This window comes from Peromyscus leucopus, chromosome 13 (assembly GCF_004664715.2).
Source record: "Peromyscus leucopus breed LL Stock chromosome 13, UCI_PerLeu_2.1, whole genome shotgun sequence".
NCBI classification, from domain to species: Eukaryota; Metazoa; Chordata; class Mammalia; order Rodentia; family Cricetidae; genus Peromyscus; species Peromyscus leucopus.
In genome coordinates this window covers 28,772,618-28,844,706 of record NC_051074.1, presented here as the reverse complement: position 1 = coordinate 28,844,706, position 72,089 = coordinate 28,772,618, and the positions used below count along the sequence as shown (strand labels likewise).

The window sequence follows — 72,089 nt, the reverse complement described above, 5'->3', positions numbered from 1 at the left end:
GTGTAAGATGGACTCTCAAAGTTGTTTTGATTTGCATTTCTGTGATAGCTAAGGATGTTGAACATTTCTTTAAGCAGTTCTCAGCCATTTGAGTTTCTTTTATTGAGAATCCTCAGTTTAGATTGGCACCTCATTTTTAAATTAGATTATTTACTTTCTTAAGATTTTTATATATTTACATAGTATTTAAGATTTTTATATATTTAAATATTAGGCCTCTATCAAATGTGGATTGGTAAAAGTACTTTCCTATTCTGTAGGCTGACATTTTTTTCCAAATGATGCTGTCCTTTGCCTTACAGAAGCTTTTCAGTTTCATGAGGTTCCCTTTTATTAATTGTTGGTCTTAGTGCTTGTGCTCACGGTGTTCTGTTCAGAAAGTCTGCTCTTGTGCCAGTGCATTCAAGGCTATTCCCTATTTTCTCTCCTTTCAAGTTCAGTGTATCTGCTTTTATGTTGAGGTCTTTGATCCATTTGGAATTGAGTTTTATGCAGAGGGATAAGTATGGAACTAGCAACATAGACCAGAACCACAAGTGAATCCAAATACCATTTTTCTACATTATGTGTTAGTCTACACGCAGCCATCAAGTGTGACCATCACCATTTGTTGACGATGATGTCTTTTTTTTAAGTATGCATTTCTTGGCTTCTTTATGAAAAATGTGTTTTCCATAGGTGTATGGATTTATGACTGTGTATTTAATTTGTTCCCATTGATCAACATGTCTATTTAGGCCAATACCATGTTGTTTTTATTACTATAGCTTTTTAGTACAACTTGAAATCAGGAATGGTGATACCTCCAGCAGTTCTTTTATTGTTCAGGATTGTTTTAACTATCCTGTATTTTTTGTGTTTCCTATGAGGCTGAGAAGTGCCCTTTCAAGAGCCATAAAGAACTATCCTGGAATTTTGAAATGGATTGTACTGACTCTTTAGATTGCTTTTGGCAGGATATGGCCATTTTTGCTATGTTAATTATACAGATTATATTTTTCAAGTTTCTTTCTTCAAAGATGAAGTTTTTATCATACAATTCTTTCACTTACTTTTTCTCATACAGCTACTCTCTTGAAAGTATTTATCAGCTGTTGTAGCTAGAGTTTTCCTGCCTGGCCCACAGTCAGGACAAATCTCTCTCACCCACCAGTCCCACAGCCGCTCAGACTCAACCTAGTAAACACAGAGACTTATATTGCTTACAAACTGTATGGCCATGGCAGGCTTCTTGCTAACTGTTCTTATAGCTTAAATTAACCCATTTCCATAAATCTATACCATGCCACATGGCTTGTGGCTTACCGGCATCTTCACATGCGGCTTGTCATGGTGGCAGCTGACAATGTCTCTTTCTGCCTTCTTGCTCTTTCTTTTCTCCTCTCTGTGAGTCCCGCCTATACTTCCTGCCTAGCCACTGGCCAATCAGTGTTTTATTTATTGACCAATCAGAGCAACACATTTGCCATACAGAACATCCCACAGCAAGCTGTAGGAATTTCCTGGTGGAATCTTTCAAGTCACTTACATAAACTATCATGTCATCTACACATTGACTTCTTCCTTTCCTATTTGTATCCCCTTGATCTCCTTCAGTTGTCTTATTGCTGTAGCTAAGACTTCAAGAGAGAGTGAACATCATTGTCTTGTTCCTAATATTAGTGAAATTGCCTTCAGTTTCTCTCCATTTAGGTTGAGGTTGGCTGTGGGATTGCTGTAAACTACATTTATTATGTTGGGGTATTCCCTTGTATCCCTGATCTCTCCAGGACTTATTTTATGTATGTATGTATGTATGTATGTATGTATTTATTTATTTATTTATTTATTTATTTATTTATTTATTTATTTATTTATCTTCTGGAGCTGAGGACCGAACCCAGGGCCTTGCACTTAGCTAGGCAAGCGCTCTACCACTGAGCTAAGTCCCCAACCCCCAGGACTTTTATCATAAAGGATGTTGGATTTTTTGTCAAAGGCATTTTCTGCATCTAATGAGATGGTCATGTGGTTTTGCCTTTCAGTTTATTTATATGGTGGATTGCATTTATTGATTTTTGTATATTTAACTATCCCCGTGTCTCTGGGATGAAGACTTCTCGATAAAGGTGAATGATAGTTTTGATGTGTTCTTGGATTCAGTTTGCAAGTATTTTATTGAGTATTTTTGCATCTATATTCATAAGGGAAATTGCTCTATATTTTATTATTTAAATTATTTCTATATTATTTCTTTGTTGGGTCTTTATGTGGTTTAGGTATTAGGGTAACTATGGCCTCATAAAATGAACTTGGCAATGTCTTTCTGTTTCTATTTTATGGAATAATTTGAGGATTATAACTCTTCTTTGAAAGTTTGGTAGAATTCTGTGCTAAAACCATCTGGTCCTGGGCTTTTTCCCCCCTTTGCTTAAGAGACTTTGAATGACTATTTCTCTTTAATTGGGAATATATGTCTGTTTAAATTGCTTATCTAATCTTTAACTTTGTAAATTGTATGTATTGAGAAAATTATCCATTTCTTTCAGATTTTCCAATCTCATGGAACCGGATTTTTAAAGTATGTTTATATGATTTTCAGGATTTCTTAAGTGTATGTTGTTACATTCCCCCTTTTAATTTTTGATTTTTGTTCATTTGGATATTCCCTCTTTGGCTTTTGTGTTAATTTGGATGAGGGTTCATCAATCCTGTTAATTTTCTCAAAAAACCAACTCTGTGTTTCATTGATTCTTTTTATTGTTTCTTTCTTTTTGTTTGTTTCTATATTATTGTCTTCAGTAAGATATTATTTATTTCAATTTTCTTATATCTGCAGACTTGCCTTGTGTCCAAATATGTGGTCAGTTTTGGAGAAAGTTCTATTAGGTGCTAAGAAGAAATTGTAGTCTTTTGTATTTGAGTAAAATGTTCTGTAAATATCTGTTAGGTCCATTTGGTTTATGACATCAGTTAGCTCCAGTATTTCTCTGTTTAGTTTTTTGTCTGGATTACCTGTCTATTGGTGAGACTGGGGTATGGCAGTCTCCTACTATCAGTGTGTGAGAATCTATATGTGTTTTAAGCTGTAGTAGTATTTCTTTACAAACTTGGGTGATCCTGTGTTTGGGGCATAGATGTTGAGAATTGAAAGCCCTTTTGGTGGATTTTTCCTTTGATGAGTATGTAGTATCCTTCCCTATCCTGATTAGTTTTGGTTTGAAGGCTATTTTGTTTGATATTAAAATGGCTACATGAACTTGCTCTATGTTCCATTTGCTTGGAATATCTTTTTCCACCATTTAACCTTGAGGTTATGTTTATCCTTGATGTTAAGGTGCATTTCATGGATACAGCAGAAGGATAGATCCCATTTTTGTATTCACTCTGTTCGTTTGTGTCTTTTTATTTGGCAATTGAGATCACTGATGTTGAGAGATATTAGTTACCAATGATTGTTGATTTCTGTTATTTTGTTGTTGTTGGTGGTGGTGGTGGCGGTGTGTGTGTGTGTGTGTGTGTGTGTGTGTGTGCGCGCGCGCGTACATGCGCGCACGCATGTGTGTTTCCCTTTGCTGGTCTGAGCTTATTTGTTCCTTGTGTTTTATAAGTTGTAGTTAATCTCTTTAGTTATAGTTTTTCTTATAGCACCTACTGTGGGGATGAATTTATAGATAGATATTGCTTAAATTTGGTTTTATCATGAAATGTTTTATTTTCTCCATCTAAGGTGACTGAAATTTTTGCTGGCTATAGAAGTCTGGACTGGCATCTGTTTTCTCTGAGTCTACAGCACATCTGTCTAGGCTCTTTTCGCTTTTAGTGTCTCCATTGAGAAATCAAGTATAATTCTAATAGGTTCACCTTTATATGTTACTTGGCCTTTTTCTCTTGCAGCTTTTAATATTATTTCTTTGTTCTGTATGTTTAGTGGTTTTGTTATGTGCCAAGTGTACTGTTTTCTGGTTTAGTCTCTTTAATGTATTGTACACTTCTTGTACCTTTATAGACCTCTCCTTTAGGTCAGGACAATTTTCTTATATGACTTTGTTGAAAATATTTTCTGGACCTTTGACCTGGGTATCTTCTCCTTCCTCTATTCCTATTACTCTTATATTTGACCTTTTCATAGCGTCCCAGATTTCCTGGATGTTTTGTGCCAAGAGTCTTTTAGGTTTAACTTTTTATTTGAGCAATGTATCCATTTCTTCTGTAGATTGAAGAATGCCTGAGATTCTACCTTCCATTTTTTTTTTTTTTTTTGTATTCTGTTGGTGAAACTTGTCTCTGTAGTTCCTGTTGGAATTGTTAAATCTTTTATTTCCAGATTTCCTTCAGTTTGATTTTACTTTATTGATTCTATTTCAGTTTTCAAGTCTTGAACTGTTTATTCATTTCCTTCTACTGTTTGTGTTTTCCTGGATCTCTTTAGAGGATTGATTCATTCCTCTTTACGGAACTGTATCACATTTATAAAGACTTTTTAAAGGTCTTTTTCTTGTGCTTCAGCTATGTTGGAATATTCAGGGCCTACTGTGGTAGGGTTGCTGGGTTCTAGTAGACATATTTTCCTGACTGTTATTGATTGTGTTTTTATGCCTGCATATAGGCATTTGGGATTCGGAAGATTATAGTAACTGGTACCGATATCTGGTTTTGTCTTTGTTGTGTATGTGTGTTTTGTTCCTTGATTTCTGTGTCCTCTCTGGATTTTAGGAGAGTACATACATCAGGCTGTATGTTGCCTGATAGGAAATTTTCTGTACTCCTAATAGGTCCACTGGATATTTGAGAAAAACATGTTTCTGGGTGTTGAGAGCTAACGCTTTGGAATGGGGACAGATTAGGAGTCTGAGGGGGTTCACAGGAGGAAGGGAAGCAGAGCATTCCACCAGGAAGATCTGCTTATGTAGTCTCCTTGGAATGTGGGCAGAGAGTGAAGAGAGGTCCCCTCAGAAGATCTTCTGTAGAGGTGGATGAGACTAGGGGATTGGGTCTGGAGAAAAGGAAGGAGAGGTGAAGATCTGCAGTCAGCCTACCTGTTTCTCTGACAGGAGTGGCTTGTGGGTGAGCAGGGAGTGCTTGCTGGAGTTGGAGGCTGGGCTAAAGCAATGAGTGGAGCGAAGAAGGTTAGGAAGGGAAGATCTGTGGGGTCCGCTAGAGATTGGGTACAGGGAGACTGCCACAGGTGTTTTGCTGTTGAGCTGAGGATGAGATTGAGGGATTGGATCTGGAGGAACAGAGGTTTTATTTCTTATGTAATTTGAATGCAGCCTTAATTTATTCTGGATGTTCAACATTTAATGCATCAGTAATATAATACTCTTATTTTCTACTTGTCTAATTTCTTTAAGCATCGAGTAAAAGAGAAAGACTTTAATAGTTGCTCATTTTCCACAGAACATTGATTCTGTTAGTTAAAAATCAGATCTCCTTATAAACTTAACTGCATGTGTCTGTAAACATAGAAGAAGACACAGTGTCATCCTGAGACGGTCAATAAAGTTTTTACCTTGATTCACAGGGTGGGGTCCATGTTCAGCTAGCCAGAATGGACCATAGAATCTTTTGGCAGACCTGGAGGACAGAGAAACAGGGAGGAATAGAAAGGGTTGGAGAGAGCTGCATGTCCTTTTTGAGCTTAGAAACCTGGACAGTAGTGGTCAGCTGATTATTTCTCTATCACTCCATGGATCTTTCAGGTTTAACCCCAATATCTGAGTTTTTATTAATAATAGAACAATTTAGGTAATAGTTACAACACAGGGAAGGAGAAAACTGATTAATTTTAGAACAATGAGGAGAGCCAAGTTTTAATTATTCCTCTTATACTTTGCCAGTTGATGAATAAACATTGAGCCTAATGTGAGGTATATTATACTTTTAGGCTCTAGGCTGGGTGGCCTGGTAGCAGATAGCTGTTGCTGCGCTTCAAATCTTTTTCTTTTCCCTCCCAAACACACATCTCAGGTGTTTAAACAATCCAGTAGAGGTGGGCAGGATCATGTAACTGGTTCTTGATAATAGAATGTGGGTGGAAATTATGTGTGCTGCTCCTGATGCTGTCCATTAAAACATGAATAGTCCTCATTGTCTCAATAATGAAGAGGAGAAAATCCACCAGAGAACTTGAGTTTAGATGGTGATGGGAATGGAGGGGCTGTAGAATTCCAATCTGGAAGGAACCAGAATTCATATGCTATTTATGCACAAGAGGAAAGTTCTGATAACTGTAGAATTGTATGTATTTTAAAACGTTTACCAAGCTGGGCATGGGTGCACGTCTTTAACCCTAGCACTCAGGGAAGTAGAGGCAGACAGATCTCTGTGAGTTCAAGGCTAACTTAGTCTACAAAGTGAGTTCCAGGACAGCCAGGATTGTTCCATAGAGAGACCCTGCCTCAAAAAGATGAAACCCAAACCAAAACCAAAAACCTTTACCAGGTTTTGATGTGATTCATATGTATATATAATTTAAGAAGATAGTTATATGTATCAAGGGCATAAAATTTATTTGCAACTTCCAAAGAATTCCTGAGGCCTTATAATCTCCTTGTTTGGTTATTTATTAACTGTAGTAAATTAAAATATTTACTCATTCCTTAAATAATGATTACATTTTGAATAGTTTATAGGGTAAAATTTAGGTATGCATAATCAGTTGAGCAATGAACACATGGGAAACTTCACTCCAAATTTCTTTTTGCTTTTACCTCATTCAGACCCTTGATATTTCACTATGAGAAATTTTCTTCTTTGAACAACTATATTGCCTTATAGATACCTTTAAAAATATACACTTTTTTCTACCCCATACTTTGAAGTAGAGAAGTATATTAGTTAGGTTTCTTTGGTTATGTGACCCAAATAGAACTTGACTAATTAAGTGATAGATATGATACTGTAAGGAGACTGACAGGTCCAAAGAACTGAAGAGAGATGGAGCAAGAGCTCTTCATAAAGATCAGGAAGCAACAATGACCCTGGTTGTCAAGTGTGCCAGTTTGCGAAAGTTCTCCCTGGGCTCCACTCTTGCATGCTTTGGGCCAATTGGTTTTCTAACTTTTGGAGTCTTTCTTGCAGATTTAGGTCCCTGGCAGAGACAACATAGTCAGCTTAGTATCTATCACTGATCTGTCTTAGTGCTCAAGAGGGAAGATCTGCTAAGATCAGCAGCCCATCAAGGACATGCAGAAAGGAGGAAAGAAAATGAAAAAAGTGAAGAGGCCATTTAATCAGTAGGAGAGCGAAAAGTGGTGCATGGTGTATTCATGACAAAATGCCCCCGTTAGAAAAGGGGCATGCTAAGCCCCTGACAGTGTGGTTAACTTTCTCCCTTTTACCGCTCACCCCAATGCCTCTAACTGCTTCTTTTATGAATCCATCAATAGACCTCTGCTGGCGGCTGTACTGGTCAACACCACTCTCCTTTATGCCAGGACGGATGTCTCACTAACATCACTCCTTCCAGGCTGACATGCATTTTTGCCCCTCCCCTTCTTCTTTACTGTAAGGGAAAGACAACCTCCTTCAGAGACACACCCCGGCCAGAGTTTTGCCGTCCTGTTGTGATTATTCCACAGGTCTGTCTATATGAGGAGGAAGAAGTGACACAATGCTAACCAGAGAGGAGAGATATTCCTTCCTTTGCTGATAGGAATAAGACTTGTCATCTCCCTTGGATCGTCCAGGGCTGCCATCGTCCAGAGACATCATCTGGCTGGAGACTTCAGACACAGACTTGATCGGCCCTGATATCTACAACTGAGAGCCTTGAGTCACTTCAAAGACAGGAGAACTCTCTTGCCAGGGTTGTGCTCAAAACCAAAAGATCACTGAGCCTAATAACTGCTGAACATGGAGAGACTTGCTTGGTATTGGAGAAAAAAATGTTGCTTCTATGTAAACAAGTCAGATGTTGTTAAAACTAATGACAACACACTCAAAGTACTCCACAAAGAACTACTCTCAAAATTCCAGCCCAAAGAGCAAATTAGCTGGTTCTATAACCCTTATTTTCTTGGCTTCTACCCTTTATCAGTCCTCTGTTTATGCTATGCTTTATTTCGATCCTTGCCCCTTGCCTTATTCAGTCCCTCTGTTGACAGATCACCACCATTGCTAAAATTACCAACAATCATGTCATGGTTCACTACTAGATCCCAGACCCTTCTGACATAGGCATCAGGTTCCTCGGGGCTTACAATGAAACTTTTCTATTTAAAAATAAAACAGGGGGAGATGTTGGAATATATTGCTGGCTAGTTACAGGCCACAGTCTGCCATAGCCTAGTAACTTTCTCTCTAAGCCCGGCAATATAGAAACTCCCTCCCTCCCCACCAAAGTTTCCTGCTCTCTAGCCAGCCTAATCTGGAGAATGTCCCTGGGCTGTGAAGACTAACCTTATCTAAAAGCTGTCTCTAAATCAGATTCCTGATTCATCTTTAGCTTGACCCTCAACACAGATCCCTGCCAAGAAGACTTGTTCTAGGAGTTCTGCTATAGGACCCTACTGCCACATATTAAGCCTTGTGATAGGAGCATGCCACTTAATGCAAATTGGGGTTTGTCCTCAGGATCTCCAAAATCCTATATATTCCTTATACTTTGGAATAATTTTGAGCTGATTCACTGAAGTTTGTCTCAGAGGCCTCCCCCTGCCTGTGCTCATGGGTATGGTGATATTTTATTTGTACTGAAATGTGATTTTAATTGTATGTTAATAAATAAAGTTGCCCGGGGGTCAAGAGCTGTTAGAGCCTTAGCAAAAGCTGGGTGTTGGTGGTGCACGCCTTTAATCCCAGCACTTGGTAGGCAGAGCTAGGTAGACCTCTGTGTGTTCAAGGATACAGCCAGCATTGGAGACACACACCTTTAATCTCAATACCAACCATAGAAGACCTGGAGGTCTATACAGACAGGCAGTGACGAGGCAGTCATATGATTGGATTTACATCCAATGAGAAGGCAGAACAGAAAGTCTATATAAAGACAAACAGACAGGAAGTAAGTCTCTTGGCTAAAGAGGCTAGCTGCAGCAGGCGGGTAAGGCTCTTAGCTCTGATCTCTTGGCTTTCATCTTTGCCTTGGCTCTGTGTTTCTTATTTAATAAGACGCTTGGTTACATCTACACATGGGCCTTGTACAAAGCTTTCTGTCATCTCTTCTGCCCCTTTCCCTCTCAGATTGATGGCCAACAGGCTGAGAAGGAAAGAGAATCCCCATACTTAGGTGAAAGTATACTAAATTTTATTATATATTTATATTTGGTTAAACAATATGGGGATGGTATTGTGTATAATATGCTGTCTACTCATCACAATTATCCCACATGGCAAAGAAGGGTAGAGTTGGTGTTGAAAGAAAAGTTCTACAAAGAAAATAAGAAGAACAGAGTGAGGGTAGCTTGAAAGCAGCTCTGTCACAAGCTTTGTCAAGATATAGAAATCACATGACAAGTGACACTGAGTTTGCTGTTCCATTATTTCTCTTCTCTATGAAACTTGATTGTTTTGGTGTCCCGTGTTACTTTCAGTAACAGCACAGCAGATGACCAACTGCTGTGGTTATATGACCAACTGTGAATAGGCTTAAAAAGTTCTGGATGATTTCTTTTGTAGTAGAAATAAACAAGAAGCACTAGTACCACATATCACAAAATGAAGGAAAAATTGGAAGTCAAAAGTTTCACATCCTGAATTTAACTTCAAGACTTCAGTAAGTGAACACTGAGGGAGAATAAAAGAAAACATGAGTGTACAGAAGTCAACTTCTTGGGGGGTGGATATGAGATTACTATTTGTATTTAAGTGGAGTACACACTAAAGAGGTCAGAAAACCTTTTTAGGATGTTGCATCTAGAACAAGCACAGCTTGCTTTAATCTTCCTGTTCTGACCCAGAGGGCTAACGTTAGATGGTTTTAGTGGGACGTCTCTTAATTATAATCCTCTCATCATGTTCTTGGTCCTAACACCAAGTGTATATAATTTGTTTTCTGTAAAAGATTTTCACTGGCTATGTCAGCAGTCTGTGAATTGAATATTTTATTGTGCTGATTTTTCAAGGTAGATTTCATGTTCATATGACTGCAACCAACCAAAATATTATGATTTTATTTGAGGGTCTATTGGGTTCTTTATTAATTCTACTAATTTCCTTAAGTTGTGGGGCATATAAACACAACTCTTTGTATAGGAAACTTTTCAAAAATTCCTCATCAATTCAGAGTTTTTGAAAGCTAAGAATATTTGATTCTTTGTGAAGTAATGATATTTGTCTTAGTATCAGGAAAACAAAGTGTTGTAAAGAATACTGTTGAGGCATTTTTTAATCTTAATTAAAAAACTAGCCCCTTAAGTGTATTTGAACACAATTATTTTGATTTAAAAGAGATTTCTCTTGTCTATGTCAGGTGGGATTTCAAGCATTTTTTTTTTTTTAAACATAGTCCTCAGCTAGTTTGGGTGTAGATTGCTTTTGTAACAGAGGGAAAGTTATTTTAGGGGATTAGCTTTGAAAACTGATTTTGCAATAGAAATTCAATGATAACTGGGGATGTTTCATTTAGAATCTCCCAGAGCTGTACTGAAGGCATGAGTATGCATATGTGAATGCAGCACATGGTTATTTTTTAAGGAATACAGGCCATCTTTAGCAACAAGAGTGAGAAGACATGCTGAAGTCATGAGATGGAATCTCAGGTATCAGGGGAGAGTATTGTTAGTGCATTGAGTTATTGCCAAGATGGTGACCAGTAGCTCCCTCTTCACAGAATGTGCAATGGATGAGAAGGATTCATTTTCCCTACAAATAGATAGCATTTACCAAGTTGTTTGCTACTGGGATACACCTGGAATTAATGAATGTGCATCTAAGGGTTTGTGTTATGAGGACCAAGAGAAAGTCATGTAAAATTTGCTAAAAAGATTGCTGATTTTAGAAACTGGTTTTCAAAATTGCAGATACATCTCTGCATCCTGTAGCTTTCTTTTTTTGGGGGGGGGGTCACTGAACCTTGTTTCTTCTGTTTCTTTGCATAATGATCACATGGAGAAACACATATTTATGGAATAATAGGTGGGCTCCCACAGGATGGGGACCTTGGTTTATTTGTGTGTTTAGCATCCAGCTTACAGCTGTTCGAGATGAGCACAAAGTCAGTCTCTTTGAAAAGATGTGAGAACAACAGAGTCAGTTGAAAATGTGCAGACTCAGGGGATTTGACAAGTTTTATAATAAGTAGAAATACATATTTTTACAAAAATTATGATCATTTGAATTTTCAGCTTGTAAGATTTTTCTCTTTAATATATATTTTAAAGTATTTTTATTTAAAAACATTTTAAAATTCATTTTACAACCAACCATAGATGTTTCTCTCATCCCTCTTCCTGCTCCCCCCACCCCAGCTAACCCCCTCTCGACCCACCCGTTACCCCCTGCTCCAAAATGCTAAGTCCTCCCATGGTAGGACAGCAAAACCTGGTATGTTCAGTTGAGACAGGACCAAGCACCCCCTATCCTCCCCATGCATCAAGGGTGAGCAAGGTGTCCAACCATAGGTAGTGGGATCCAGAAAGCCAGCTCATGCACCAGGGATAGATTCTGATCACACTGCCAGGGTGATCAGACCCAGGTACACAACTGTCTCCCATATGCAGAATCTAGTCCAGTCCCATGCAAGTTCCACAGCTGTAGGTCTAAAGTTTGTGAGTTCCTCTGAGCTTGGTTCAGTTGTCACTGCAGATTTCCCCATCATGATCTTGACCCCACTTGCTCATATAATCCCTCTTCCCTCTCTTTGACTGGACTCCTCAACTTGGACTGATGCTTGGTTGTGGATCTCTGCATCTGCTTCCATCAGTTACTGGATTAAGGCTCTATGATGATAGGGTATTCACCAATCTGATTACTACAGTAGGCCAGTTCAGGCACCTCACTAATATTGCTAGTAGTCTAATATGGGGTCATCCTTGTGGATTCCTGGGAATTTCTCTAGCATCAGGTTTCTCCCTTACCCCATAATGTCTCCCTCTATTAAGATATCTCTTTCATTGCTCTCCCACTCCATCCCTTCCCCAGCTCAATTATCCTGTTCCCTCATGTTCTTATCTTCCATCCCCTCTCCTCTATTGCCCCCCATTCTCAGTTTACTCATGGAGATATCCTCTGTTTCCCCTTCCCAAGGTGATCTGTACGTCCCTCTTAGGGCCTTCCTTGTTTCCTAGCTTCTCTGGAGCTGTGAGTTGTAGTCTGATTATCCTTTGCTTTACATCTAGTATCCACTTATGAGTGAGTACATACTGTATTTGTCTTTCTGAGTCTGGGTTATCTCACTCAGGATGATATTTTCTAGTTACATCCATTTGCCTGTAAATTTCATGATGTCATTGATTTTACAGCTGAGTAATACTCCATTGTGTATATGTACCACATTTTCTTTATCCATTCTTTGGTTGAGGGGCATCTAGGTTGCTTCTAGGTTTTGACTATTATGAATAATGCTGCTATGAACATAGTTGAGCAAGTGTCCTTGTGGTATGATTGAGCATCCCTTGGATATATGCCCAAGAGTGATATCATTGGGTCTTGAGGTAGATTGATTCTCAATTTTCTGAGAAGTCACCATACTGATTTCCAGAGTGGCTGTACAAGCTTACACTCACACCAACAATGGAGGAGTGTTTCCCTTGTTCCACATCCTCTCCAACATAATCTGCCATTAGTGTTTTTGAACTTAGCTATCCCAGCAGGTGTAAGATGGTATCTCAGAGTCATTTTAATTTCTATTTCCCTGATGACTAAAGATGCTGAGCAATTCCTTAAATGTCTTTTGACCATTTGGAATTCTTCTGTTGAAAATTCTGTTTAGATCTATAGCCCATTTTTTAATTGGATTGTAATGCTGTCTAGTTTCTTGAGTTTTTTTTTTTTTAAATTTGGAGATCAGCCCTTTGTCAGATGTGGGGTTGGTGAAAATCTTTTCCCATTCTGTAGGCTGTCATTTTTCTTATTTATTGTATCCTTTGCCTTACTGAAGCTTCTCAGTTTAAGGAGGCCCCATTTATTAATTGTTGCTCTCAGTGTCTGTGCTACTAGTGTTATTTTTAGGAATGTCTCCTGTGCCAATGCATTCTAGGCTACTTCCTACTTTGCAATCTATCAGGTTCAGTGTAGCTGGATTTACATTGAGGCGTTGATCCACTTAGAATTTGAGTTTAGTGCATGGTGATAGATATGGATCTATTTGCAGTCTTCTACATGTTGACATCCATTTATGCCAGCACCATTTATTGAAGATGCTTTCTTTTTTCCATTGTACAGTTTTGGCTTCTTTGTCAAAAATCAGGTGTTGATAGGTGTGTGGATCAATGTCAGGATCTTCAATTCAATTCCATTCATCCACATGTCAGTTTTTATGCCAATACCAAACTGTTTTTATTACTATAGCTCTATAGTAGAGCTTAAAGTCAGGGATAGTGATGCCTCCAAAAGTTGCTTTATTGTAAAGGATTGTTTTTGATAGCCTAGATTTTTTGTTTTTCCATATAAAGTTGAGTATTGTTCTTTCAAGGTCTATGAAGAATTGTGTTGGGATTTTGATGGGGATTGTATTGAATCTGTAGATTGCTTTTGGTAAGATTGCCATTTTTACTATTTTGGTTCTACCTGCCCATGAACAAGGCAGATCTTTCCATTTTTCTGATATCTTCTTCAATTTCTTTCTTTAAAAACTTGAAGTTCTTGTCATACAAGTCTTTCACTTGTTTGGTTAGAGTTACCCCAAGGTATTTTATATTATTTGTGGCTGTTGTAAAGGGTGATGTTTCTCTGATTTCTTTCTTGGCCCATTTATCATTTGTGTATAGGAGGGCTACTGATTTTTTTGAGTTATTCTTGTATCCTGCCACATTACTGAAGGTGTTTATCAGTTGTAGGAGTTCCCTGGTAAAATTTTTGGGGTCACTTGTGTAGACTACCATATTATCTGCAAATAGCAAAAGTTTGACTTCCTCCTTTTCAATTTTTATCCCCTTGATCTCCTTTTGTTATCCTATTGCTCTAGCTAGAATTTCGAGTACTATATTAAATAGATATGGGGAGAGTGGACAGCCTTTTCTTGTTCTTGATTTTAGTAAAATTGCTTCAAGTTTCTCTCCACTTAATTTGATGTTGGTTGTCAGCTTGCTGTAAATTGCCTTTATTACGTTTAGATATGTTCCTTTTATTCCTGATCTCTCCAAGACCTTTATCATGAAGGGGTGTTGCATATTGTCAAATGATTCCTCATTATATAATAAGATGATCATGTACTATTTTTTATTTCAGTTTGTTTATATGATGGAATACATTGATAGATTTTACTATGCTGAACCATCCCTGCATCTCTGGGATGAAACCTACTTGATCATGTTGGATGATTTTTTTTTTAAGATTTATTTATTTATTTATTTTGTATACAGCATGTATGACCAGAAGAGGGCACCAGATCTCATTACAGATGGTTGTGAGCCACCATGTGGTTGCTGGGAATTGAACTCAGGACCTCTGGAAGAGCAGTCAGTGCTCTTAACCTCTGAGCCATCTCTCCAGCCCTCGATTTTTTTTTCCCCCCGAGACAGGGTTTCTCTGTGTAGCTTTGCACCTTTCCTGGAACTCACTTGGTAGACCAGGCTGGCCTTGAACTCACAGAGATCCGCCTGGCTCTGCCTCTCGAGTGCTGGGATTAAAGGCATGCGCCACCACTGCCCGGCTATCGATTTTTTTTAAGTGTGTTTTTGGATTCTATTTGCCAGTATTTTATTGAGCATTTTTGCATCAATGTTCATGAGGGAGATTGGTCTGTAATTCTTTCTTTGTTGGATCTTTATGTGGTTTGGGTATCAGGGTAACTGTACCCTCACAGAAAGAGTTTTACAATGTTCCTTCTGTTTTTATTGTGTGGAACAATTTGAGAAGTTTTGATTGGTATTAGCTCTTCTTTGAAATTCTGGTAGATTTCTGCACTGAAACCATCTGGCCCTGGGCTTTTCTTGGTTGGGAGATTTTTAATGACTGATTCTATTTACATAGGAGTTATAGGTCTATTTAAATTGTTTATCTGGTCTTGATTTAATTTGAGTATATGGCACCTATCCAGAAAACTGTTCATTTCTTTTAGATTTTCCAATTTTGTGGAGTACAGGTTTTTGAAGTATGACTTGATGATTCTCTGGATTTCCTCGTTGTTAGTCTCCCTTTTCATTTCTAATTTTGCTAATTTGGATATTCTCTCTGCCTTTTGGCTAGTTTGGATAAGGGCTTGTCTATTTTGTTGATTTTCTCAATGAATCAACTCTTTGTTTCTTTGATTCTTTGTACTGTTCTCTTTGTTTCTATTTTACTGATTTCAGCCCTCAATTTGATTATTTCCTGGCATTTATTCCTTCTGAGTGAGTTTGTTTCCTTTTCTTCTAGAGCTTTCAGGTACACTGTTAAGTCGCTACTGTGAGCTTTCTCCAACTTCTTTATGTGGGCATTTAGAACTATGAATTTTCCTTTTAGTACTGCTTTCATAGTGTGCCATAAGTTTGGGTATGTTGTACATTCATTTTCATTGAATTCTAGGAAGTCTTTAATTTATTTCTTTATTTCTTCCTTGACCCATTGATGATTCAATTGAACATTATTCAGTTTCCGTGAGATTGTAGGATTTCTGCAATTTGTGTTGTTGTTGAATTCTAACTTTAAGCCATGGTGATCTGATAAAATATAGGAGGTAATTCCATTTGTTTTTGTATCTGTTGAGATTTGCTTTATGACCAAGTACGTGGTCAGTTTTAGAGAAGGTTCCACAGGGTGCTGAGAAGAAGGTATATTTTTTGTTGTGTTTGGGTAGAATGTTCTTTAGATGTCTATTAAGTCCATTTGATTTATAATGTCTGTCAGTTTCCTTATTTCTCTGTTAAGTTTCTGTCTGGCAGACCTGTCCACTGGTGGGAGTGGGGTATTGAAGTCTCCCAGTATTTGTCTGTGGGGTTTGATGTGTGATTTAAGCTTTAGTAATTTTTCTTTTACATATGTCGGTGCCCTTGTATTTGGGGCATAAATGTTCAGAATTGAGACTTCATTTTGATGGATTTTTTCTGTAATGAATATGTAATGTCCTTCTTGATCTCTTTTGATTAATTTTAGTTTGAAGTCTCTTTTGTTAGATATTAGGATAGCTACACCGGCTTGCGTCTTAAGTCCATCTGACTGGAAAGACTTTTTCCTGCCCTTTACTCTGAGGTAGTGTCTGTCTTTGAGGTTGAAGTGTGTTTCTTATATGCAGCAGAAGGATGTATTCTGTTTTAGTATCCATTCTGTTACCTTGTGTCTTTTTATAGGTGAACTGAGTCCATTGATATTAAGGGATATTAATGACCAGTGATTGTTAATTCCAATTATTTTTTGGTGGTAGTGTTGTGTGTGTTTCCCTTCTTTGGAATTTGTTGTATGAGATTATCTATTGCCTGTGTTTTCATGGGTGCATCTAACTTCCTTAGGTTAGATGTTTCCTTCTAGCACTTTCTGTAGGATTGGATTTGTGGATAGGTATTGTTTAAATCTGATTTTATCATGTATCTTGTTTACTCTGTATATGATGATTGACAGTTTTGCTGTGCATGAAAGTCTAGGATAGAATCCATGGTCTCTTAGTGTCTGCATAATGTCTGTCCAGGACCTTCTGGCTTTCAGAGTCTCCATTGAGAAGTTAGGTGGTATTCTGATGGTTCTGCCTATATATGTTACTTGGTCTTTTTCCTTTGCAGCTCCTAATAATTTTTCTTTATTCTGTATGGTTAATGGTTTGATTATTATGTGGTAAGGGGGCTCTTTTTCAGGGGAGGGGATCCAGTCTGTTTGATGTTCTGTAAGCTTCTTGTATCTTCATAGATATTTCTTTCTTTAGGTTGAAAAAGCTTTTTTCTATGATTTTGTTGAATATATTCTCTGTGCCTTTGAGCTGGTATTCTTGTCCTTCTTCTATCCCTATTATTCTTAGGTTTGGTCTTTTCATGGTGTCCCAGATTTCCTGGACATTTTGTGTTATGATTTTGTTGGCTTTAATGTTTTCTTTGACTGACAAATCTATTTCCTCTAATGTATCTTCAACACCAGAGATACTCTCTTCCATCTCTTGCATTCTGTTGATTATGCTTGCATCTGTAGTTCCTGATCATTTACTCAGATTTTCCATTTCCAGCATTCCCTTGGTTTGTGTCATCTTTATTGCCTCTATTTCAGTTTTCAAGTCTTGAACTGTTTCCTTCACCAGTTTGATTGCTTTTTCTTGGCTTTCTTTAAGGGATTTATTTATTTCTTCCAATTTTTTGTTTGTCTTTTCCTTGATTTCTTTAAGGGAAATTTTCATTTCTTCTTTAAAGTCCTCTGTCATCTTCTTAAAGTCATTTTTTAAGGTCAATTTCTTCTGCTTCTTCTATGTTGGGATGTTTAGGTCTTGCTGAAATAGAAGCAATAGGTTCTGGTGGTGCTATATTGCTCTTTATGTTGTTGAATGTATTCTTGCTCTGGTGTTTACCCATCTCTTCCTCCAATTGGTGCAAAGGATGTCTGTGTCTCAGAGAGCGTCTTCCTGGTCCAATGAGCACTCTTGGTCCAGTTGGAGTTCTTGGTCCAATCAGAGCTAGCAGAGTCTGTGTCTCAGGGAGCATCTGTGATCTTGGGGGATAGGTGGGTTTGGGCGTGAAGTGGGGCTTGTAGGTTACAGGGTCCATGGAGTGTGTTAGTAGTCAGGCCGGCCTGAAAGAGTCCTGCCTGCTGGCTTGTAACTGGGGCTGTAATGGATGGGGGTATGGGGGAATGAGTTGTGCCCTTGGGTCTAAAGCCTAGAGACTCTATTTTAAAATATTTTTATTCTTCATAAAAGAATCATCCAAAATACATTGCTGTGTAGGGAACATCTCCTAAGATTACTGGATGGCTGTCTCTAATCTTTATCTGTAAGTGGCAGGTTTACATCCTTTAGTTACATCTTTCCGATTGGTGCTTGGTTTACTGGAACAGATATCCCTCATTTGCTGCATGAGGCTTTTTAAATCTGGAAGACTGTGTTCATTCACAGAGAGAATGACCAAAGTTTTATTAATCCCACAGTATCCTTTTTCTTTCTCCCCATCTGAAGTCTACCTAATCTTAAAGATCTAGTTAAAATTTCATTACCTTCAGTCACAAAACCTACTGTCTTCTTTATTTTTGGAATGGACACCATTTGCTAATGGTCTTCCTCTGGTATGAATTTTTTGTTTCATCGAGACTCTTTTGTATCATTTAAGTTTCATACCTTGTGTCTTAGTTACTTTTCTGTTGCCATGATTAGACATCATGTCCAAAATAACTTAGAAAACATTTAGTTTGGGGCTTATGTTTGCAGGTTAGAGTTAACCATTCTGGCTGGAAGCATGGCTATAGGAAATCAAGCAGGCATGACACTGGCGTAGTAGTAGCTGAGAGCTTATATCTTGCCCTACCAGCCCAAGTCAGAGAGAACTAATTGGGAATGGTGTGGATTTTTGAAATTTCAAAGTCTACCACTGGTAACACACCTCCTCCAAGAAGGCCACATCTGGAAGTCCTTCCCAAATAGTTCCACCAACTGGGTACGAGGCATTTCAAAATATATGAGCCTATGGGGACTATTCTCATTAAAATCACCACACATTGTGATTAATAAAATCTTATATGTAGTATTCCTCAATCACATTATTAATTCCCTAAGAGAATGGGTGCTTATTTGTGTGATTTTGTGTTTGTTACACTTTTAGTTAGGAATATGTTTAATATATTCTGCCTTAGGATGTGCTAAATTTAAGAGATAATACAGTGAAACTCATGGCTATACATGGTGGAACATTACTGCAAACCCTGCATTTGGGAGGAGTAACTAGGAGGACATCTTTGGTTACATAGCAAGCTTAAGGCAAGGGCCTCTTGAGACACTAAAGGGGGAAAGGCTACTAATATTGCACATACTGAGTTTTAATGCAAAACAGTAAGCATATTATTTTAACTATAACAAAGTGCCATGTGAACTGGGAAAAGCCACTCAAACCTGCCTTGACATTAAAAGAGAAGATAACATTGTGTAAGAGTCTTGGAGAAAAAGAAAAAACCCTTTTATAAGGTTGATGGGACATAATGGAAGGGTACCTAGGTGTATGCTTGGAATTTGAGGCATGGTGAAGGAACAACAGGCCTCTTGGTATTGGAGGACAGATTATGAAGAGATTTCATGATTGGATTCCTGGGAGGTTTTAAGGAATATTTTTATATTCCCAGGGGCAATGGAATACAATGAAAGGTTCTGAAGATAATAGATGTTACCTTGTTTGTATCTTAGGAAGGCCATTCTTTGTAAAACAATTGGGTGAAGTACATGTCAAGCAGGGTAATTAAACAAGAAGGAGGGAAGATATTAGTGTTCGATAAGTTGTAATACACTATGATAGGTACAGGTTATAGGGATGATTAAATGAACAGGTTCAGTGTTAAAAGTCTATGTACTTTAACACTGGCTCTAAGTGGGGAGATGTAGAGCCAGGGCCCCTGAAACCTAAAGTGTGACAGAGAGGTCAGCACAGGTGTCATTGGAGGAATTTTGGTGCCTCACTGCTTCCTCTCTGTGTGTTGATCTTGGGCTTGCTATAGGTCAGCTTGGCAAACAGCAAGGAATAATAGAAAATGAGGTAGGAACCATTAGGAATCAACTAAAGCTCAATAGCACCTCTGTTTGCTCTCCACTGCCTCTAATTATATATCCTTCACTCAGCTGTTAGCTGTGGCCAGTTCCAACCCAGAAACACATAGAAAGGACATTTAGGGCAATAAATAATATTTCATATACAACCAAAGCACCACCCACACAAAACAGCTATCACTTGGACATTGGGTCCTTTTCCTCTATGCTCAGTTTCAGAGAATGATTTCCTTGAGTTCTTAGTTACTAAAACCTCCTCTTGGAAGTCTTTTAAAATATATTTAAAAAATTAATTGACATTAATTGTACATATTTGTGGAGTGTGTGACATTTCAGTACTGGTATGCAATGTTTAATGATGGCATCAGGGTAACTGGAAGGTCTGTCCCCTCAGGCATATACCACTTCTTTGTGTCTGTAATCCACACCTTCTCTCTGCTAGCTGTTTTGAAATAGTTACTTATTTCCTGCCATAGTCACCACTGCTTTGCTTCAGAACATTACGCATTATTCTGTGTATTCAGCTGTACACCTCTACCATTCACTCTGAAAGTATTCACAACTAGGGCCTCTGGTGTCTCTTCTCTACTTGTCACTGCTGTAGTTCTGTATCAAGCCATTGCCATCCTCTTAGAGAAGAGAAATTTGAAGCAGGGAGATCATGTCATTCATTATGCCTTCCACACACTTTCTAATTGGCTGTAGGCAATATTTCAAACTGTAAGTGTGATGATCTAAGCTCTATTGAAGTTATTTCTTTGGTCTTAAGAGTCTACGGGATTAAACTGGTTATAGTTTATGTGGTATACAGACTCTTTAACAAGGTTCCTCTTGCTTTGTTTCACTGTACATTGTCTTATCATTTCTCTTTTTGCCTGGCCTTCTGCTATAACAAAAGGTAGTTAGTGTTTTGAAATCTGGCCATGTGGGTTTGTGTCTTTGATGGAAACAACCCTCCCTGTGTTCCATTGTAACCACAGTAAGATTCTTTAGGTAAGTGAAGAGTAAGGAGTCATAGTTCTGGTGGGGGTCGTATATGGACCATAGAGCATCCTGCATAGGCATTCATATGATCATATGAGTTCCTTTTTCTTTTCTTTTTTTTTTTGAATGGTGTTAGGCATCAAAACAAGGGCCTTTCACATACCAGTGATGACTTCTTAAAGATTATAAGTATCTTGTGGTATATTGTGTACCCTAATAAAATTTGCCTGAAGATCAGAGAGAACAGAACAAGCCACTAGATTAAACATAGATGCCAGGCAGTGATGGCACGCACTTTTAATTCTAGCACTTGGGAGGCAGAGATCTGTCTGGATCTCTGTGAGTTCAAAACCATCCTGGACTATATGAGGTTGACTCAGTCTAGGAGAGAAAAGGCCAGGCAATGGTGGCACATACCTTTAATCCCAGTATAGGGAAGCACGCACACCTTTAATCCCAGGAAGTGATGGCTGGGCAGAGAAAGGTATATAAGGCATAAGGAGACAGGAACTAAAGGCTTTTCGACTGAAGAAGCTCTTTCAGCTAGAGGCCTTTTGGTTAGGTTCATTTGGCTGAAGCCTTTCGGCAGAGAGGACCCCTTTTGACTGAGAACTCAGAGACATTCAAACAGAGGATTCATGGAATTGGCAAGGTGAGATGTGGTAGTGGCTTGTCCCTTTGTCTCTCTGATCTTCAGGCAAATTTTATTAGGGTATACAACATATCACCACAGAATCTATTTTATAATCCTAAGAGGTAAGGAGCTTCTGTGCACTTAGCTTTGGGGCTGTTGCTGAGAACCATGAGAAAAGATGAAGAGAATATTTGGCTGAATTTCAGAGAAATTTCGATGAAAGGAACAAAACATCTAAAAAGTCAACCAAGCCACCAACTTCAGATTGCTGTGGCTGAGCCACATTTCAAGTAGTGTGCAATCTGCAGCAGGTGAGGGGATGCTTGGACACAAGATTGTTACTGATGGCCTTGTGCCCTTTCCCAAGCCAATTCTCAGTATCTGGTTGCTGGAAAAAATTAGGACATTTGTTTATAATAAGCACATACCACGACAGAAAGTAGAATTAATAATGAAGAGAATCTTTTGGTGAGAAAAGTCCTTCCCCCTGTGTGTGTGTGTGTGTGTGTGTGTGTGTGTGTGTGTGTGTGTGAGAGAGAGAGAGAGAGAGAGAGAGAGAGAGAGAGAGAGAGAGAGAGAGATACAATAGTATTAAACAATGGGCCTCTCCACATGTCTGTACATTATGATCTTAGTGAGTTTTAGTCTTTATTTTCTAGGGGCAGATTTATTTTTGTACTCTTTAGTTTCTGCAAACTCTCCACTGTATTCTTTTGGAAGGGCTCCTGGCTGATCTTCTCTACCAATCACTTTATTTTTTATTACTTCCAAAAACTTGTTAGTTTGTAGATTCTAGTAGTAGGTTTTTAAGGGCAGTGAATGTATTTTCTGTACCTTTATATCCACTAACACTCTCAAGTATAGTGTCTTAATAAAGTCACTATCATCAGAACTGTTAATTAAACAAATCAGTGAGTGAGTGAAAACATTAAGATGATTGAATGATCAAGTGATCAAGGGCCTGGGGTGGAACAGAAGGCCAGATGGAGGTGATTAGAAGCTTTGAGTAAAAGGCAAGTGCAGAGAAGGGAGTGAGCACATTTCTGAACTGGCAGTAGAGACACTTTAACTATGGTCATGACTGACTATATCTAGATTCATCAAAAATCTATATTAGCTCGGCGTCTCCAGGAAGGTATTTCAAAAGCTAGTGCCACTGTGGTCACTAATGTATGACTACTAGGTTGTTAAGAGGTTAGTGATATATGGTACTTTTGAGGCTGAGTAACTACAAAGGACTTTCACACAGATAAACCTCTTGAATGTGTGCCACACTTTTTGTACTTGTATTTTATGTTGCTGGTTTGTGACAAGAAGTTGTACTGTCCATATAGTCTGAGCCCTGTTACATAAAGTGTTTGTAGGAAAGTTTCTTATATCCTTTCCTTCTCTCTCTCTCTTCCTTCCTTTCCTTTCTCTCTCTTTCTTTCTTTTCTTCTTTAATAAAACGTCATCTTTATTTTACATACTTTTAATTTCAGAACAAAATAAAACAAACAAACAACAAAACAAAACAAAAAAACCCCTCATAACATACAATACACAACCCTGCTATTCTGAGAGAGGGGATTTTCCTGCCTTAAGGCACAAGGACAGGCAGGATAGAAGAAGAGATCCTCTAGACATGATCAAGAGAGCCAGGTAGCTCAGGGCCAGTCAAGGCTGCTGGGCATGGGGGCACAGGGAAACTATACAGAGGACATAGGCACCTCATAGGATATCTAATCTACTTCTTCCATGCAAGAGGCATCCTCATCACCCTTGATCGGGTGAGATCTCATCAGAAGCAGCAGCATTGGGCTCCTCTGCTGTCACCTCATCTTCATAAGTTCCAAGGCCTAGTTTGATCATTTGGTAGATACAGTTGGAACAGGCTCAGGGAGCCTCGAGTGAGAAACCAGAGGAGCACAGAGCAGTTTCAAACAGCAGCACCACCAGTTCCTTGACAGCCTTGTGATTTTTGTCTGTCTCAGTCTTCTGCCTCAGGGTCTCCACAACGGGGAGGGGGGTCAGGATTCATCTCTAAGTGCTTTTTGGCCATCATGTCGCCCATTTGTTAAGTTGTCTTGAAGTGCCTGGTCCTTCATACATGCTCTACATGTCATGATCTGCTTTCTCACCAGAGGTGCTTGTCACAGTGCAACAAGATGAAGACAGAAGCCTATTGGAGAGTGTCACCTTTTCAACCTTCTTATCCAAGATCTCCTTCATCAGCTTGCAGAGATTCCAAATTTTTTCCTTGCTCTCCTCCATTTTCTTTTTCTCCTCCTCATCCTCGGGTAGCTTCAGGCCCTCTTTAGTTTCTGAGACCAGTCTCTTTTCCATGAAATTCCTAAGCTGTTGCATGCAGTACTCATCAATAGACTCAACTGTATACACCATCTCAAAGTTCTGCTTCCGTAAACACAGAGTTGGCCACCTGCTCTTTGCTATCACCAGTGATATAATATATGGCCTTCTGTGTCTTTTCCATCAAAGACAAATACTCTGAGAGGGAAGTTATCTCATCTCCAGAACTAGAATGTTCCTACTGTAGTGATGGAGTTTGGTGCCATGGAGGGTGTCATCAATTGGGAAGTCTGAGTTCAAATTGCATCTCTGCTACTAACTATCCTGGGTTCTTGGAGGACTTAGTCACCTGAAGCCTTCCCTAGCTTAACTTGTGAGGTGAGGATGTTGAATGGAGGTAGGCCTGAAGGTCATCCCTGTTCTATTGTCTTATCTTTCTATGTTCAAATTTGAAAAGATCAAAGATTAATATTTTCTACAAAATTGTCCATTGTGCTCTGTGTTTGCTTTTAGAAATGCAGATGACAATGCCTAAATGGGTTTTTAAATGAGGGTTAGTAGGTTGTGATAGCATCACACACACACACACACACACACACACACACACACACACACACACACACATGCACACACACATATGTAGATACAGTTATATGTTATATATGTAGATACAGTTATATGTTATATATACACTGTATATAGATACCGTTACATGTCATAAGAAAAAGAACAATTGTTTTTGTTCATTACACTGGAGTCCACATGTCGTGGTATTTGCTCTGCCCATGACCTTGGGCTATAGGGCCCAAAGGAAGCAATGCTTTTTGCTATTTATTGTACATGACCTCTTAAAAGGAAAAGGAGAAAGGTCATGAGTCCCTTAGCCCTGCTGCCTGCTTCCTTGTCTGATCAAACTGCCAGGTAGATTTGCTCCCAGTCAGATCAGAAGATGACTTTAGCTCTCTACTCTGTTCTGTATTCGTGGGTGTATTTCTTCAATTTATATCTTAGTAAATTCCTATTACCCATTAAATAGACTCACATGAATTGATCTTAATACTGATAATCAGAATTTCCTGTACCACATCAAGCAGAATTTCTATAGTGATGTATATATTCTGGCTACAAGTTAGATAGTTACTGACAATTGCATAAAATAGTCCTCTAGCCTGTAGTACACCCTAGCAACAAGCATCTACTGTTCTGTTACATTTCTAAATTGAAGTTAGAGATTCAGAATTCAGAAATAATTGCCCTTATGATCCTTTTCTTTCTTCCTTTCTTTCTTTCTTTCTTTCTTTCTTTCTTTCTTTCTTTCTTTCTTTCTTTCTTTCTTTCTTTCTTTTTGTAGTTGACAAAAAACAGAGTGGCCTTGACATTACAAATTCTTAATTAAAATGGCTCTTGAATCATAATGGGGTGAAGCAAACATTTCCACCAGACTTTTGGAGAAAGCATCATGGAGAATGCTGAGAGACAGGGGTAGGGGGGTGGAGAAAGGGAGAGAGAGGGGAGAGAGATTTTTTTTCTTACCTTCAGAAAATTAGAATTGCTAAAACACTGAATTACAAAACAGGTAGAAAGACTTCCAAAGATAATTAAAAACAAAGTAGACTTGAGATGCTTGGCATGCAGCTGTGTGGCAGAAAGCTGTCCTGGCTCTGAATTATTTCCCAGTGCTATAACAACAACCAAGTGAAATTTTCAGGGTAGATTGGTGGAAGTGTGCACATGTCCCCAAGTCTAGGAAAAGGCCAACACAGTGTTTCTTCAAGATAAGGAAGTCACTAAAAAGTAAATCCCATGTTCCCAGCATTGGGAACAGGACTCACAGTTATAGCTTCTTATGACTTTTGGTTGCAAGGAAGCAGGAAGAAAAGGGAGAAGAAAACTCAAAGAGTGATGCCTGATTGTAGGAGGCAAAGGCCCAAATACCTACACCCATGTCTTTTCCCTCTAAGAAATCCTTTAAAGTAACAAGTCCAGTACAATTCAGCTCATTCAAAACTGAGAGAACAACAACAACAACAAAAAATCAGCCAAGGATACAACATAAAAAGGAAACAAAACAAAACAAACCAAAAACAGAAAATAAAGAAACTGGCTAGGAAAGTACTGATGCATTTGATTCGTGAATTGCAAAAGACATCCTAGATAAACTGGAGCACAAAGTAGAACAGGAGACAAAATTCGAAAGGACAGCACCAAGGAAAAGTCATTAAAAAAAAAAAAACTCTTAAATTCCATTAGACAAATGGACTAGAAAGTACACAGGGCACCTAGAGGACCTCAGTGAGACAGGATTGAATGCTGACATTCACATGAAACAAACCCAGAATAAATAAGACAGAGGTGGACGTGGAGTCGCTGTGGAAGACAACTGAAATACTGGGGGAAACCCTAAACATTCAATGACTTCTGAAAACACTTTGCATAAAGAAAAGCATTCATCTATAGACTGAATGTACATACCAGATCTTGGAACAGCCATGGCAGGGGATAGATTTTGAAGGTCTTCCAAAACCAATTATTATTACTCCTGAGTGTGGGGCTGGCTCACTGTTGACTGCTCAGCTAGTGAGTGTTAGTTAGGTCCAATGGCATGCAGTACCCAGTGTTTGCCAGGACTGTGATGTATGTTTTTTGGCACCTGTTCTCCAAACACTAAACCATATATATCTTGGTTGGAGTTACAACGTTATTTCAGCAGAGTTTTTTTTTTTTTTTTTTTTTTCAATTTCCAGAAAATTCTGACTGATGCTTTATTAGAAAGCAGACCAGTGGTTCCTGAGACAGAGGGAGGAACAGGAAGAGATGTTATGGGCAAGAGAGGAGACATTGATGGTGGTAAAAGGTCACCATCCTGTCTGCTTTCAAGTGTGTATCTCATGTTAAATCCTACCCTTCCTGTGTATGCTAGCATATGCCAGTCCCGTCTTATAGACCTTGTTATAAAATCAAAATGGTCAGAAGTCTGTTAAATTGTGCAATAAGCATTTATGAGGAAAGAAAACCTGAGCTGATGAGCAGAGCAAGGGAAAAATATACAAATGTCTATTTTTAGTCCAATGAGTGATAGAAAACCATCCCAAAACTATGTGTTTTGATTTAAAAAAAAGAAAGGAAGGAAGGAAGGAAGAAAGAAAGAGAGAGAGAGAAAGAAAGAAAACTGAAGAAAAGGAAAGAGTGGAGAATAGAATAGTTTTGCCAAACCCCTTATTTTTTGCTCTTTTTAATTCACAAACTATGGAATTCACCCTTTTAAAGCATACAGTTTGTTTATTTATATCAGTGTTGTGTGCCCACAGCAGCCACCTAATTCCATAATGCTTTCATCATGCAGAAAGAAACTGTATCTAGGGAGCTGTCACTCCCATCCTCCACCACAGCAGCCACTAGTCTGCTTCCTTTCTCTGGCTTTGCTAATTTGGGCATTTCACAAGAATGGAATCCTGCCATGCACAACTTTTTGCATCTGACTTCTTTCATTTAGCATAGTGTTTCTAAGGCTCCTTTGTCACAGCATGCATTACAACTTGGTCTCTTTTTATGGTTAGGTGATATCTGTTATGTAGAGAAATCTTATTTGTCAGTTAATGGGCATCAGTTGGCTCTTCTGTAGGCTCTTATGAACAGTACTATTGTGAGTTCTTGGTGCAAGTTTTTATGTGGACAGACAATATTCATTTGTCTTGGACATATATCTAAGAGCAGAAAGTTTGGTTCATGGAGTAATTATATTTAAAAATTTCAGGAACTGCCAGACTATTACCAATGGTGCCAGGTTGCACCATTTTACAATCCCACTAACAATACACATGGATTTTCCTTTCCTCACCAATTCCTCTTACTGCCCGTCTCTTTCAGTATAGCTGTTATATCAGCTATACAATAGTATTCAGCGGAGTTCTTGATGTTAGAGAATGCTCCATGACCACAACAAGCATTTAAAATATAATGGCCCAAAACACATGACTGGTTTCTGCTTAATGTAATGGTCCAGACCAAGCATACCAGGTTTCTAAAGAGATAGCCCTTCCCTCACAGTCATTTAAAGCTGTCATGCCATCACAGGTCACTGTCAAAATTGCTCAGTGATCACTGTCCTTAGCCCTTTGCTCTCTCCTCTGCTTAGTTGCCATTGCAGTCCACAGAATGGGGTGAAAAACGTGGAATTCTACATCAGAACTGTTATGGACTGGGCCTGGAAGTCACACACACCTATTCACAGCACGACTGCTATTTTCTAGTGTTCACCTTGTGCGTGGAAACAGAGATGGAGGAGGAAGAATTCCCAAAAGGTGGAGCAGAAGCTGTGGAAAATAACAGTTCCCCTTAGATAGCAGATGCATGGTAGCACTGAGAAACTTGCCACTTTGTGGGAAATTCATGATGTTTGTCCAGCTGGATTTCACCATTGTCTTGAGTGTCATTTCTCATTCTTGCATTTAATGAATGAGGATCTTTATTATGTCTCTCATCTATGTTCTACTATTGTTTCATGGGTGTTGGGGTTCAGGTACTCTTGACATACTTACAGTCGTTCAGATTATTAATCCCCACAGAACAAGAACTGGGCCTTATATAAAGGGTAGAAATCACACAGAAACCCTGATCTTGAGTGAGATGCAACAGACGGAGAATGGAGTGTTTTCTTCTTTGAGGAAGGCAGATGCTTTTCACATGTGGTTACTAGGTATGCATGACGTTTTGAAGGAAGAGCAAGGGATTATGTAGAAATTACTAATACCCAGCAAAAGCTTTTCCTCTTGGCTTTCATTATTTTTTTTTTTTTTTTTTTGGTTTTTCGAGACAGGGTTTCTCTGTGTAGCTTTGCACCTTTCCTGGAACTCACTTGGTAGCCCAGGCTGGCCTCGAACTCACGGAGATCCGCCTGCCTCTGCCTCCCGAGTGCTGGGATTAAAGGCGTGCGCCACCACCGCCCGGCGGCTTTCATTATTTTGTATGATTATATTTTAGTCAACAGAATGTGTGGAGAAGTGATGTGTCCTTATTTTATACACAGCTCATAGAGCATTATCTGGGTGTTCTTCTATGTTCATAGTCCTTCTAATGTGTTGTTCTTATCACCACAAACATGACAGAATTCAGAATTAGATGGTCATATCAATTAGAAACCCCCCGAATCTTAACCTTCTATATTTATTTCCTGGGCAAAACTTGGTTTCCTTTCTTTCTTTTCTTATTTTAAACAATGATCTCACTCCTCATTCTCTCTCTTTCCCTCTTCCTCCTCCCCTTGTTTTTATTCCTCCTCTGTTTGTATATGTATGTGGGCTGGAATGGTGGTGTGGTCAGAGTACCTCTGTGAAACCACCTTTCTCTTTCTACATTTATGTCATTTCAGAGATCAAATTTAGGTCACCAGCTTGTGTGGCTGGTACCTTTCTTTACCCACTGAGCTCTCTCCTTCTCTCTGGTTTCTTTTCTTTTAAGCTGTAACATATTAAGGTTATTTACAGAGGCTAAAGTTTCAGTTCAGCCTATGCCAACTAAGAAAGCAGGAGAAAATTGATGTATCTCTTCATAATGTTTGAGATGTTATTAGGCAAAATCATTTGAGAATCAAGTAAATGAAATCAAGACACTTAAAAATGAAAAAAACAATCAGACTGTCCTCAGATTGATGCAGAGAAATGTTCAATGCTAATGGAATTGTTCTGATTAGTCCCCAAGGAGAGAAAATATGACTCAAGGTTATTAGATCTAGAAAATTGTCATTCAAGCATGAAGAGAAAAGATGAATGTGTCAAATAAGGAAATATTGTTTTTATGTTTTTTTTTCCATGGGAGAAATTATAAGATCTTCAGTTTTCTAAGTGTTAAGTTGATAATTGCGGCTGAAAGATTAGCAGTGACATATTGGGTTTATATAAATGTAATTTATGGCCAAAGGTCAAACATATGAAAGAAACACATCTGTTACATGAATTAGTGCAATAAATATACAGAAATTACAAGTACTAGTGAGTACATGTAGGATCAACATCTATTAAGGAAATGATAGTGAAAAGTACAAGTAAAACTATAATTTTATTTGTTATAAAAAGATTTTAGCTCACCTTTGTAATCCTACAAATGAAAGGCTGAAAACTCAAAAAAAAAAAAAAAAAGTTGTAAAGGGACTAGAGAGATTGCTCAGTGGTTAAGAGCACTGGTTGCTCTTCCAGAGATACTGTGTTCAATTCTCAGTAATCAATGGTGGCTCACAGTCATCTATAATGAGATTTGATGCCTTCTTCTGGCCTGCAGTGATACATGCAGATAGAATACTCATACACATAAAATAAATTAATAAATAAAACTTTTAAAAATACTGTAAAAGATTTAAGAACAAAGTAGATTTGTAAGGTAGGTTCACCTGAGATATATTTAACTTTGTGCCTTAACAATAAGTAATGTACCCCCTTTTATATTACCACTAATATAGTCACAAAGAATGACTGTGGTGATATTTTATTTGTCCGCTAATAAATAAAGCTTGAATGGAGATCCGAGGAAAAAGTCAGCCATTATATTAAACATAGAGGCTAGGCAGTGGTAGCACACGCCTTTGATCCTAGCATTTAGGAGGCAAAGATTCATCTGGATCTCTGTGAGTTCAAGGCCACACTGGGAACAGAGCCAGGCATGGTGGCACATGACTTTTATCCCAGCACTAACCATAGAGGTCTGGAGGTCTATATAGACAGACAGGAAGTGATAGAGCTGTGTGGATAGAGGAAAAGTGATGTAGCTGGCAGAGAGAGGAAGTAAGATGGTAGGGCACAGAAAGGTATATAGGCGTGAGTATGCAGGAAGTAGCTCTCTCTTTGGCTAAGGATTTCCTAGCAGTAAGAATGTGGCTGTCCTAAGCTCTCTTTCCCTCAAAACTTGCCCTTCATTACCACCACTCACGTCCAGGTTGTTTATGTAGATCTCATCCATGTCTCTGTCATTGGGCGATCCCTGTGTCTTTCTTAGGGTCCTGTTTTCTAGGTAGCCTCCCTGGAGTTGTGAGTAGCAGTCTAGTCATCTTTGTTTTACATCTAGTATCCTCCCAAGAGTGAGTACATACCATGTTTGTCTTTCTGAGTCTGGTTTACCTCACTCAGGATGATTTTTTCTAGATCCATCCATTTGCCTGCAAACCTCATGATGTCATTGTTTTTCTCTGCTGAGTAGTATTCCATCGTGTATATGTACCACATTTTATTTATCCATTCTTCAGTTGAAGGGCATCTAGGTTGTTTCCAGGTTTAGGGGAGCAGGAGATCCCAGCTGGATCAAGAACAGAGAGGGAGAACAAGAAATAAGAGGCCATGATAAATGAAGACCACATGAGAATAGGAAGAAGCAGGGTGCTAGAGAGGTCCACAGAAATCCACAAAGATACCTCCACAATAGACTACTGGCAATGGGTGAGAGAAAGCCCGAACTGACCTACTCTGGTGATAGGATGGCCAGCCACCCTAATTGTTGTGCTAGAAATCTCATCCAATGACTGAGGTAACCGGATGCAGAGATCCACGGCCAGGCCCCAGGTGGAGCTCCAGGAGTCCAATTGGTGAGAAAGTGGAGGGATTGTATGAGTGAGAATTGTTGAGACCATGATTGGAAAAAGCACAGGTACAAATAGCCAAACTAGTGGAAACACATGAACTATGAACCAATAACTGAGGAGCCCCCGACTGGATCAGGCCCTCTGGATAAGTGAGACAGTTGAACTTTTTGGGAGGCATCCAGGCAGTGGGACTGGGTCCTGGGCTCAGTGCATGAGTTGGCTGTTTGAAACCTGGGGCTTATACAGGGACACTTGGCTCAGTCTGGCAGGAGGGGACCGGACCTGCTTGAACTGAGTCTACCAGGTTGAACTCAATCCTCAGGGGAGTCTTTGCCCTGGAGGAGATGGGAATGGAGGGTGGGCTAGCGGGAAGGTAGGAGGGTGGGGGGCGGGAGAGGGGAGGACAAGGGAATCTGTGGCTGATATGTAAAATTAAATTAAACTATAAAATAAAAAAAAGAAGATTAAAAAAAAAAAAGAATGTGGCTGTCTTCTTTCTGCTTCTCTGATTGCTCAGTTTTCATCCCAACATCTGGCTCCGGGTTTTTTTATTAATAAGACCTTTTAACGGTGTGGGGTGGGAGGAGGGAGAACAAGGGAATCCGTGGCTGATATGTAAAATTAAATTTAATAAATAAATTTAAAAAATGAAAAAAAAATAAGACCTTTTAAGATGTGTCTTAAAAATGACCATGTTTACTCAACTTTGGGACTTTAATAACTGTCATTAAGTATAGAAAAATTTTAGAATATAAGTGTAATAAATTAGAAATTAAAAAAAAAAAAACATCCGAGAGGAGGTGGCACATGCCTTTAATCCCAGCACTTGGGAGGCAGAGCCAGGCAGATCTCTGTGAGTTCGAGGCCAGCCTGGTCTACAGAGTGAGATCCAGGACAGGCACCAAAGCTACACAGAGAAACCCTGGAAACCCTGTCTCGAAAAACAAAAAAAACAAAACAAAACAAAACAAAAATAATAAACCCAAATCAGAGTCCCACTTTACAGACATGGAGCAACATTCTCTTAGACATCTTATGAGCATGAACTATCAGAGCATACAAAATGCCACCTAATAGAAATTATGGTTTATAGTAAGAGCAAGAGTCAGAGGGTAAATAATAGCCTTATATACTTACAGCAATGAATGAAAAGCATGAGTGTAAATTAACTGTGCAACCAAAGGAAACAAACAAACAAATAAACAAAAGCACTAAGAGGAAAAAGAAAAACTAAAAATGGAAAAGCTGTTTGTGTATTCAAGTAATGTGTCTTCAGAATAAAGAGGTAGATATTAGCTGGGTGAAGGATGGGGAGCAAAGCATACACACACATATCCAAAAAGCAAAAGAGAAAATGAACACAGTTAGAAATTAAATTAAATGAATCATAGGAGGCTGATTTTTCTCGCCATGTAAAGACATCTTTTGAAATGTGTGCTTTCCATAGGTCAATAAAATCTACCAAGACAAATTCAAGAGAATTAACATAGAAAAAATTAAGTTAGGAAATCACAATTATCTAAAAAAGTTTGTGTCCAGAAAGTTTAATGGGAATAAATCCAATATATTTTCAGCTACTCCAGAACCCAAGTGAAGAAGTGGGGAGCATTGTGATGGTTTGAATAAGAATGGCCCCCAATAGGCTCATATGTTTGAATGCTTAGTTACCAGGGAGTGGAACTCTCTGATAGGATTAGAAGGATTAGGAGTTTTGGCTTTGTTGGTGGAAGTATGTAACTGGGGGTGGGCTCTGAGATTTCAAAAGCCTGTGTTCTTTCTCTGTGCCTGTGGATCAGAAGTAGGTCTCAGTTACTTCATTAGCATCAAGCCTGCCATGCCTGCTACCTTGCTTCCTGGCTTTATGGTAATGGATTAAGCCTCTGAAAACATAAGTAAGCCCCCCAATTAAATGGCTTTTTTATGAGTTGCTGTGGTCATGGTGTCTCTTCACAGCAAGAGAACAGTGACTAATACCAGCATCCAAATCTATTCTGTTCTATTCTGTTCTTTGAAGTAGTACACATAGCATTGTTACCAACATCCAGTAAGAAACCAGAGGCAATATGTTCTTGCTTTAAAAGTCATACATAATTAATAGGAATAATACAGTAATTAATTGAAAGAGGCCATTTTAATAGTTTTAAAGTGGCTCTGTATTATAAGGTTAACCATATGATCATCTCCAAGTATTTTGGAAAATCAGTAGAAAATAAAATGTCAGACAGTCACAAAAGACCACAAATTTGATTGTGTAAGAAAATATTCAGAGTAGGAAAAGTTATGAAAGTGGATTAGTTGTTACCTAGTGCTAAGAATAGGAAGGGGTGAGGTCAAGAATCTTGGCAATAAATGAGTTTCTTTGGGGTTGAAAAGACCTCTGAAATTAGACTGTGATGATGATTACACAACCCTGCCTATACTGACAGGTATCTAGGCATATGCCTTTAGCTGTTGAATTGCTATGGTATATAAAATGCAGCTTAGTGAAGCTGTGAATGGACAGCAAACATTCTTGACTTAAATTTTCTTTGTAATAAAGATCACTTCTGTTAGGTATTCCTCCCCATACTTGCTCTTATGCTACCCTGCCCTCCCACCTTCCACCCCACCTGAACTCTGTTTGCTCCATTATCCCTCATCCCCCTGTTCATACCACCTGCATAAACAAAATCAAGACAGATAAGGCCCCAGTATGGAGTAGTAGCAAGGTGGTCATCTCTACTCCTAGCTGATGAGCACTAACAATTGATGGCTAATGGAAGAGAAACAGTCAGTCTTCTTCAGAGATGTGGCCAATGATAGGCCTCCTATGCTCCAGTGGGTACAGGCTTCATAGCCATGCCCCTCCTGGCAGCACTAAGTAGACTCTGGAAGTTGAAAAAAAAAGAGAAATTGGCAGAGAATAATGGTGATCCAGACAGGAGAGGGATTAGGGAGGAGAGAAGAGGGTGATTTGATCAAAACACATGCTAGGCATGAATGAAATTATCAAACAATAAAAAACAATTTTGGTGAGACTGGACAAAGTGTGGCTAGCTTTAGGGGAAAGAGAAGAAGGCTAAAGGGGTGAACATGTTAGAAAGGTATTGCGTATGCATCTCAGAAAATGCCATAATAAAAGTCACTATTTTGTATAGATGACATATTTGAAAATGTTTATATAAACCTCAAACAATGACCTTGATTAGGAGGGACCATGGTATTTCCTAAAAGTTACTGGGACAAGACAAGGGTTTGTGCTATTAGTATTTACTTGACACTGCATAGCATCCAACCAACTGTACAAAAAGGCAGAAACCAGAAAAAAAATGTGAGAAAGATAAGACAAATTGTCATGACTTCTAGCTTCTATTATTATAGAAGGAAAAGACACAATAAAATTGAAGTTAAAACTAACAAGATAAGTGAATATGAAATTAATGCTCATTTACCAAAGGTTCTTAGGTTTGCACATTATAATCATGCAGTTTTCTTAGCTGTAAGGCCACCAGCTCTGGGACCCAAGGTAAATGCTTAACTTTCTTATATCTCCTTCCTCAGCACTACAGTGTCAATGAAAATTTCTCGAATACATTATATTCATACAAAATCACCAAATAATATATACTAAGAAGTCATACAGAATTAAAAATAACAATCATCATAAGGAAAACAAAGCTTTCCAAGGATTAAATTTACCAATAACAAATGCTGATTCTCTGCCATGACTTTGTACTCAGAATAAGATGTTTCTTCAAACTGGTTTACATGTAGAGCCAGAGAGATTTAAACAGAGGAATAATGCCCAGGATATCTGCATATCCTCTGTTGTGAATGACAGCCACATATCATTTCCTGAGATAGAGGATGAACTTTGTATTTAATAGAACTTTCATCTGCTAACAGTGGGAGATGGACCTTCCACAATGGGATCTGTAAAGCAACCTGTAGGATAGGTGAGGAAAAACATCTAAGAACACAGTATCTTTCCTGAGCACCACAGGAGGTAGTGTATTCATGGGCCCTGACAGCATTAGTATACTCATCTCAGGGTTCTTGTTTTCACCATTTTCATAATTTTAGCTAAAATTTTATGTTAGTTGTAGTTGGATTTTTCTTTGGGCCACCATCCCACAAATAACAATTCAGAGATTTATTATTAATTAAGTTTTTATTGGCTTTAGCTTATATGGCCTTTAGCTTAGGCTTGGCCCCCCAACTAGCTCTTAAAACTCAAATTAACCCATTTATATTAATCTTTGTTCTGCCACCGATGTTATCCCTCTTCGATCTTGTACCTCCTGTTTCCTCTCCATGTCTGGCTGATAAACCCCACCTTTCTTCTCCCCAGAGTTTTATTACACCAATCAGCAATACATCTTCGCACAGTGTACAAATATCCCACAACAGTTAATATCAAAACTGCAAACACTATGACACAAATGCATACTTCCCCATATGTGTAAAAGGTATGTATTTGGCTTTACTAAAATGGCAGCTGACATTTGTTATTCTACCCATTCCCTCCAGTCACATTATGGTTGTACTATTATTTGATCAGAAGTTTAGAGAGAGCATTTTGTTTCTTATAAATTTAACCTTGTATCAAAGTCATAAACTGGAACAATATTAATACTAAACATAGTATTCTATTTGCTAAAAATCTTAAACCTTGAGGATGGAGAGATGGCTCAGCTGTTAAGAGTACTTGCTGCTCTTGCGGGAGACATGAGTTCAGTTCCTAGTACCCATATGGTGGCTTACAACCATGTATAACTCCAGTTTTAGTGGATCTGATGCTCTATTCTGACTTCCACCAATACCAGGCATGCATGCAGTGTCCATACATACATGAATGGAAACATTCATATACATAAAATAAAAATTAATAAATCTTTAAATAGAATCAAAACCACACATATTACTTTTAATAAGTATTATTCTACAATTTGGAATGTTAACCACTTATTTCACTCATGCTGTCTTGTTTGAGGCATTTTCTGAGCTCTTCTCATACAGTTCCTACCATAGCCTGTGATACTTTCCTTTGGATATTCAGCAACATCTGGGAGTATTCACAGACAAGTCATTTGGTAGCAATAGTAGAAATGCATATTGAAGTTGAATTATATTGCTTGGCCCCCAAACAATTGTAATTGTGTTACTATTATTTTTTGAGACATGATCTTATTATGTAGCTGGCCTTGAACTCCCATTTTTCTTGCCTCAGTCTCCCATGTATGGGGCAGCAGGCATGTGTCACCATACCCAGAACAACAAAAAAAAAAGGTTAAATTTGTCTATATAATAAAATTAGATTTGGGGTAGGTTTTTTTTCATTTTCTCTGAATGCATTGTTTTTTATAAGAGTAAGTAAGAAGAAAGGAAGGAAGGAAGGAAGGAAGGACAAAAGAAAGAAAGAAAGAAAGAAAGAAAGAAAGAAAGGAAGGAAGGAAGGAAGGAAGGAAGGAAGGAAGGAAGGAAGGAAAGGAAGGAAGAAAGGAAGGAAGAATGAAAGAAAGAAAGAAAGAAAGAAAGGAAAAGAAAGAAAGAAAAGAAAGAAAGGTAAAGAAACAATAAGAACCCAGAGCTGTGAAGATAGTTCAGTTGGGAAAGTTTTGTGAATGCAAGCAGGAGGACCTGAGTTCAGTCCCTAGAGTCCACATAAGAAGCTGAGAGCTGGTGGTGCGTGCTTGAAATCCCACTGATGGGGACATGAGAAAGGAAGATCCCTGAAGTTCACTGGTCAGCTAGTCTATTTGAAAGCTCCAGGCCAATGACAGACCGAATCTCAAGAAACAAGGTTTGTGGCAAATGAAGACTGATACTTGAGGTTAACCACCATTAGTCTCCATAATAGTGCATATACCCATGGGTCCACACATGTGCAGGAATGCACACACATGCAGAGGAAATGTCAATGAATTCAATTGAGTTTACCCTTTGTAGAATAGGTCAGACAAGTTGTTCTGGTTCCTTGAGTTTCTGTCACCAGAATTAGTTCCAAACCAATAGCAACAGAGTTACTCTAGTTTCATGTGGATAAACTTTCCCAGTAAAAGGGAACACATTGAGCAACAATGGACTATAATCTAACAGATGTGCCTTTCAGTTTTAACATCCCTACTGGGTAACATTCAAGGCAGTTTTGGGTAGCCTAGTGTCTTTGTTATTATAAATCCAATGTTGGGAAAAGAGAAGGACTATTCAAGATACCAAGACCCAGTGCATGGTATGCAAAGGCCACAGTCAATTTATGGTTTTACATCAAATTTGAGTCAGCTAAGTTATAATGAATTATTAATTATAACTCCCAGTTTTTTTATTATCTAGGAATAACACAATTTCTCTATGAAGTAGCTGTTTGTGGGATATGAAACTACTGGTTTCTGTATATTTTCTATGATATTAGCACTTTTCTTTTTGTAGAACTTTTCTATACTTAATTTTAGATAAGTGTCCATTTATGACCTGAAGCCAGTCAGCCTGAAGAGGGAGGTCCAGGATGGTGGCTCACACTTTAGTTTTACTCATGGAAAGACACCTTCACAGATTCTGGGGCAGATGGCATAAGAGTCCAGTTTTAGCACTCTGAGTCTGGTAACTAATGGTGTAACCGTTCATGCTGGCCACAGCTCTCAACCTTGAGTTCTGGTGATGCATCCAGGGCCAGGCATCCTAAGGACAACAGTTTTTTATAATGGCTTAAGACGGGAATACACACAGAATGACAGAAATGGTAAGACTTGACTCTTACAGGGACAGAAGAAGTTTAGTTTTGATTAAGGTTTTGTTCTTTTCTAGATATGATTCTATAAATAGGAAGCAGGTGGGGCATGTCTTGGGGGAGACTCATTTTTCTAATTTTATTTTAACCAGTAAAAACATTAGTCTGATATTTGAGAAGCATTGTTGGCATCAACTAGCTAAAATATCCAGAAATTTGTAACCCTATGCTAGGGCTGGAGCCTAGGGCTTTGTATGTACTAGATATGTATTCTAACCACCGAGTGACATTTCTAGCTTGAAAAAAATTATTTTTATGCTTAGAAATCTCAATTCACTTTAAAGTAATAGATGTACTTTTTTTAAGTTATAAGGATTATTTGCTGCTAAACCCAAAGATATACACATTTTGAGTTTTCTGATGATACAATTCCCCAAAATTATATATATTTTTCATATATAATGTGGTGCTTTGATATGTTTATACATTGTGAAGTGATGAAATTGAACTAATTAACAGATCTGTCACATCACACACTTATTTTTTTGGCATAAAATCATTTATGAGCAACTGTATTAGCAATTTTCAGACATATGACACATTGTAATTAACTATAATTACTGTACTCTACAGTGGATTCTAAGTTGTTTCAGTTAGAGTTAGATATAATGACACTAGCCGTTTTGGAAGCTCCTGGTTTCTTCCGGTAACTTACTGACAGATTCAATAAGTCCAGTTGTCTATGTGGAATGAACTTTTGAGATGCCACTGCCCCAGTTGGGAGTCAGTTTTCTTTCTGGAAGCAGTTGCATTGATTGAATGTCATGTGTACAAACAAATTATGGAAGAAAAGTAAGGCTTCATTACTATCAGGAGCAGAAACGATCAAGACCTCTTTGTGAGGACTCTAAGAACTGTAGTGTAGCCTTGGTGTGCCCATTTGGAGTGTAACTTAGGAGTTTTTTAATCTAACAGAAAACAAATCTAAAGCTTCCCCTAAGGGAGCAAAACAACCCACTAGGATTAGTGTAAGGTCCTCTTTGTAAAGAAAGCCTTGCTGGAATACAGTGACTTCACTTGTGTACTATCTCTGGCTGCCTTTGTACCAAAAGAGCAAGACTTAATAGCTGCAACAAAAATATGATGGCTTGCCAGCCCAAAACATTTGCTAACTGGCCTTTCACTGATCTCTGCTCTAGAAACACAAAGTTTATCGCTCCTGTTCTAGAAGGATGAATAATGATTCACACAGACAGGGCATTCTATTGCTCTGCTTCCTGTTTACGGGGTGAGTTAGAAATAACCTTTCTACTTAGTACTTTCTGACTTTCATTGGCAATATAAGTTGGCAAATGGGTTCTCCAGCTTCAACTCCTTTCCCATCACCTTTGACCTTGGTCTCTAACTCCTATCACAGTGGCCTTCTTGTTCTTCAGAACCGCTGTTGGACCTACTTCAGGACTTGCCAACCGCTTAGATGACGCTTCCATATTTTTAACATACGGTTCTTTTACTTCTATGCTTTAATACCCTACACTCAAAGAGGATATAACTGACTCGTCACATTCTAGATAGTAGTATTTTCCTGTTTCATTGTTAACTTATTTCTCTTTTATAATTTCATTGCATAAATTACCACCTGAAATTATATAACTTACTATTTTACTTTTACGCACTATCTATTTCCCTCACTACATTTTCAACTCCAAAACCTACAGCAGTGCCTAGCACAAGAGAGGCTCAGTGTGTCTGTTGTGGCTGCTGAAATGCCATAATGTGAGGTGACTGATGGACAGGCTGTTAGTTAAGTAACATGTAAGTTAGCATATGTAAAGGTTCTTGGTTTTACACACATTGAAAACCCAATTTTACTTATAAAACACACCAAGGAGTATCAACAAATCCTCTTAGCCATGACTTTGTCTTGTTTTCATTACTTTGTAACATCCAGTTTCATAAGTAAATACTACTCTACCCCTTCCCCAGTTCTAGGTATCAAACTCTAATACTTGGGTTTTTCTGATAGACTTTTTTTTAGACATGTCAAGTTCCAGAGATCACAAAAACCTGAGAGTAAAAGTGGAGTTATGTAACAGCCCCTTCAGTTCTGGCCACCAAATGTTTTGGTTCCATTATTTATAAATGTAACAATGTGCAGACTAGAAATTCTAGCTATTATGGTTTAAGTGTTATTTATCATGCTCCAAAAGTTCATGTGTCAGAAGTTTAGTCCCTATTGTGAAAGTGTTGGAATGTAGCGGGACCTTTTCAAGGTAGGATTCACTGTGGTCTTTCGATAATCTAAGAGGCCATGTCCTTGGAAGACACTGTGGGATTTCCTAGCATCCTGTCTGATGATGTGATTGATTCCTCTTATATTTGCTTCATGTGATGCCATCCACCATCTGCCATGGAGTTCTCAACATGACACCTTGCCCCTGACTGTAAGACAGACAGCTGAAAGAAAAAAAACAAAACAAAACTGTTGTTTAAAAATAAAGATAACCTCACATGGGTATTTTGTTATAGTAAGGAAAACTGACTAATACAGAGGTGAAACCTAAACATCTTTTAAATCAGTAGACTTTAATCCTTGCTGTATTTCCAACTGACTCACACTCAGAAAGAAAGCTCATTTATGTTTGCAGTTTTCATTTCCAGAAATGTTCCACGTATAGTAACACACTATTTTTATTACCTAAGCAAACGAGGGTACAGAATCTAGGTGAACAACTCTTAATGGGAAAGGCTATCTGACTCCAATTAAAGAGATATGGTTTGACAAACCTCTAGTGGGTTCATAAAGTTGATGAGGTAGTTCTGATATTGTCAAAGTTATTAGCATGGTTATTTAACCATGCTGTATTATAGTTCAGAATCAGCAAAGGGAAAACAAAACAAAACCCATTCTAACTGGCCCACTTTCCCTTGCTCAAGACACTCGGAATGAAAGGTATGTTACCAAGTAGGTAATCTGGAGTCTTTGAAATTGATTATTGTTTAACATGCCCAATTCAGGACAAAACACTGTTGTGTATGTAGTGTTGTTTACTTATGAGAGATTTGGGGCCCTGTGAACCTAAATACATCACCAGAGCTGCTCTTTAATTAGTAAGATGCTGGAGTGCTATAGTAAATTACTCCTGCTGTGAATTAAATGACCTCTCTGGGAGGAAAGCACAATTTGTCTCCTCATGAATTTAATTTGTACCTAATTTGTGATGAGCACTGATATAGCACATTCTTTCACTTAAAACTGAAATTGTAATTTGTTTTGCTTGGCTGTTAACTAGACATTAACTAGATTTACAATTACATAGTTCAGTACCAAGTGGTGATATCACTGCCAGCTCATAGTTCATTTGTTTCGGATTAAATGGTATTAATTGGATACCCTGTTTTGTGTGTCTATGTGTGTATAGTGTATGTATGTGAGCCTGTATCTGTATACACATGGAAGGCAGAGGATGGCATTGCGTATCCCGTTCTGTCATTCTCCCCTTTACGCCTTTGAGACCCCTTAGTGAAACTGAATTAAGATGGCAGCCAGCAAACTCCTAGCAATCCCATCTGTGTCTCTCACATTGCTGAGTTACACATTCACATCAGGCCTCCCCAACTTTTTATGTGGTTGCTGGGATTCACACTCAGGTTTTCATGCTTGCCTAGCAAGTGGTCTCGTCTACTGAGCCATGTCTCTAGTCCCAAGACATCATTGTTAATATGAAATCTCTTTGTTATGGATAAAATTATGTTACATCAGAATTTGTATGTTAAGCCTCTTCTAGTATGACTGCGTTTGGAAGTTGAGCCTATAGGGAAGTAATTGAGTTATAACAGGGTCACAAGAGTGAGACCCCACTCCAGATGAGAAAGAAATACCAGCTCTCTCTCTACATGTGCATGTGAAAGCAAAGAAGAGGCCAAGTAATGTGACATGAAATATCAACCATCTACAAGTTGGAAGAGAGGCCTCATAGAAAGGAATCATGCTGGCCTGCTATTAAAACTGTTTTCATTATGTGTGTTAATTATACAATGGAGTAAGGTATAATGTTTTAATTTATATGTGTAATATACATCAATCAAATCCTGTCTCCCTTTACCCAATGATCCCTTCGCAACCTCTAGTAATCATCAATCTACTCAGGTTGACTTTTAAAAAAAATCCATATGTGAAAAAGGACATATGGGACTTATAGCTCTGTGTCTAGCTTATTTTGCTTAACTCAATATTCTCCTGTTCCATCTATTCTGCTGAAAATGGCAGAATTTCATTCTTTTATAATGGCTGAATGATAGTTCATTGTGTGTATAGACTATGTTTTCTTTATTGATTTGTCCATTTATGGGCACCTATATGCAGCTATTTAAACAGTGCCTTAGTAAACATTGGTGTGTAGGCATCTGTTTGGCATGCTGATTTTGTTTCTTTTGCATATGTACTGAGAAGTGAAACACCTATTTTAGGTGATAGATCTCTTTTATGGGTATGTGCACAGGAGTACATGCTGGGAGCTCAAAGGAGCATGTAAGTCATCTTCCTTTAGTGCACACTGCTTTATTCTCTTGGGACAGTGTTTCTCAGAGAATCTGGAGGTTGTCATTTTTCATCTAGGCTGATATGTAGCAAGCTCTAGGGATCTTTCTGTTCCTGCCCCTCCCACAGTGCTAGGATTATAGGAATTCTGCTTTTACATGGATTCTGAAGGTTTTTACTTAGTTCCTCGTGTTCACACAGCAAGTACTTGTACCCACTGAGGCATCTCTACAGTCCCTGTTCTTAATTTTTTTGGGACAATCTCTATTCTGTCTCCATAATGGTTGTACTAATTTACTTTTCCACAACAGTGTATAAGAGTTCACATACACACCAGTATGTTCTCTCTCTCTCTCTCTCTCTCTCTCTCTCTCTCTCTCTCTCTCTCTCTCTCCCTCCCTCCCTCCTCTCTCTCGATTACCAACATTATATCTGGAGTGAGAGGGCCCCTGTTTGTGGTTTTGTTAACAAATTCTTTTTCATGTATTTGTATTTCTTTACTTGAGAAGGGTTGATTCAGATCAATTTCATGTTGCATTGGATTCTTTTCTGTTTACTTTTGGTTACTATTTTTTTCTAATATTTCATGTATTTTGGATATTAAACCTTTGGCAGGTATTTTGGTAAATATTCTGCCCCCCTCCCCCAAATTTATAAGGTGTCTACTTACTCTACTAATATTTTTTTTCTTTTTAGGGCACAAGCTCAAGCTTCCCCCTTATCCCAAGGATTAGAAACAGTTTTATTTTTAGTTTAATTTAATTCAGTTATTTGTGCTCTGACTGGCCTCGAACTTACTGTGTCGATGAGGCTGACTTTGAACTCACATAGAACTGCCTGCCTATGCCTCTAATTTTGGGATTAAAGTCATGAGCTAGCACATCAGGTGAAATTTATCTCTTATAAATTGTTGTGCCTATTGAAAAGGGTGCTAGAATCAGGCCGTCTTGGACTTAAATCCTACCTGTGTCATTCACTATGATTATTTTGGCATTTTCCCCTAAAATTGGACTAAAAGTAGCACCTAAAGGGACAGCTTTTTACTATAAGACATTATTTTATTCTTTTTGTTGTTGTTAAAATTTATTTGTTTTATATCCAGACCACAGTTTCCCATCCCTCCTCTCCTCCCATTCCCTCCCTCAACCCCCCTTCTTGCCTCTATCCACCCCTTTTCTGTTTCTGTTCAGAAAGGGGCAGGCCTCCCCATGGGTGTCAACAAAGCATGGCCTATTAAGCTGAAGTAGGACTAAGTTCCTCCCCTTGTATCAAGGCTGGGCAAGGCAACCCAGTATGAGAAATAAGTTCCTGAAAGCCAGCCAAACGTTTTATTCTTTTGGCACTGAAGTTAGATTTCATATATTGTAGCCGGAAGGTTTCTCTGGTCCTGCTCAGCCCCACAGTCCCTCAGCCACTTATAAAATAATCACTCAGAGGCTTTAAATTAATTATCAACTGTATGGCCTATGTCAGCTTCTTGCTAGCTAGCTCTTACAACTTAACTCAGCCCATTTCTATGAATCTATGCATTGCCACGTGGCTTCATGGCTTACAGGTACTTCTACATCTTGCTTCTCCTGGTGGCAGCTCTCAGCATCTCCCCGGCCTCTGCCTTTCTTCTTTCCATATATCTGCTTAGATTTCCTGCCTGCCTCTAAACTGCCTTGCCATTGGCCAATGCAGCTTTATTTATCAACCAATCAGATCAACACATATTCACAGCATACAGAAAGACATCCATCCCACAGCACCTCCCCCTTTCTGTCTAATCAAAACGGAAAGTCTTAACTTTAACATAGTAAAATTACATAGAACAGTTATCAAGCAGGAACTACAGTTGTAATATCTGGTCTATTTGTATTTGGCAAAACTGAAGAAAATATTTTATCTATCCTATATTTGTCAGTCTAAGGTTTGTATCTAATTTATCTTTTATCATAACCAAGGAAAATTATAACTATCTAGTGTTCAACTACATCAAAGACCCTAGAAGGATATAATATTACCTAAGTAAACAGGAAGAGCATTGTAAAGCAACTTCCAAAAATCTAGAATGACAGAGAGAGCTGACTGCCTGGACAGTCACCCAAAGTTCCTCTGCAATGTTGTGGCATAGACATCCATCCCACAGCAATATATCTTTTGTTTATACAACATGTTCTAAGGATATCTGTCCTTAGGACTTTTACTACAGGTGCAGTTGGCACTCAGGCCTTATAATGAAGGGGAATTGACTCTTCTAGTTCATTTGTGTTGCTTAAGAGGAAAGCAGTGACACAGGTATTCACCATGACTGGTAAATGCCAGGTAAATTATTATACCTGATAACTTATAACTATTTGCACATGTTTCAAGTATGTGAGCTACCTTCATGGAGACAAAAAATAATGAACAATAAATTGCTGTGGAAACCTCATTTTCCTACTTCTCAGTAAAAGTGGTGTTTAAAACTGAAGGGATAGATCTGCTTTAAAAGATAAGAAAAGAAGTTGAGCTTTTGAAATATTACTTATTCTTTATGTTTATGAGTGCTTTATCTGCATGTATGTATATGTACCACATGCATGTCTGATGCCCTCAGAAGTCAGAAGGCAGCATTGGTTTCTCCTAGTACTAGAGTTACAAATGGTTGTGAGGAATCTTGTGGGTGCTGAGAACTCAGCCTGGGTCCTCTGCAAGAGCAACAAGTACTCTGAAATAAGCCTCCAATCCAAGAAAGTGTTTTATTAACAATTTATATGAGTTTTACAACCCAGAATTAGTAGGTGAGCACTGAAATTCTATACTCCCATAGCATTTGAAGTTAACTGCTCACCTTTATGGCTTTTATCAGTGAGGGATAATGTGAGGTCACAAGCCTTTTAATTTGATGTAATTTCTCTTGTTGATCTGCTTACCTATGCCAGTATCCTAAGTATTTTCCCATAGCGGTCTTCTAGCTTCAGGTCTTCTAGTTAACACTTTGCCTTCATCCATGTTGAATGGTGCAGGGTTATGGAAACAGGAATCAAGTTTATCTTTCCAGGAAGCTTCTAGAATAGTAGATTTCCATACAGCCCCTTATGGCCCTTAACTTCTTCATCTTTTATTCTTTTCTCTACATTATAGTCTGACTACAGTTTCCCCTCCTTCTACTCCTCCCAAGTCCCTTCCCCAATCTCCCTATCCCCCCAGATCAACTCCTCTTCTGTTTCCCTTCAAAAGAAAGGAAAAGAAAAGAGCATGCCTCCCAGGGGTATCCACTGAACATGGCCTAGGAAGATACAGTAAGACTAAACACAAACCCTCATATCACATCTGGACTGGTGACCCAGTAGGAGGAAAAGGGTCCTAAGCACAGACAAAAATCAGAGACCACCCCCTACTCCCATTGTTGTGAGTCCCACGGGAACACCAAGCTATAGAGCCATAAGGTATATGTAGAGGACCTAGCTCAGAGCTATATAGGGTCAGGGTGTGTGTTTGCTACTTCAGTTTCTGTGAGCTCTTATGAGCCCTGTTTAATTGATTCTGTGGCCCATGTTCTTCTGACTCCCATAATTCTCCCTCCCCCTCTTCTGCTGGGTTCCCCTGGCTCCCCCTAGTGTTTGACTGGGTCTCTGCATCTGCTCCCATCAGTTGCTGAATAATGCCCCTCTGATGACATTGGGCTAGGCACTGATCTATGAGTGTAGGAGAGTATCATTAGGAATCATTACACACACACACACACACACACACACACACACACACACACACACACACACACACACATTACCTCTGGTTTCTGGTCATGCAGGCAGTGTCAGGCATGGGCTCCCTCTTGTGGCAATGGCCAAAAGTTTGACCAGTCATGGGTTGGCCACTCCCACAAGTTTTGTGTCACCATTGCCCCAGGACAGCTTGCAGGCAGGACAGACTGTAGGTCTAAGTTTTTGTGGCTGGGTTGATGCCCCAGTCCCACTGCTAGGAGCCTTATCTGGTTATAGAAGATGACTGGTTCAGGCAGGCTTCATATTCCTCATTAATAGGTGACTGTAGTGAGAATTTTCTCTGGTCCTGCCTGGCCCCAAGGTCCAGATAAATCTCTCCCACCCTTGTCCCACAGCCACTTAGTCCCAAGTAAATACATAGGGGCTTATATTAATCACTAACTGTATGGCCTATGGCAGGCCTCTTGCTAGCTAGCTCCTATATCTTAAAATAATCCATTTCTATTAATCTATGTTTTGCCTTGTGTTCTGTGGCTTTACTGGTCTGCTGGCATGTTGCTCCTTGGGTGGCATGCTGGCATCTCTCCAGACTCCAACTTTCTTTTTCCTGTCTCTATCCTTGGATTTCTTGCCTGCCTCTAAGCTGCGTTGCCATAGGCCAAAACAGCATATATTTTAACCAACGGCAACAACATATATTCACAGCATACAGAAAGACACCCCCCAGCAGTTCCTTTTTTCTATGTAATAAAAAGGAAGGTTTTAGCTTTAATATAGTAAAATTATGTATAACAAACAGTTATCAATAAGAATTACAGTTATAATATCTAGTCTATTTGTATTTGGCAAGATTAAAGAAAATATTTTATCATCTATCCTATATTTGTGAGTCTAAAGTTTCATATCTAATTTATCTTTTATCATAACCAATGAAAATTATAACTATCTAGTCTTCAATTACATCAAAGACCCTCAGAAAGATATAATATTACCTGAGTAAACAGAAAGTGCATTGCAAGCAACTTTCATAATTTTAGAAATGATAGACACACGAATCTTAAAAGGTCTTATTAAGAAAAAACCCAGAGCCAGATATTGGGGTGAAAGCTGAAAGATCAGAGGAATAGAACGAGCCAGCCACAAGTTCTTACCTCTAGGAATCCTCAGCCCAAGAGAGCTACTTCTTATATACTCATGCCTTATATACCTTTCTTGCTCTGTCATCTTACTTCCTTTCTCTGCCTAGCTCTATCACTTCCTGTCTGTCTGTACAGACCTCCAGACTTCTATGGTTAACTAGTGCTGGGAATAAAGATGTGTGACAGCACACTCAGCTCTGTTCCCAATGTGGCTTTGAGTTCACAGAGATCTGGATGAATCCCTGCCTCCAAAAAGCTAGAATTAAAAGCATGCACTACCACTGCCTGACCTCTATGTTTAATATAGTAGATGGCTTTGTCCTCTGATCCTTAGGCAAGCTTTATTTGTTAGAGCACAAGTAAAATATCACCACAGGAGACCTTGTTAGGATCATTCTAATAGATTCCTTGGAGTTTCCACTACACTATGTTTCTACATTACTTCCCAAATGTCCCGCAATTCCAGTCATCTCTCCCAGTACTCTCTTCCTCCATTTCTCCCATCACATGACTGAATCTTCCTATTCTCATCCCCAACTGTTTCCAGCCTACTCACAAAATCTAGATGAGAAAGTGGGCAATAGCCTTGAACTCATTGGCATAGCAGATACTTCCTGTACAGAACAGTAGTAGCACAGGTAGTAAGAACAACAATCAATAAATGGGACCTTATGAAAGTGAAAAGCTCTTGTAAGTCAAAGGACACCATCAATAGGACAAAACGGCAGCCTACAAAATGGGAAAAGGTTTTTTTTTTTTATCAACTCCATATCTGAAAGGCAGCTAATATCCAAAACTTATTTAAAAAAACTCAAGAAACCAGACAATCAACAAACCAAATAATCCAATAAAAATGGGGTACAGATCTAAACGGAGAATTCTCAACAGAGGAATCTCAAATGTCTGAGAAACACTTAACAAAATGTTCAACATCCTTAGCCATTGGAAATGCAAATCAAAACTATTCTGAGATTCCATCATACACCTGTCAGAATGGCTGAGATAAAAAACATAAGCAACAGCTCATGCTGCAGAGGATGTGGAGCAAGGGGAACAGTCCTCTGTTGTGGAATATTTTGATTGCACTGTGACACTCCAGTCAATAAAGTTTAGTTTCAATCAGGAAGTGGAGCCAGTGATTAGCTGGCCAGAATTAGTCATGAAGAAGATAGCAATTTGGATAGAGAAGGAAATAGCAATTTGGATACAGGCAGGAAAAGGTAAGGACTAGAGTTTGAACTTCCTTTTTGTTCTGGGACAAGGAAGAGACATGTCTCTTTCTTGCCATGTCTCTGGCCAAAAAGCAAGGTCAACTGGTTGTTTTTCAGCTTCTCTGATCTAGCAGATTTTCACCTCCACATCTAAATTCTAAGTCTTTGTTGCAGATTTCCCCCAAATATTTTTGTTTGGGTTTGAGTTTTCATTGAATCTATGATCCATTATGAGTTACTTTTTAACATAGTAAAAATTATTATTGTTAAAGTTTCAACTTCAATATCTAATTGTTTCATAACATTTTATTGAAAAGATCAGTTTTCTGCTGAACATTTTTCAGGCAGTATGTTTTAAAGATCCCAGATACTGATATTTCTAGAAGGTTAACTGCTGCTCGCTTGGCCATTGAGTATTTTTGTAGTGACAAGACCAAGCTTACTTGCAGGGTCTCTTTCTCCTACAGATGACTCAAATTGGTCCCAATCTTCTGAGTTCTTTTTAGTCCAGTGAGTGCTAAGGAGGAAGTTTTAGAGACCTCAATGTATGGACTAAAAAGCAAGATAAAATGCAAATACGTTTAGCATATTTTAACATGTAATTAAAAATTTTTAGATTATTCATCTAATTATTATTTGTTTGCTTTTGTGATGCAGGGAGTTGGACACAGAATCTTGGGCAAGTACTCTACAACTGAGCCACATCCTCAGTTAATTGTTTTTAGATAAATAGATTCAAATTGTATCTTCAAATTCTCCAACTTTTGATTTACTTTGTTCAGTATTTACTCTGTTTTATCAAACATATCAATCACAACTAGTTTTCCTCACAGTTCTGGGGCTAGTACTAAAGGATTTTTGCACATTCTAGATGAAATCTGACCTGTATCTTTAGCCTCCCCCCATTATGATTGCTATAACACCTGTATATGTCAATTACAATGACAGCATGGGCCTGACTTTATGTTGTTTTTATTTTCTTTTGGTCAGAAGTTATGACTCCATGTCCATAGTGAGTTTGCGTGAATGTTGGACATGCTGAATTAGAACCATTGAGACTTTCAATGTCATAGCAGAGAGGCAGTCCAGCCTTTTCTCTGTTAGTCTACTGTACTTTGAGGTTAATTGAAGATGAGTTAGACTCATTATATCATTTTATTTCTTCTTATGTCTCTAATACGGGCATTACAACCTAAACAACCACAATAGAATGTAGTGTTTTCCTTGTACCCCAACACATTGGAACTTGTTCTCAGTCTCTAATGACTTTTTAAAAATTGTTTATTTATTTATTTATTTATTTATTTATTTATTTATTTATTTATTTATTTATTTATTTATTTATTGTATGTGCCTGCCATGGTAAGTATGGAGTGTAAGGAGGTTAGAGGACAACTTTTAGGAGTTAGTTTTCTCCTTCTGTGTGAGTTTCAGGCATAAAAACTTTTACTAGTTTGCCTTAGTCTGCCCAACCAAGGCTGTTCTATTTAGGAGATGAGGTCAGAGATAAAGTAGAGAGAATAGAGATGAAACATAGTTTGGTAGGTTTAGATTTTTATAAAATGTTAATGTTTCATATATTTAAAATGTAAGGGAATATGATAGTAAAATGTGATTTCCTAGTAGGATCTATAGTCCAAGGGCAAAATATACAAGAAAACATTAAACTTTAGTGTATTTAATAACATTAGTGGTGTCTTAGTTGGGGTTTAATTACTGTGAAAGACATTGTGACCACAACAACTCTTATAAGGAAAATATTTATTTGGGTGTTTTACAGTTTTAGAGGTTCAGTCCATTGGCAGGGAGCATGGAAGCATGCAGCAGACATGGTGCTGGAGGAATAGCTGAGAATCCTATGTCTTGCAGGTAACAGGAAGTTGACTGACCCACTGGGTGGTATCCTGAGCATAGGAAACCTCAAAGCCTCCCACTCCCACAGTGATACACTTCTTCCAACAAGGCTATACCCACACCAACAAAGCCACACTTCCTAATAATGCTACTCCCTATGAGACTATGGGGGCCATTTGATTCAGACTACCACAAATGGTAAAAAGAAACCCTCACAATGAAAATTTGAAATAAATAGTTAAATGATAATACAGGGAAATTATTTTAACTAATCCAGATTAATTTCAAAAATAGAAGTAAATTTAGAAACTGAGAGACATTTTAAATATAAGAGATTAAAGAAATGTCTCTCAAAATAGTTTTTGAAACTTGATTGTGTACAGAGACAGAAAAATATACATAAAAGATATTGGGATAGTGGGGAAACCTGGGGATGGACTGCATATTACATGATATTTACAAATTATTATTGTTTTTGTCACATATTTAGGTATATGAATATACTTGTTTTGAAGATGAATACTAAAGTATGGAGTCAGCGTGTTTATAATTAACTTTCAAATGGCTAATTAAAACAATAATGGCTCCTGAACACTAGGAGAAAAGGGGAGAGAGAAATGAAGAAGACAGGACAACGCTTTTGTTAGGGAGCCACCCATGGATATCATATTCTTTCAATATTTTTCTTTCTTTACTTCTTTTGTTTTCTTTTTTTTACCTTTCTAGAGCTTTATTGGGGGGGGGAGAGAGAGAGAGAGAGAGAGAGAGAGAGAGAGAGAGAGAGAGAGAGAGGAGAGGGACCTGTGGAGTGGGGGGTACGGAAGGAGAGAGTGCAGAAAAGAGCATGCACAGAGGACACACCTGCTTTTTAGGCTGGGACGCCGTTGCAGGCTGATGATGTATTTAAGTACATAATCCTTACATCCCAGACTTTTACTTATTAAAAAAAAAAAGCAGGTAGATGGGAATAGGGGCGTTGTTCCTCTCAAAAACTGCTTCCAGCTGACTTTTGGACGTTGGTTGGCTCTTGGGGGAATGGAGAAGGGGAGTCTTCCGAGGTAGACAGGTGATGTGGGAAGCTGTCTGTCATCCATTTGCTCTGGAGACACATATCCCTCTTGGCTGTGGCTGGGAACTTTCTGTTTGACAAGATGCTGGTGACACAGAAAAAACGTGGTGAAGAACCATGGTGGTAGCAGTAGTGGTAGCTGTGGGGGTCCAGCGGAGGCGAGGGATGTGTGCACGCTTGCAGTCTCGCTGGATGGGGGAGCAGGTGGCAAGTAGCATCGGTAATAGCAGGTCCTCGGTGGTCTATCCAAGTCTGAACGACACCAAATGTTGGTTATGCTGTGGCACTTGGACTGTGGCGGCCATGCCAGCAGAGAGTGCTGATTGGAAGAATCACAAGCCATAGTTACCTTTCTAGAGCTTTACTGGGAGAGAGGGGGAGAGAGGAGGAGGAAGAGGAGGAGAGAGAGAGAGAGAGAGAGAGAGAGAGAGAGAGAGAGAGAGAGAGAGAGAGAGAGAGAGAGAGAGGAGGGAAGAGAACAGAAGGAGGGTTCTTTTGTTTTCTTGAAATAGGGTTTCTTTGTATAACCCTGCCTATCCTGAAACTTACTCTGTAGACTAGACTAGCCTCAAACTCAAAGACCTGCCTACCTCTGCTTTCTGAGTGCTGGGATTAAAGGTGTGCACCACCACCATCTGCCTCAATATTTTTCTATTTGAGAAGAACTGAAACTATATGGCATGTGTTCAGGATAATAATTTACAAATAAACAAAATAAGACATAAGACTGTGTAGAAAAGGTGATGAAAAGCAGAAATCAATGAAAGGGAAAGCACAATTAAAAGTAAGACAGACCAAAATAGATATATTTGATTAACAATATAGAATGAAAACAAAATCATTAAAAGAATTAGGGCAATTTGGTATTGGAAAAATAAGATTTGGAGAGAAGTTGAAAAAAACATCCCTGTTTACAGATGTTAGTTTATTTTTCAAAGATCAAAGCTAATGTATAAATTTTTAAAATATAAAACTTGCAACAACATAGTAAGCTAAATTGTAAGAAAAAATCAAGTAAAATGACAGTTTATTTCTATTTATGAATTGTAATTAGCTAGTACTCTTTTACTCATAAAACTTAGAAGTAGATCAAAAGGAAAATTTTGAAAGGATTTAACAGGAAAATTTTCAGATAGCATTAATGATACAAAAAATCTTCATGCTATGTTAATTTTTTTTTTTTTCGAGACAGGGTTTCTCTGTGTAGCTTTGCGCCTTTCCTGGAACTCACTCTGTAGTCCAGGCTGGCCTCAAACTCACAGAGATCCACCTGCCTCTGCCTCCCAAGTGCTGGGATTAAAGGTGTGCTCCACTACTGCCCAGTGCTATGTTAATTTTTAACAATATATTTTATTTGTCCTTTTATGTCTTTTTATAATATCCACCTTACCCCCTCAGCCAGTTCTTCCCAGGCCTCTCCCATGGCTTCCTCTCCACTTCATGTGTTGTTTTGAAAAACCCACAGAGTGTAATTAGTGCTTCCAGTGTGTGCATATGCTGAAACATGGGTAAGCTATCAGGGGCTACATTCCTGAAGAAAGCTGACACACTTTTTATTTTTTTAATGTTTAAAAATGGACAAAATATTAAAATGTCATTTTCCAAACTGACATGTGCATTTAATGACTTTCTAGCTAAATTCTCAATAGTCATTTGCAGGCCTTGTTCAGTTAATTCTAAAATATACATACAGTAAAAGTTGATGAAAAACCATTAAAATTCATATGAAAATAATAACACAAGGAAGTTCATACTTTTGAAATATTTGTCTCTGGTGTCAGTACAGAAACAGAAAAACAGATGCATTAACTAGAAAAATGAGTATGCCTACATATTCACATGTGCATATATAAAATTTGCATGGCCACATATAGAAGCTCAACACTAAAGCTGTCAGAAAACTTAGAGAATGTCTATACATGAAAATGAGGAAGTATTTTTAAAGCCATAATATCCATTAGAAAGCCTTGATAAATTGAAGTTTATTTGTATTTATCTACAGCAAAAATACTTTAAGTTTAAAAATAAGCCAGAAACATGCAAAAATTGCAACATGAAAAATCCAAATAACTTTAAATGAGATAAGAATCCCCAACAGGTGATGGTGGGTAGACGGAAATGAACCTCCCACATTAGAGGAGGATGCTCAAATGGCCATCGACATATAAAGTCACTTGACTAATTAAATAACTGCATAGTACAAGAGCAATGGGAAGCTTTTCTACATGAGTTGGGTTCCTGAGACTCAAACGTCTGTCAGTAAAAAATATTCAGGATGGAAACACTCACAAGTCCTTGCTTGTGAAATCTCTCTTATCCTTCAGAAAGTGTGTGATGTAAGGCATAAGGATATTGAACAAAGAATTACATGTTAAATGTGAAACACTGGAAGGTAATACAAGCTTCTCTCAGGAGAGAGGCAGGCAAGTGTGGCATCATCACATTGTGGAGTACTGTAGTTTAATAATGAGGATTAATAAGCTTTATACTATTACATGATTTAACTACATGTATATTTTATAATAATATATACAGATATGATTCATAGTTGTACTGAATATTATTTTAAACATTTCTGTAAATTCTTTAAGGAATATTCTTTGGGTTTGGAGAGAATTGGAACTTTCAGCATAGAAATGGAAGAATGGCAATAATTCTTGGTTTAGGACTGGCAAAATGGCTCAGTGGATAAAGGCACTTGCTGCCAATCCTGGTGACTAGAGTTTGATCCTTGCAACCCACATGGTGTAAGTAGAAAACCCACTGTAACAAATGGTCATCTGACCTCCACACACCTCTGTGGCATGCACCCCCCAAATAAGTAAATATAATAAAATAATAATAATTATTATTTTTAAGTTATCTTAATTTGTTATCTTCATTTTGTATGGCAAATGTGTTACTTCCTGAGAAATGCCAAAGTTACAACTTTTAACTTTCTAAGACCCTGGGAGGGACTCCTGCTCTCACAGGATCCAGAGGCATGCTGTCTGCACTGATGGTCATACCCCTGTTTTGAAGCTGTGAGTAATTAAGGACTTGGAAGGACATTGCAATCTATTCATGGAGCACATTTAAAGACTCTTAAAGCTTGCTCAGCATGTCCGGTTTTGGTATGGCACAGGCATAGTTTATCTCTTGTATCATACTCACTGCAATCCGGCTCCTTTCCATACAGCCTTCCTAAACATCCTGCAGTGAACTGAAGGCCTACAAAGGAGCAAGAGACGTGACCTGGGATAGTTCCTGGTGTAGTTTCTACTCTCACTTATAACCACTTGGAGGCAGTTGTCTGAGAGAAGGGATGAATATGGTGTGAGAAACAGTGAAACCTGAGCTCTGTGGGGATAGGGGGCTGGGAGAAGGAACCTTCCATTGGGAGGCGGTGATCTAACACTGTGTAAAGCATGGTGCCTAGAACGGAGACAGGCCATCCCAAGTGCTGTCCTGCACCAAGAAGTCAGAGCTCAGGAAGGCACAAGAGGCTTTCATGAATGCAGTGATGTCCCCATGGGCAGAGTGGAGGCCATGGGCTCTTCTGGCTGTCACAAGTTCACTTGCCCCCAGCTCCCAACACAGATGATGAAGGTGGAAGTCATAAATACATGATTTGATTTAAATGTCCACTTGAATGAGCATGGCTTAATGGAGACTCTTGTAACTTGGAGGGGATTAATTTGTTGTTTTTAAAACATTTTTTGAGAATTTTATATAATGAAACCTGACCATATTTCCCCTTCCATTTTTCTCTCTACCTAGGCCCAGATTCTCGCTTAACTGAGGAGCTGTTGGTAGCTGATAGCTGCGTGGGGAGGGGGAGTCACTCTTTAATTCTACTCTTTCTTGAGGTGATATTATGTTCTCCAAAACATTGTGCACCATAATAAGCTTATTTGGGGTCAGAGACAGAGCAGCCACAATATTAAACATAGAGGATAGGCAGTGGTAGCACACGCCTTTAATCCTAGCATTCCAGAGGCAGAAATCCATGTGTTCAAGGATACAGCCAAGCATGGTGACTCACGCTTTTAATCCCAGAAATCCAGCCTTTAATCCCAGGGAGCGGTGGTAGAAAACAGAAAGGTATATAAGGCGTGAAGACCAGAAACTAGAAGCATTTGGCCTGGTTAAGCATTTAGCTGGTTAAGCTTTCAGATTTCTAGCAGCAGTTCAGCTGAGACCCATTCTGGATGAGGACTCACAGGCCTCCAGTCTGAGGAAACAAGACCAGCTGAGGATCTGGTGAGGTGAGGTAGCTGTGGCTTGTTCTGGTTCTCTGATCTTCCAGTTCACCCCAATACCTTTCTCAGGTTTGATTTTATTAATAAGAACTTTTAAGATTCATGCTACACTTTCTTGTTGCTTTCATGGGCTAGAAAGTCAAGGAAATCAGAAAGTAAAGTTAAGAGTTTTTTCACAGGGTTTTATTTTATAATTTAATTGAATTTTACATACCAGCCACAAATTCCATTGTTCTCCCCCCTCCCGCTCCCCCACCTTCCCCTCAGCCCACCCCCCATTCCCATCTCTGTAGCTAGAGTTTTCCTGCCTTGCCCACAGTCAGCACAAATCTTTGTCACCCGCCAGTCCCACAGCCGCTCAGACCCAACCAAGTAAACACAGAGACTTATATTGCATACAAACTGTATGGCCGTGGCAGGCTTCTTGCTAACTGTTCTTATAGCTTAAATTAATCCATTTCCATAAATCTATACCTTGCCACGTGGCTGGTGACTTACCGGCGACTTCACATGCTGCTGATCATGGCGGCTGGCAGTGTCTCTCTCCTCAGCCTTCAGCTTTCCAGAATTCTCCTCTCTCCTTGTCCCACCTACTTCCTGCCTGGCCACTGGCCAATCAGTGTTTTATTTGACATACAGACCATCCCACAGCACTTCCCCTTTTCTTTTTTTAAAAAGGAAAGTTTTAATTTTTATACATCTCCAAAGCCAGCTTGGTATATTTGGGAACTTGGACGTAGCTTCTCTTACTACTTCCTGCTGGAGGGGGGCGCTGTATCTTAAGGGGACACAAAGAAAATTTTAGGATCATGGAGTAGTCTGTGAGACTGTATCGTCTGAGCCAGTTGCCTTGAAACGATTCTGAATGTTGGATCATCTGGGCCATGGTGTCATCGGAGACCTTTCAGGTGGTCTTGGCTGGTCAAACCTGATGTATCTTAATCTGGAACAAATCCATAGCCTCTGGCTTTCTGTAGAAACAAAAGCAGAGCCTCTTTTCCAAAGCAACATATCCTTATAGCCAAATTTTGAAGTCAAGGTACCTTTAAAATATACATTTTGGCATAACTCAACAGGTTTTGTAATCAAATGTTTTTCTTTAGTTATGAATATCAAAGAGAACATAATCCAGATTCTCTGTGTGGTAGCCATCTTTATGTGGCTTATGTTTTATATTACCTTGAGCCTATTGCTTTAAACTGCAACCTTCTTAGCACTGTGGCTGCTGACTCCGCCCACTTCAGCTTCCCAACATGGCGGTGGTACGTTTTCCGCCAGCTCTGGGAGCCATCAACTCTCAGAAATAGTGGGTCTATGCTTCTTATCAAAGCAGCGTGTAGCCCAGAAACCTCTTTTTGTTTTGTACTAGCAAAGGCTAAATCCACCATGCAGCTTAATGTGCCACTTGCAGAGGCCTCATTCCCGCCATACTGCAGGTCAAGCGCACACACCAGGAACCTGCCAATAACTCAAACTGGCAGCTGCTGCTCATTTGAGAGAGACAATTAGGAAGCTGTTTTTAGCTCCATTTTAGAATCTTTTTTCTCAGGTTTTAGGTGGAAACTCTTGACAACACATTGGGCGCCATTTGTAGCTAGAGTTTTCCTGCCTTGCCTACAGTCAGCACAAATCTTTGTCACCCGCCAGTCCCACAGCCGCTCAGACCCAACCAAGTAAACACAGAGACTTATATTGCATACAAACTGTATGGCCGTGGCAGGCTTCTTGCTAACTGTTCTTATAGCTTAAATTAATCCATTTCCATAAATCTATACCTTGCCACATGGCTGGTGGCTTACCGGCGACTTCACATGCTGCTGGTCATGGCGGCTGGCAGTGTCTCTCTCCTCAGCCTTCAGCTTTCCAGAATTCTCCTCTCTCCTTGTCCCACCTACTTCCTGCCTGGCCACTGGCCAATCAGTGTTTTATTTGACATACAGACCAACCCACAGTACATCTCCTCCAGGGCAAAGACTCCCCTGAGGATTGAGTTCAACTTGGTAGATTCAGTCCAGGCAGGTCCAGTCCCATCCTCCCAGGCTGAGCCAAGTGTCCCTGTATAAGCCCCAGGTTCTAAATAGCCAGCACATGCACTGAGGACAGGTCCTGGTCCCACTGCCTGGATGCCTCCCAAGCAGATCAAGCTAATCAACTGTCTCACTTATCCAGAGGGCCTGATCCAATTGGGGGCTCCTCAGCTATTGGTTCATAGTTCATGTGTTTCCATTCGTTTGGCTATTTGTCCCTGTGCTTTTTCCAACCTTGGTGTTAACAATTCTCGCTCATACAAACCCTCCTCTTTCTCGCCAACTGGACTCCTGGAGCTCTACCCGAGGCCTGGCCGTGGATCTCTGCATCCGGTTCCCTCAGTCATCGGATGAGGTTTCTAGCACGACAATTAGGGTGTTTGGCCATCCTATCACCAAAGTAGGTCAATGCGGGCTGTCTCTCACCATTACCAGTAGTGTATTGTGGAGGTATCGTTGTGGATTTCTGTGGACCTCTCTAGCACTTTGCTTCTTCCTATTTTCGATTGCAATGTAGATGGTCATTATTATCAGAAATTATCTTCTCTCTCTTTTTCCGGAGGGAAAAGAGTAAAGACCTGGTACCCTATTTTGGGTACCATGTTGAGTCTCTGCTTCAAGTCAGCTATGCTCTCAGTGTTTCCTTCAAAAGCCATGCTAAGGGTGTGTTCTAACAATTTCCTGGGCTTTTGCTTTCATGTAATATTTGTTATAGTTACATATTTCTAAGGTAGTCTTGGGTGATGCTTTGCCTTTCAATTTCCCTTGCTAGCAAATCTGCCATTTATGGATTACATAGGCATACAAAGCCTCATAAAAACTGTTGGAACTTCAACTAAAACCTTTCGTATTGTCCATGAAGTATCTGGGACACTGCTAAAGCGTTACAGCATGACAGAGCTATTGGTGAAATTATTAAGGCCATTCCATGTAGTTAAAAGGGAGGTTTATTTAGTGGCATAACTTACAAATGAAGGGATAGGTAGGTTGCAGGGTCTGGGAAAGACACAGCGTAGCCCGGCGGTGTTCTCCGGAGAACTCTGCTCGGTCTACCTCCAGCGTCCAGGGTCCAGGAACTAAGAGAGGCAGCACATCTGGATCTCAGGTCTTCAGGGTCCTCTCTTGGCCCCACCTTGTAGGTGTGACAGTAACCGAAGCCTCAATGGGGGTTGGGACTTCCAGATCAAAGCTGGAATGGCTGCCCACTACACAGAGCTGTATGGGCTGAGGGTGTATGATGACTGAGGGGGAGCTAGACTTGCACCTCTGCTTCACTGTGTGGGCCTCTTCATACTCAGACATGGGCCTGTAGCAACAGTGCTTGTACAGGTGCCTCCTATGTTCAGACAAATACAAATATACACACTGACACTTAAACATTTTGACATTTCATGTCTGATTCATTTACTGGGAACAAGTTCATTATTACGAAATGCCAATGCATAGTAGGCATTTAGTAAATATTTGCTGGATTAATTCATGAGCATATGGGCTAATTTGCCTGAAACCTTAAAAAATGAAGCACAGCATATTTTTATGATAAAGTAAGCCACTATTCCATGACTTCCTACTCTTTCTTTCTTTCTTTCTTTCTTTCTTTCTTTCTTTCTTTCTTTCTTTCTTTCTTTCTTTCTTTCTTTTTTGATAGTCTTGGTTTTCATTTTTACCCATTATTTGCTATACTGAAAATGAAAGTGGAAATTTTATTAGGGAAGAGAAAAGGAGGAGGGGACATTTTGCTTTTGGAAAATGGGAATAAATAGTGGGAAACTATGAATTTTTGAATAGTCCTGAGTAAGGCATTGTGGCTTGTAATCCTAGCTACTTGGGAGGCAAGAGATTGCTCAGTAGAGGTCTGCTTCACTACTGAGGCAGTTTAAGCTGCTGTTTGGGCAACTTGGAGAGGCTGCAAAATAGAAATGAAGAGAGCTAGATGTGGTCCATTGACTGAGCACTCAGCAAGACACACATATCTCTGAGGTCAAGCTCTAGTTCTACACAATCTGATCTGATCATGTCACAGTTTTGACACAAAAATCACAGCTCTCACCTTAATGGGAGTAAGCAACAGTTTATTTTGGAGCCAGGAATACAGGTTTTAGGTTACCCCAAACACTGTGTTCCACCATGGAAGCACTTTCACAAAGGTTTATAGTTTTACAGAACAGAGAAAGTCATAAATCAAGGCAAGTTTAAAATACATTAGTGTAGGCACTTTTCTTTCCCTCCTGTCTATTCCTAAATAACTGATATGGAGATTTAATATTACTTACAAATGCTCAGATGATAGCTCAGCCTTGTTCCTAGTTCACTCTTACATTTTCAATTAACCCATATTTTTATCTATGCTTTGCCCTGTGGCTTAGTACCTTTTCTTAGTGTGGCATGTCCATCTTGTTTCTCTCTGTGTCTCCTGGAAAATTCTCTGACTCTGCCTTTCTTTATTCCAGCATTTTTCATTTGGTAGTTCCACCAATACTTCCTGCCTGGCTACCATTAGCTTTTTATTAACAATGAGAGTAACATATTTTTACAGTGTACAGGACTATTCCACAGTATTTCCCCCTTTTTGTCTAATTAAAAAGGAAGGTTTTAACTTTAACATAGTAAAACTATATATAAAAAAGACAGTTATTAAGTAAAAATCACAGTAACAATATCCAGTTCATTTGTATTTGGCAAAATTAGAGAAAATACTCTATATCTATTTTATATTGGTGAGTCTAAAGTTTCACATCTAGGCTGGGTGGTGGTGGCACATGCCTTTAATCCCAGCACTCAGGAGGCAGAGCCAGGCGGATCTCTGTGAGTTTGAGGCCAGCCTGGGCTACCAAGCAAGTTCCAGGAAAGGTGCAAAGCTACACAGAGAAACCCTGTCTCAAAAAAAAAAAAAAACCCAATAAATAAATAAATAAAGTTTCACATCTATATCTTTTTATGATAACTAAGAAAAGCCATAATTATAACTGTTTATTCTTCAACTCCATCAAACAACCCAGAAGGATATAATATTATCTGAGTAAGCAAGAAGTTCATAGGAAGTGACCAAAAATTGAGGGAAATGATGACAGAAACAGCTGGCTGTCTGGACAGTCACCCAACTTTCTTCTGTAACAGTGGAGCATCCATCCTTGGCCTACAGGCCTAGAATATCTGACAGACTTTTCTGTGAAGCAGGAATTTTGAAGGACTGTTCTTACTTGTCTTGGCAAAGTTTGGCAGTGTTTTTTTTTTTATGTCCTTCTGGTCCAGTTTGGACAGTATACTGTCAGCAATTGAGGCAATGGTAGGTTTTTGTCCAAATGGTTAGCTTTTGCCATAAGAAGGCAAACTCCATATGAAGGTTCTTTGATGCCCATTATCTTCTCAGAAGTAAATTGGTGCTGCAAGGACCAGGTATGTCTCACTGTCAAGAAAAGTTTTATGTTATTAAACATATTAAATGCCATATTTTGTAGGTCTTGGAAGTGTTTGAAAACCATCTATTTATCTGTCTATCTATCTATCTATCTATCTATCTATCTATCTATCTACCTACCTATCTATCTATCTAAATATATCTGTTTATGACCTTTAATTCTTACCTAACATGACTGTAAGTTTGACTATCATAGATGACTATTAATCTTAATTATATACTATATATATATATATATATACTATTCCTTAATTATATGTTGTATTTTTAAATGAGCTACATAAACAAAAACCCTAAACAAGAGTAGAAACAATATACAATATACTATACAATATGTAGAAACAATATGTTATATAACACAATTAACTGTAAATTTCTATCAATAAATCAAAATCATATTAATTCAAAATGTTTTGAAATTAATATTTTTTATTAAAATAGATTCAATAATCTACATTATTTCCTATCATTCCTATATCATATCCCCCTTTTTTCCTTTAGAGAGAGATCTTTGAATTTCACTTTTTTTAAAAAATTTTTTTAAATTTTATTTTACAATACTATTCAGTTCTACATAACAGCCACAGATTTCCTTTTTCTCCCCCCTCCTGCCCCCCTCCCCTCCCCCCCAGCCCACCCCCTTTTTCCACCACCTCCAGATCAAGGCCACCCCCGAGGACTGAGATCGACCTGATAGACTCAGTCCAGGCAGGTCCAGTCCCCTCCTCCCAGGAATTTCACTCTTTTGTTTAGCTTTTTTTTTTTTTTTTTTTTTTTTTTTTTTTTTTTTTTTTTTTTTTTTTTTTTTTTTTACTATGACCAATAACAACTTCTAACTAACCCTTCTTAAATGATGACAAACATCAACAACCAATTGTTTGGGAATATGGGCATCATTCTCCAGACTACTTCTTGTTGTTTGTGGGTGCTCGTATCTTTGGGGGAAGCTTGAGAAAATCAGGATAATTATAGGCCTTAGCTGGAGTAGTTTGTGAGGCTGGACCATCTTAGCCAGCAGCCTTGAAGCTGTTCTGGATGCTCGATCATCTGGGCCATCCATTTTTATTGGTGTCTGGTCCACTTGTTTTGAAAATATACTTTTAAAGGTAACATATGTATCTGCATTAATACAAGTATACAATGTGCATTATACACAAGTCTGCCAAAGATGATTTTTTGTTTGGTGTTTGAGCAGGTAAACTACACATCATGTGTCTTGTAGTTCTTCCAGGTTTATTTCTTTACGTTTTTAGCTAGGATATTTCTCTAACAGCATAAGCCTTTTAATTGTTAAGTAGTGTGGCTAGGCCCAAAGTCTCTGCTTTGGTGGCTGGGTCAACCCCACTTGGTTCCCTGAGAAGGTAGATTCATGGTAGAGGTACCAGTTTGTTCATCTTGCTTCTCCCTGCTTCTGCTCGAGACTCCTCATACTCTGCCCTTCTTTCTCCCAGCATTCTCAGTTTGGCTTGCTTAACCTTATCCTGTCAGGTATTGGCCAGTCAGCTTCTTTATTAACCAATGAAAGTAATATATACTCACAGTGTATAGAATTATTCCAGAGCATATTGGTGGGTACAACATAGAGGCAATTATGGCAAGATAGGGAAAGCTTGTTTATAGGCTCAAGATGCTATCTAACGACCTTCTTAGCTTTTGCTTGGTGGGGTTTTTAACCTATTAATCACAAGATGTTAGTTCCCACACAGAGGTCTGACAGGAATGGCTATGGAGGGGGCAAAAGCTAGCCCAAGATAAGGTAATTAGCCTCTGGGCATGTAACATTCCAACTCTCCATGTTACCCAGTCCAAGTCAGTCAAGCAGTTTTTGTAGACACAGCATCTTTCTTGGAAGTCTTGTTTACAGAAATTGAGAATAAGTCATTGGCATTAGTGTTAGCCAATTTGAATTCTCTCTTTTCCTGTTCTCTTCCAAGAATTGGGCCTCAGTATTTTGCCTGGGCTGTCTTGAATGCTCAGGCTTGAGTACCTGGGACTACATACACACAGTGATTCTTGGCTGAGTGTCAGTTTCTTGAGAGGAGAAGCAAGGTCAAAGGAGGGAGCTCTCCCTTCTGTGTACTTGAGTCCAGGAGAGAGGTAGCCTGTTTACTTTGGGACCCAAGATGGGATTTTTCTAAAACCATGACTTCTAGGCTTGGGATGGGGTGGAATGGTGTGGGAAGATGCAGCATTATGTCAGCTGTCCTAGTTTGTTTTTTTATTACTGTGATAAACATAATGGACAAAAGTATCTCCATGAGGAAGAGGTTTTGTTGACTTATAGGTTATAGTTCATGGAACTAACTATAAGAACTCAAGCAGGAACCTACAGGCAGTAGGCTATCAATTTCAGAAGACGCTTATGACCTCTTCTTCTGTCTCCAGCAACATCAGGTGTGTTGCTTTTCACAATCCACTCTGGCGATTTTTTTTTTCTGGTTCCATGTTTTCTTTTAAGAACACTTGAAGTCATCTAGATGGTCTCAGATAATCCTCCAATTCTATAGTCAGTTCATTAGATGACTAAATTTCTTCTGTACTGATACCTAGAACCACTTTTCTATGAAAGGTCTCAGGATTAAGATGTAGCCACTTTTATTGGATTGAGGGAGCATTGTTTCATCTGCTGCAGGTGGAAAAGCAATTGTTATTAAATCAATTGGAAGTGCCTCTGTGGGCTCTACATAACTGTAAAAGCTGCAAAAAGAAAATTCTGACAGCCTTTTGCAATGGACCAAACACTCAGATTTCCACTGTCTACATGATTGCTTTCTTTTTAGAATATCATTTATCTTCTAGTAAAAGGTAAGTGGGCATCCATTTCTTTAGGTGCACTGGCTCTAGCTTACCATCTTAACTGAGAATTTTAGAGAGACCAGTGTAGCCTAGCCACACGGTCCCTCAGCTGCTTATAAAATAATCATTCAGAGTTTTAATATTAATTATCAATTGCATGGCCTATGGCAGGCTTCTCGCTAGCTACCTCTTATAACTTAACCCATTTTCATCAAAATATAAGTTGCTCCATGGCCATGGCTTACTGGTACTTTTACATCTTGCTTCTCCTGGTGGTGGTTGGGGTCTCCTTCCTCTCCTTTCTCCTCTGACTATCTTGCTTGGATTTTGCCACCTGGCTCCATCCTGCCCTGTCATAGGCCAGTGCAGCTTTATTTATCAACCAATCAGAGAAACACATATTCACAGCATACAGAAAGACATCCCACAGCAGACCAGAATAGCATAAAAATTATAGGTGCATATTTTTCTAAAACTGTGGCTTATAGGCTTGAGCATAAACCATTTTGTATTTAGAAGAGATCAAGCTTCATTGAATAGGTTCCACATCTTTCTTGAAGCAGAAGAATTTGGCCACAGAATCAGCAGAAAAACTAATTAGGACAATACATTTTCCTAATTACTATAATAAGAGGGAAGGTTGATACTATTATTTTTTAAGCTGATAAAAATATTAGCTTCAGTATTTCAAACATTCAAATAAATTTTGAGGAAACCACCAAAATTTGTGCAGTTATTCTTCCTAAGACTTTACAGGGCCTAGGAGTCTTGTACTCTTGGATTACTTAGCTATGGCTCTTGTCTCTTTGGATAGGAGGGACTTCAATAATTAAATAGGTAATTACTCTAATGTGGGTTTAATCATTAGGTCTACTTCTGGCTTTGACTTAATGGCAATAGAGATAGTAGCTAATATTATGCTATTTTGCTTAGTAGATAATTGGAGAAACTTTTTTCTTTTTGTTTAGCAAGATATTTTAAAATAAATATTTCTCAGGAAATTATCCTCTTTCAATAGGCTCCTTAGTGATGTAATAGGTGGTTGCATTTCATGTGAAGTTCATCTTCTCTTGCCTTGCCTCTGCTTCTTCATTTTATGTATTTACCACTGTTCTTCCAATTGCTTGAAACAACTGAAGCAGATATTGCAGACTGGAAGAAGTCTTTTATCCTCTAATTTCTGGGTTCTTAATTCTGTTCCAGGTGTCTGAGGAATTGAAAACAGACAGGGACACCATGGTCTCCTCTGCTACTACTCCAGATCTAAAATGGCCCCTGCACATGCTGATAGCTTGCAAATGCAACTGTCTAGGTTACATACAAAATGAACATAATAAGTTTTTATTTCCCTTGGTGATACACCAACAGCTACATTCAGCTTCTAATAGCCTGCAATTCAGTAATAACAGCTTGGTTCAGTTTAGTTTATTGAAGACATAAAAATACTTGGCAGCCAGAGGCTGGAATGCATGGTTCAAGAGAACAAGATTCCAGTGGGGACCACAGGACCTGTACATGGAGCATGGGTATTCTCAGTGCTTAGCAACTATAATTTATTCATTTAGTGGAAAGCAGTGGCCCATCAACATGATTTATGCAATTACTGAGTGGGGAATTCAATCTCCATGTACAGAGGGAGGTTCTTCAAATTTTGGTGCACACATTTTACCTTTTTAATAACTTTCCTATTGGCAGGAAATATTTCAAATCCTTGTTTTTCTCAGGAGAAAACTCTTCATTTTTATCCTTTAGGATATAAAATAAATAAATGAAACAGAAAAAAATACTGAGTTTCTCTCCTCACTAACTGACTCAGAGCTTCGGCATTACCAATGTCCACTGTGAAAATGAAAGATTTCTTGAATTTAGCTTATACATCTTAAGACAAGAAGTACTATGGGGGAATACTTTATATAAAATGTATTTTCTAGAAGCAAAGGTGTGAAATACTATGATTATTTAATAGTATTAGACATGATGGGCGATCAGAGGGTTTTAGAAACTTTAGATAATGTTGATAAGAAAATCCTTCATAATTTCATATATCTTTTATATTAGTACTCCAAACAAAATGGAACCAGGTTTTTATAAATGAACTGAAAATGCTAAAGATAGCTACAGGTGTATCACGAAGTCCACTCTAGAGAACTTTGTGTGCCACTATTATATGAGAAACGTGCCAGTGGCCACCAGTAAGATTTTGAGATACTTTTCTGTGTGAGTCAAGATGGAATCCCCCTTCACTAACTATAATTTAGACTGAAATGATGTAGGCACTCAGCATTATCTCCCAAATCAAATATACCACACACACTTTGAAGGCCTTTTGAGTTCTCTGAGCTTTGGTTTCTCCCGTCAAATAAATGGGCATGGGAACATTTATCTTATTTCTACACCATGGACATGTTGTAAGGATCAACAGGATAAAGTGTATGCAGAAGTAGTAGGTCCACTGAGGAGAACTTTGTGAGCCTTTGGTATTCCCCTGGAAGCATTGCAGTGGCCACCAGGAAAGGAAGCACTCGAAGTGTTTCTTCACTGGTCACAGCGGAATAATGTAATTTCACAGAGCCAGTCTACCAGCCTTTGCTGCTAATGAAACCAGATATAACTAGTGGTGCATTGTGGAGTCAGGGAGTATGCACCACAGTGGTGGGATATAATGTTGGGGTGACATGAAGAATCTGAGATGGAATGCATCTAGTTTTGATGTTGGGTAATATTCTAAGGATCTTTATACCTCAGTCATCTCAGTTGTAAAATATATGAATAAAGCCCATTGATGCTGTCACAGGGCAACTTCAACCAAGAGTAGCAATTATTATTATTATTATTGCATTTGGACACTGTGACCTTACCACTGACAAATGTAGCTGTGTAAAACATGGTTATTTCTTGACAAAAACTTGATACTATTCTGGTGAAGGATATCTCTTCTGTTTATTTTTTAAAAGAAATATAATTGCAGTAAATAAAACAGGTAATGCCTTTTCAAATCTTTGTTTAGTCAGAACAATGACTATTTCCTGTAGTGACATTTTCTTTTGAAATAGATGAGTCTTCTTTATAAATGGTGACTTTAGAGTTTGCAAACTGAAAACTGATTCATTGCTTTTAAGAAAGCTCAAGGAAAACGTTTCAACAACATAGGTGATTGTTTAATACACCCCACATGTGAAAACCCATATTTAAAAAATAAACTAGTTGATGACTTAGCCACTGCTCTACTGCTGTGAAGAGACACAATGACTAAGGCAACTCTTTTAAAAGAAAGCATTTAATTGGAGGCTTACTTACAGTTTCAGAGGCTTAGTCATTATCATCATGGCAGGGAGGATAGAGGGACACAGGCACACTGGAGCAGTAGCTGAGAGCTACATTTTGATCCATAGGTAGAAAGAGAGAGAGTTTGGCTTGGCTTGGGCTTTTGAAACCTCAAAGCCAACACCTAATGACACACTTCCTCCAGCAAGATCACACCTCTTAATCTTTATAATCCTTTAAAATAATGCCACTCCATGGTGACTAAGCATCCAAACATATGAGCTTATGGGGGCCATTCTTGTTCAAGCAACCATAGTTGGGGTAGTGACTGGTGGAATACATGGCTTCACCTAATTATTCATTGCCTTTTCCTAGCTTTGAGGAAGGTTTAACAATAACCACATTATCTGATAAAATAAAAAACATTGATATAATATAGAATTAAGATGAAAGGTTATATGAAAAATGGGAAAAAAGTAGCTTTTCTTTTTTATTAAGAAATTTTTTACCCATTTTTGCACACCAACCGCAGATTTCCCCTTCTTCCCTTCTCCTGCCCCCCAACTCTGCCCCAAACTCATCATAGAGCCTTCATCCAGTAACTGATGGAAGCAGATGCAGAGATCCACAGCCAAGAAGAAGTTTTTCTTATTTTAGAAGGATTAAAAGGTTTTAGTTGGCCAACACTTAAACATACATAGACATATTGAAACGTTGAAAGTGAAATGAGTTACATTTCTCCTTGTATTTGTTATTGTGTGCATATATAATATGTAGTTTGTCACTTCACCCATTGAAGTACTCAGTTCAGTGCCATTAATTACATATACATTTTTCTGTAACTGCCATCCTTCCCATACTCTAGAATGTTTTTATTACCCCAAGTGAAAACTCTGCTGCCTGTTATAATTTAAATAATCCTGTTATAATTTAAATAATTGTAACCTTGTTTTACATATACATTGTGATTTTACATACTACCATATTATGCTTTTAGTGTTATTTTGAGCAAGGAGTTATTCCAAATAATGTAATTATAATGTCAGATTGGTTGAATATATTCACTTGGATAAATTAGGAATTGATTTTTAGCTTTTCATCACTATGATAAAAAATGCCTGAGATAATCAATTTAAACTGAGGACAGGTTTAGTTTGGTCCATAGCTTGAGGTTTCACTTATGAAGTATTGTGATCACAGTTCATGAATCAGTATACATACACTGTTATTAACTGAAGTTCACGGTTCACATGAGGAATCCATTCTTTCTAAGATAAGGGTATGTGAATTTTGACAAATCTGTAATATCATGAAATTGCAATTATGCTACCAACCATGACTTTTCACACTGCCCCGTAAGTTTTGTTAACACCTTTGGAACTGTTGGTATTGTTACTGTGTAATAATACTTTTGACTTTTTCATAATAATGCATAGTTGGAGTCATGGGAGATGTAGGCTTTTCAGAATTGCCTTCTCTGACCAGTAACATACTCTTAAAGATTCCTTTACTTAAATCAGTTTATTTGATATATTATGTTTTTGACTTGAATATGTTGAACCATCTCTGCATTTTCAGGATAAAGCCAACTTAGTCATGGTGAATGATCTTAATTTGTGCCTGTATTCAGTTTGCTAATATTTTATTGAGAATTTTTGCATGTATGTTTATGAGGGATTTTGAGATACTGCTATATAGGATTTTTTGTTTGCTTTGGTATTAGAATAATAATGGCTTCATAGAATGAATTCTTTTTGCTCATCTTCTTTTTCTGAATAATTTAAGAGTGGGGTATAGATCTTCGAAAGCCTGGTAGAGTATGTTGTGAATCTGTCTGGATCTGGGCTCTCTCTTTTTTTTTAAGCTGGAAAGTTTTTTAAATCGCTATTTAAATCTTCATTTTTTATGAATCTGTTTATCTTGTTGGTCTCTTCTTGGTTTAACTTCGGTTGTTTGAATGAAGCTAGAAATTCATTCATTTCTTTAAAATTTTCCAACTTAGTAGAGTATAGATTTTTTCAAATATTCCATTAAAATCTGTATTTCTTTGGTGTGTGTTGTAATGTTTCCCTGTTCATTTCTGACTCTATTAATGTTGTTCATGTCTTTCTTTTGGTTAGTTAGAACAAGGGCTGTCGATCCTATTTTGTTCTCAAAGAACCAGCTCTTAAGTTCCCCAACACTTTATATTGCTCTCTTTGTTTCATTTCATTAATTTCTGCTGTGATATTTATTAATTTTTGCCATCTACTGGGTCTTATTTGGTTTGTTTTTGCATTTCTGAATTTTTGAAGATTCATCATTAAATCATTTATCTGTGTTCTTTTTTTTTTTTTAATGTTGTCACCCAGAACTGAAAGTCTGATTTCATCATGTCCAGGGGTTTTGTTCTCATTTTTATTTAGTTCCAGGAAATATTTGCTTTTTAATTTTTTTCTTGATTTCCCCTTTGACCCATTTGTCATTCAGTAATGGATTGTTTAAGCAGTGGTTAACGTTGTCAACTTGATTTGACTGAGGGGTGTCCACAAGATTAGTAAGCATGCCTCTTACTAACCAAGAGAGAAGCACCTAAGCAAGGAAGACCTGTTCTCCATGTGGGCAACACTCTCCCATAAATTGGGGCCCTTTATGGACTAAGAAGGAAAAAGATTAAGCCTGATAGCATAGTCATTCACTCTGTTTCCTGGCTTCATTGGTCTCCCTCATATTTCAATCCATTTCAAACCTCTAAAACCATGAATCATAATAGAATTTCCTCACAGTAGTAAAACTTTCACACAGAACTAAAACAATATTTCTTCACTTTAAGCCCATTAGAAGCTGAAGGGACCTGGAGAAGGATTATAGTTTTAGTAAAGATGGATTTATTTCTTTTTCTTCATGGGATCTTCCAGGCTTTTAATTAAATGCCTCAAAAAGTATCTGTGCCTTTATAGTTACAGGTTTTCAGAAAGTTAGTCTCTGTCCTGACCAAAGCTCCGGACTCCAACCCCAAGCTCCAAGTACTCAAGCATTTAAAAATATAGCAACCTTAGGAGACTCCTGGTATGTGATTGAGGAAATCCCTCCTTCTCCAATGCATCTGATTTCTCTGTCCAGGGAACCTGTTAGATATTTATTGTGTCTTTTAAAGCCTTTTCCTACATGTAGCCTTCAATACTTTTCCAACACTCAGCAAATGCCTTTAGGAGAAATAAACAGTACACTAGACATGCAATTTATAATTCTAGTTCCTTGTGGGGTTTCCACTGTTTGTACTTTTCACTCCCACCCTTTATCTCACAGAGACTTTGGCGTGGACAAGTATGATCCTTAGCCTACTCTCATAACTGACCCATATCCTTAGGTGATTGTAAGCTTACTTACAAAATGCTTTAGAATTTTATAAAAGATTTTCATTTGTCTTCACAGGGATGTTAACAGTCATGAATATCTGCCATTCAACTAAATTACAAGTTCCCAAACTCTAGAATTTTTCTGTGTAATACCTGGCCATCATTAAACACATTCTTACAGGAGAGCAACATGTTCTGCCCCTCCCTTATCAGCTGCTGTAGTCCCTGAGTCATGGTGGGTAGAGAGACTCGAGGCAAACAGGAAAACAGCACTCCAAATCGCGTTCCATTTTGTGAGGCAAGATCTGTAAAACTTTAGAATTGTTACAGCGGTCATGTTTAATAAATAAGACAAAAGACAATGCATTAGTCTTCTTTCAACCTTGCCACATTCTCAGATGGTACCATTTTCAAATAAGGCTCATAGACCAAGAAGTTCTTAGAAGTTTGGTTCCTGGGAAGAGGTTCTGTTTGGTTTAATTTTGTCTGATGGTAGTGGTACCATTTTCTCCTTTTCTCATTGACAATATGTCAAGATCTGTTAGCCAGGCACCGAGGCAGGGATACTGTGTGTCTTAGTTATTTTCCTCCTTGTTGTAACAAAAATACCTGGGAAGAATCAATTTAAGGAAGGGTGGCTTTATTGTGACTTACAATTAGAAGGCATCGATTCCATCGTGGTGACTGAGACATAGTAGCAGGAATGAGAGGCCACCTAGTCACGCTGCACCTGCTGTCGGGAAGCAGAGATTGAACAGAAAGTGGGGCGGGGCTATAAAGCCTACAGGGCCACCCCTAGTGACCCGCTTCCTCCAACAAGCCACCAACTTCTAAAGGTTCCACAACGCTCTCAAACAGTACCAGCAGCTGAGGACCAAGCACACGAACCTCTAGGGGATATTTCACATCCCAACCACCACAATTCTGTGTCTCCTATTTTCTTTCCATTGCATTCACGCACTGAGCACACGTTTTGGCATAAGGAGGTGCTTAGTAAATGTGTATTGAGTGAATTAATGGAAATAAACCACATTGTTATTAACAGAAATGAAAGTGTGGGTGTGGCATAGAAGTGGGGGTCTGGTGTTGGGGAACACAGGTCATTCTAAGATGTTTTTCTAAAAGTTGGTGTTTGATGACTGTACTGCCACTGCTGCATTTGTGTATTTGTGTGGTGATGTTTTATTTGTGCACCCCAATAAAGCTTATCTGAGGATCAGAGGAAAAAGCCAGCCACTATAGTAAACATAGAGGTCAGGCAGTGGTAGCACATGCCCTTAATCCTAGCATTCAGGAGGCAGAGATATAACTGGATCTCTGTGAGTTCAAGGCCACACTGGGAACAGAGCCAGGCGTGGTGGCACACACCTTTAATTCCCAGCACTAGTTAACCATAGAGGTCCTGGGAAATGATAGAGCTGGGTGGAAAGAGGAAAGTGATGTAGCTGGGCAGAGAGAGGAAGTGAGATAGCAGGACACAGAAAGGCTATAGTCATGAGTATACAGGAAGTAGCTTTCTCTGGAGGCTGAGAAGTTGGTGAAGTGAGGTTGGCTGTGGCTCATCCTTTTCCTCTGTCTTTTCAGTTTTCACCCTAATATCTGG

General features: G+C 38.6%; 1 pseudogene; it reads right to left on the bottom strand.

Moving 5' to 3' along the window:
* Positions 1-23,059: 23,059 nt before the first annotated feature.
* On the bottom strand, positions 23,060-39,387 carry LOC114696403 (annotated as a pseudogene).
* Positions 39,388-72,089: the final 32,702 nt, after the last annotated feature.